Genomic DNA, 72089 nt, shown 5'->3' on the forward strand with positions numbered 1-72089 from the left:
AACATTAATTTTGTTTTAATCAAATGTTTTTGGAGTTTCGAAATTTTTTGAGTTTCAGACATTTTGAATCTGAGATTTTATCTTTTTAAATATTTACATTTTGAAGACCAAGATCTGGCAATCCTATCAGAAGATAACACCACTTATTTAGCAGTGCGCGGCCGAATGGTTACGCTGTCCGCTTTGTAAGCGGATGATTCTGGGTTCGATAAGTCATTCCAGGTGTAGGAGTCGTCTCCATGCCATAAGTACAAACAACACACCAAACCAAGCCTACTCCGGTGGAATCGCTGGCGGCGGTTGGAATCGCAATCTGAAGGTCGTCAGTTCAAACACTGGGGTGGAAGGTTCCTTGTAGTAGAAAGAGGTTTGGGTACTCTCCCCATTCAAGCCTTCGGACTCCTAGGTTCGAGCAGAAACTTGCAATAGAGACCACAAAAGAACCGGGGGTCGTTAATGTGGATGATTTGATTGATTTGTCGAGCAACAATCTGACCTTAGGGAACTTCGGAAATTACGAAACCCTTAAAATACTTGAGAAACAGTTTAAAACTATTTGAAGGAGTTTCGGATACTTACAAATGAGAATCCAGTCATTTGACAGGCACTGAAACTGTATTACGAAAAAAAAACCTACTTCCTCTAATCATTTCCCTTGGCCGCCTTGCTCTGGTGTTTCGCCTCCATCTTGCTGATGGCCTTGAACACCTTCTTCTTGAGCTCCTTCTGGCGCTGCAACTTGCGGAAGTTCTCGTTCGTCTTTTGCTTCTTGTATTTCTCTGACTTTTGCTTGGCCTGCGCCTTGCGCCGCTCCTCCCCGGCCTCGTAGTTGGTCCGGATCATCTTCATCATCTTGGCGACCTTTTGCTCGTGCGGCGAGTGGACCACGGCGATCCGTTCATCTTGCAGGGATTTGGTCTTGGACTTTTGGGGGGCGTGTTTGGGTTTGTCCTTGTAGGGAAGCGCTTTCTGGAGGTTTTTGGGGATGACGAGCGGGCGGAACTGGAGGTCTTCGCGTACGATCGGTTTGTACGAGCTGTCGGGGACGGCCTCGAAGTGGATGTCCTTGTCCTTTTTGAGCTGGCCGAGCGTTTTCATGCCGACCCATTTGGCCTTCTTTTGTGGGGGGAGGAGCAGGTTCGTGACGGGGGCGTAAAAGTTGGGCACGGTGACTTTGAACCAGGTCCGGCAGAAGACGATGTCGGAGAGGACGATGCGGTCTTCGAAGGTGGCACGGAAGGAACCGTCTGGGGGGACGGCTTTTTTTATTTGTCCCCGGATCCCGGACACGGTTTTGATTTTGGCTCCTTCGAATTTGGCCACTTCGAGGGTGGAGTTGAACATTCCCTGGATGAAGGCGGTTTTGTTGTAGATTTTGTACGGCGTTCCGATCAGTTTGAGCTTCTTCATGATCTGGGCGGATTTGTCACTTTCGCTGACGGCGCCGGTGGCGGCCACTCGGAAGCCCAGGCGTTTCGTTTCTTGCGGGTCGTACGCGATCGATTGGATGGCGAGCACGCCGGTGTTTTGGGGCGTGATTGGTCCCCAGAAGGTCATGCTGCAAGTCACGTGGTTGGGAGTGTACTTGAGGTAGCGGTGCTTTAAGTCGTCCTCGACCTTGGCAAAGATCGGGATGGTTTGGAAGCGGCGCCAGCCGAGGGAGATGATGAGCGGATCTCCAGCTTTTAGGATCTTCTTGTACCATCGATGCTTCTTGACCTTGCAGCTGACGAATCCGACGTTCTCCTCGGCCATGTTGAGGCCACCGATTAGAACCGGGAAGGCGGGATCAAAGTGCTCAACGAATTCGTACGGAACGTTGGTGAAGTTCATCCGAACGTACAGTCCCGCACGGTAACCTTCGATGTTCAGCCGAATGTCCTCGTCCAGGTTGGAAAACTCTTTCTTGTTCAACTCCGACTGTCGAAGCGCGTCAGCCTTCAACTTTTCGTAGTATTTGTGGTCTCCCTCGATGTGTTGATCGTCCTTTTCCGGATTGTCGTATTCGGAATCAAACTTGGCCTTCAACTTCATTTTCTTGGCCATCAACTCCGTCCGAGACATGTTCTTCTCCTCAATCCGTGACAACTTTCGCTTCTTAGAATTATCATCTTCTTTCGATTCACCCTCTTCCTTCTCCTCCGCCTTTCCCTCGTGCTTCTCACCGGTCTCCAAATCTTCAAAATCTCCAAACACCTCGCTATCGCCATCGCTCATGTCGTCCAGCTTCAGCAGCTCTTCCGCGTCCTCCGACGCCTTCCACTTGCCCGTAACGAAGCAGTTCCGAATCAACCGTTTGTTCTCCTCCTCCGTCCAATCCCGCACTCCATCGCCGTACTCCTCGAAGAAGCACCCTTCGTCAACGTCCTGAATGGTCTTCTTCTTCTGCAGGTCCGCCTGCTTCTGCGCCAAGCTCTTGAACAGACCTCCGAGCAACTCGTCCTCTTCTTCGTTCTCCTCCTCGGCTGCTTCCTTCTTCTTGGCAAACTTGCTGAATGCGCCGTAGACCAGCTTCATTAGGTTCTTGTTCGAGGACTGCCGTTCCAGATAATCGCTGCGGGCCTTGGACGCGAGACCTTCCTTCCACGCGAGGGAACTCTTTTGCACTGCTGTGTTGTTGCCATCCTCATTGGAGTCGTCGTCCTCGTCATCCGAAGAGAGAAACCCGCTGGAGGACTTTTTGATGCTCAGCTCGTCGGCGTCACTTCCGTCGCCGTCGTCGGATTGTTCCTCCTGTGTTGAAAAAACAAGCTTGAGTAAGGGATTCGCTCAAAGTTTAGTTAGTCTTTTTACCTGATCTTCATCATCCGGGTTCCAACCGCGGCGAGCAGTCGTTCGCACCATGCTGCTCTCGTCCTCTGAATCTTCCATGCCGGAATCCGGTTCCCCGTCTTCATCATCATCATCATCTTCGCTGTCCTCCTGTCCGTCCTCAACCTGGAACTCGCCCGACTTGATCACATCGCCATCGCTAAACAGCCGGAACTCCTGGTTCTCAATCTGCACATCCAGCGTTTCCTTCTTGTCGATCACGGACTTGACCAGCTCCTGCTGCTCGCTCTGCGCGTTACTCTTGTGGCTGTGCGAACCCTGCAACTCAATGTAAACCGCGTCCTTATCGTACACAATCCCACCAACTCCGGACATCGGCGCGTACAACAATCGCTCCTTCTCCAGCAAATTCCGCTTCTTCTCCCCCGACGGCAGCGGACACGGATCCGGCAGTCCGTTCAACTCCTCAATCCGCATATCGCCCAACCCAGCAATATGCACCATGTTCTCCTTCTTCAACGGAACCCCGCGCACGTACCCGTACAGAACCACGTCCCGGTCACACTTCGGATTCAGCCGAACCTGTTCCGAGTTCGTAATGTCCTCCATGCGATCCGCCAGCACGTAACTGTGGGCACCACGCCAGTTCAGCGGACGGAACTTCATCACCGAAATGAACCGACCCAGGTTCGTAATCTCGTTCCGCAGATATTCCCCGTGGATCAACCCCGACAGGTAAAACAGCTTCGCCCCGTCATAAACCTCCGTCCAAAACCGATGTTTCAACACCTTCTTCTGCATCTTAACCGCCTTGGCGCTCTTGATCGTGTCCAAATGGGTCAGCACGCCCATAATCTTCGGCATTCCGTGCACCTGGCAAATGTTCAAAAACTCGAAAATCTCCATCTCAAACCCAAAGCTGGCGTCCACCATCAGCAGCACCAAATCGGCACACTTGGCCACGTCAATCATACTGTTGATATCGTTGTTACACTCGATCAACGTAATCCGCCGCTTCTTCGACGTAATTATCGTAATCGGCCCATTCACGCTCGTAACGTTCGTCCGCGTGAAGTTCTTAATCAAGTTGTTAATCAACGTGGACTTGCCCACCTTCGGCGGCCCCACCACCGCAATCAACACCGGCGGAGGTTCCTCCGGCGTTTTGTCCACCAGCGGAATGTGCTGCTTCTTGGTCAGAATGTCCTCCTTCCGGCGGAACCGCTTCTCCGCGCTGCGCGCCTTCGTTATCGCGAACGCCTTCACATTCTTGCCCTTGTCCGTGGGCTTGTTTTTGGCCTTTTTCTTGTCCGCTTTAACTCCTGCGGAAAAACAGGTCGGAACATCATGTTGGGTTAGGTGGGACAATCAACCAAGTAGGCGAGGCACTTACCGGCATGCCGCTTCTTGTGCGTTTTCTGCTTTTCCGCAAAGTTTCCGTCGTCGGCCATTCTGGGTGTGGATATTTTGCACTGTAATCAAGCTACGACATTAACAGAATCTTAACAAAATCCTTGAAAAACCGGAGAAAATTTAAATTCGACGATCGCACATGTGCAAGACTCAACAAAACAACGTCGTCGGTTGTCCACGATGTTTACAAATTCTGCTGAAAATGTCAAAGCTTCAATCAAGTACCCGGCACTGAAAATGTAAACGTCTGATTCAAGATGATCCCGGACAGGTGGAAACTTATTGGGAAATTAAAAAGAGAGATGTGAGCCGGTTAAATTGAGTGAAATCACCCTGACTGCATTGACGAACGGATATGAGCTAGGATATGAGGCACTATCGAACCATACCATTTTTTTCATGGTTTTTTATGCTGGACATATAAGTGGCCATTTCCATGGTGGTGGCCACAACCTGGAGTGGCCGGTGCCCTCTGGAAGGATCCCCCGAGGGACATTTACCGAACCATAGATTTTTGGCAATAGGGAAATCAAAACGTATGTTTTTGTATTATGGAAATGACGCCTACGAAAATCACGCTGTACAGGACCTTGATACTCCCTGTAGCTCTTTACGGTCACGAGTCGTGGACGCTAAAGGAGGCTGACCAGAGAGCACTTGGGGTCTTTGAGCGGAGAATCCTGCGTTCTATCTTCGGCGGCAAGCAAGTAGGAGACCGGTGGCGCAGGCGCATGAATTTCGAGTTGTACCAAGACTACAAACATGCTGATATCGTAAAAGTCATCAAGCACGACAGGCTGAAGTGGGCTGGACATGTAGCCAGAATGTCGGACGAGCGGGCGGCTAAAACGATATTCAGCAGCGAACCTGGACGGGGTCGTCGGCTTCGTGGAAGGCCTCGTACGCGTTGGCTGTGTGCAGTCGACGAAGATGCAAGAGCGGCCAACATTGTAGGCGACAGGAGACGAGCGGCCCAAGATCGAGCATCCTGAAAATCTTCGATTAGTTCAGCGTTGGGTCGATAGACCTGTTGCTGATAAAGTAAGTAAAGTAAGTAAGTAAGCCTGGCTTAAGCCATGGTTCATGGTTCACTGAACCAGGATTAAACTAGAGATCCTAAATAGGGAAACTGGACGAAGTGAATTTGACGTACCCAAACAGACGCGAGTTTGACGTATCCAAATGAGCATTTGCCTTTACGCCCAGCAAAACTTATCAGTGTTGCCAAGCTCAAAACATACGTTGCCAGATCGATTTAGGAAGCTTAGACCAGTCTCCCTATTTAGGGTCTCTAGATTGAACCACAAAGGGAGGCTTAAGCCGAACCAAGTTTATAGGTGAACCTAGCCTAACCGGTTCATTTGGGAACTCTGGAATATTTTAATGTTTGATAGTTTTGGTCACCGAAAATTGTGTCTGAAGATGTCCGAAACCAAGAAGTAGGCCGTGTTTCATTTCTCACCGAAAAACATCAACTAAAGCCAAAAACGTTACTTAAAAAAAACGTTACTTAATCCACCGTAAGGTGGTTGACGCCTTCCTCACATTAATAAAGTTTTTTTGGGAAATAAAAATGTCTAACCTAAAAATGTTCTCTACATAAAACTTCATATACTCATAACTCGATTGGGTTGTCAGATCGTATTTTTTTTGGAGTCGAGGGATAGGTCTTTTTATTACGCATCCAACGATAGGTCGCATGATTGATCCAGACATCGTTTCCATCGGAATATGTGAGATCCGTCTCCAAAAAAGTGTATAAACAACACTTAAGTGCTCATAACTTTTGATAGCGTTATCACATCTTCGATGTTTTGGGCTTATTTGAAAGGTATTTCAATTATCTAACTAACGACGTGCCACATGGTGGACCCGGACATCATTTTCATCGAAATATCTGAGATGTGATCTATAACACATAAGTGCTAATAACTTTTGATAGGATTATCAGATCTTTGATGTTTTAGTACCATTAAAATGGTCTTTTAAATACGGGAGCGGCCGTGGCTGACTGGTCACGGTGTTCGCTTTGTAAGCGAATGTTCCTGGGTTCGATTCCCATCTGCGCCCAACAAGAAAGTATAGGAATTATAAATCTAAAACTCTGAACATGAACGAAAAATCAAACTCGCTCGAGTCAGGGTTCGATCCCCCGTCCTTTGGATTGGTAAGCAAAAATGCTAACCACTAGGCCATCACGGCTTGGTGCGCTATGAATGGAATTAGGAATACTGTTACTATCAACTATATACGCGCTGGGTCCTTGTCCATTTGACAAGGGTTCGGAAGTTCTAAATAACGTTTGAACCCGATTGGTGCAAACGTTCTTCGGGGCGGGGCTTGTCGATAAAGCTGAAGTACCTCGCGCTTGGCTAGCCAGCGTAGAAATGGGTCACCTGAGCTCGGCAGAGCTAACACCTTCCAAATGCCTATGCGAGTTATTTGCATGTATAGAATGTAGATCTAAAAATACATGGAAACAACTCAATTTGTAAGAAGTGGTCCCGTTTGGTTGGTTGCACATACACACACACACACACACACACACACACACACACACACACACACACACACACACACACACACACACACACACACACACACACACACACACACACACACACACACACACACACACACACACACACACACACACACACACACACACACACACACACACACACACACACACACACACACACACACACACACACACACATTAAAATGGTATTTTAAATACCTTTCTAAAAATGTATAACATGACGGGTTACCTTACAAAAACCACCCTTTTTACGATCTTGCGGACTTTTGTTAAAATCGTTTTTTTAGCATCACTTTTGAAGTACTTTACAAAACTTCATAATATTAACTAGGGTCTTGTGGGACCCCATGACGGATCGAATGAGACCAGAACAGTCCAATTCGGTTCAGCCAGTCCGGAGATAATTGAGTGCATATTTTTCGATGCACGGACTTACAGACATACACACGCACAGACATTTGCTAAGAATTTTATTCTGAGTCGATTAGTATGCGTGAAGGTGGGTCTACGAGGTCGAATTAAGAAGTTCTATAGAGTTTTTTTAAAAAGGACCTATAAACTATTGTCTTTCATATGTTTATAGGACCTATTCAAAAAAAAAACTAGAGTTCATTTTTCAAGTGATTTTATAGCCTTTCCTCAGTAAGGTGAGGAACGAGGTGAGGAAAGTAAAAAAACTCCAGATACGCATCTAGATTACTCTATTGTCGCGCCCCTCGCTAAACTCAACTTCAACATACTGGCAATACTGCCCCATCAGACGATTGGACGCCTTCAGTTCAGCTTTTCAGTGCCGGGTAAGAAGAAAGAAACGTCAAACAAGTGAATTCGCGAGAACGCTGCCGAAATAACAACAGCTTGGTGTCGCGCACGGAATATTTTCCAAATTTCCGGCAAAAACCCCTAGAAATCCTCACTAAATTGTGTTGATTTCTTGACCGTAACGAACCAGTAACCTCCCCACAATGGATGATGGTGATTTCGATAACGACGAGTGAGTATTTCGCATCGTTAAGCTTTCCTCCCAAAACTAACCTGTTTACCGCGTTTTTGCGTCCGGGAACCGTGCTCTTTTACAGTGTCGGCGGGGACGAGTTCGATGACGTCGAGGAGGACGACAACATCGACGAGATCAACCAGGAGGAGGACGGGGACAACATCGAGCTGATTACGCCGGGCCAGGCCGGTGGCGGCGTTCCCAAGTCCAAGCGGATCACCACCAAGTACATGACCAAATACGAGCGGGCCCGGGTGCTGGGAACGCGCGCGCTGCAGATTGCGATGTGCGCCCCGATTATGGTGGAGCTGGAGGGCGAAACGGACCCGCTGCAGATCGCGATGAAGGAGCTGAAGCAGCGCAAAATTCCAATCATCATCCGGAGGTACCTGCCGGACGCTTCGTACGAGGACTGGTCCATTGACGAGTTGATCATTATCGATCATTAGAGAGGCGCTTAGGATTGTATTTCTCATTGCTGTAAGGTTCCATATTTTAATATTTTTAAGGGTAATAAAAACGAAAAAACTAAAGGAAATGGTTTCTAAATCACTTTATTCCTAACTCCACGTGTACCCGCCCGCCTCTTTACTGTAAACCATTCGCTCCATATCATGCACGGAATCTTTGCTCGCCCTACACATCGTCTCCAGAATCAGCTCCGACAGTCCACTGTCGGAAAGGTTCTCCTTCCACAGCACCTGATCCCCGGAAGCCGTCGCCTCATTCTCCTTGTCCGCGTCGTCGATCAGCTTCTGGGAAACTTTACAAAAGGCCGCCGTGTTCTGTACGCTGACCATCGTGGCGCTAAAGTTGTCCTTCATTTCCGTCAGCAACCCGCACAGATAGGGCATCACGTGCGGCAGAATGACTCCCTGCAGTTCCGTGCTGTGATAGTCCTGTCCCTCCATCCGGATCTTGCTCGAGCGGGTCGTCAGCGTTCGCAGTGTGGCTCCCACGAAGGACACCGGTGCCAACAGGGTCGGCGGAACTCCCGCCAGCCGGCCCACCTTGGTCGTTGTGCTCTTCGCGTTCAGCAAAAAGTTGAAGAACGCCTGACACTCGACGCCCTCGATCAGCACCGTCGATTGGTCACTGTAGTCGTCGTCGCACTCCCGGTGCTGCACCTTTTTGGCCTGGTTGTAGTTGATCTTTTTGATCTCTTCCGCCTCCACGCCGAGACTTTCGAGCCACTTTTCCTCCTCCATGTCGTCGTCGTCCTCACTGCCGGCATCCTCGTCGCACAGTTGGGTGTTCTGCAAGCAGAGGAAATAAAGTTACAAATATATCGACTATTTAAATTTGAGCCTTGAACTTCATTCGCTTTTGTTGGTTGTAGTGTTGGAACTTCCATGCATCCATCAATTGTTGCGTTGCAGACCACTTCCCTAACACGGACGGGAACTTCAAGTATCTAAATGGGACCGCGCCTCTGATTTCGTTTTTAAAGTTCTTTGTCAAAATTGATAAGACAGTACACTTTTATACACACAGAAGCAACACGATGCCCACCGTTGGATTTGAATCCAACGGCTTTTGCCACCTTGCCTCGGATTGATGGAGCGGCAGCTACCATCAATGGAAACCCAGCAGATTGCTGCCAACCACGATAAATTGTTCCACACTCATGTTTTTTTGTAATTTATGCTTTGAATGACGAAAGTATTGCTTTCGTCGCCAGATTCTGGAATAGTCCTATTGACATTGTAGGTGTCATCCGATCCTTAATGTTAGGATTGATCATCTGCATATTCTTCCAAAGAGCGAACTAATAGACGATCTTCGTTGTTCATTCCAAGTAAGTAAAGCACTCGTAACGTGCCGGTGGAATATTTACAGCTGAAATATTCCGTGATGTAAATCATGGAATCCATGAACTGTATCACGTTTTGGGAAGACTGATCCCAAAAATCGACCCATCGCAGTAGACTGTGACTTTGAAACCCGGCCAGCAGAACTCGAACGCCACATTTAATGTCACTTGAACTGTGCAGTTTCTGGTGGAGACATGCTGTCGTTCAATCTGTACTCTACTGTTTGCGTTTGCTTGTTTCTTTGGCAGTCTATGCATATCTTTTTAATCAATACCACGCTCTAAGCCTACTAAGACTTTCGGATTCCGTAAAGGACGAGTTGGTTTGTTGGTTGAAGTCGAGTGAAAGAGAGCGAACTGACGATCGCTTGCTTTATTTATACTTTTTTGTCCTTACTTGTATTGGTGATCACGCTCGCAAGGCTGCCAACGTGACATTCGTGACAGCGGCTTACGCGTCGAAAAACCCAGTTTTTATTGTCAAAAAATCGTATCTCGGAATATTGAAAACATAACTTCCCAATTTTTTGATATATTATGTAAAATTTTCCGAGGAATTGGATAAAAATATTTTCAGAGACATTCAAAAGAGCCTTTAAAGTTTTCATTATGATTTTTTGAAAAAATGTGGTACAGTAGACTCTCTCGTTGTCGATATTGAAGGGACCGTCGAGAGCGGGAGTTATCAAATTATAGAACGGAAAATCAAAGCAATCTATTTGAAGGGACTGAAAAATTTATTGACAGCTGGAGCAAAATTGATATCGAGAAGATCGACAGCCAGAGAGTCCACTGTATTTGCAAATCAATGACAATTGCCTTTTTAGGACCACCCTAACACGGCGTAGGCCAAACAAAAAAATAAGGTATAAGGTATAATTATTTCGGCCAAGGAACCCCCAGGAAATTTTTGAGCCCGATCGGAGAACTTTTTTTTCGAATCATGCTGTTTTCGTGGGGAATTGCTGTTGCCAAAATTGTATGGAAAGTTTGAGCAAAAAAATACAAAAAATAATAATGCACAAATTGGATTTCGTAAAGAATTGCTCTAATGACATCCATGGTTTATGATTTGTGATCTGATAACGATAATGTATTTTAAAATACATGAACGATATTACTAATCAAAACTAACATTTACACATTTTCTACTGAGAATTTGATGCTTAAAAAACTAACAATGAAGATAAATACCGTCTGGAAGACGTCTCAACCTTCACAATCTCCCAATGATGGACCTCTTCTTAAATAATGGACTGATTTTTACGTAATTGGAGATCCAGATAAGAAACTCATGGAGAGTGCTGGGATTTGCAGCGAACATTTTTACAAAACAGTAGGCCATTGGAATCATCGTTTGAACCGCACTTCCAAGCTAGCCACAAGTGAATACAGTTGTAAGAAACCGTAACCTCAGCGAAAATATTTCGGAAAATGAATAAAAAACAAAAAAAAAAACGCTGGTGGTTGTTAAGAGCGTCACTAGCACAGCCATATCTGAAGCCTCATTGCAGAAATGCCAGTGGATTATATAGGTAAACAGAAGAGTTCAGGGCGTCATCGAGTTACCTCAATGTGCGATAACTTGCGCAAGGTGCCGTGTTTTCACCTATAAACATTTGACACCTGACTCTGGAGAAGAAAAACGTGAAGGAAAACAGTTACAAAACTGCACGGAATAAAATCAACGAAATTCCGGCTGCCTTCCGACGGTAACTACCGAGAAATTGAGAGGCGCCTTTAAAATATTAAGACTATATCACACCATGGTACTGATAAATGCAGTTCCAGGTATTGACCTATGAAGTCCCAAGTTGGGAAACGCTGTTCCGTAAGACGGGCAGTCTATTTTTTCCTGGTTTTAAAGGGCTGATATGGCAACATTAGAGGCACGATGGAGTTAGATGCCGTTCTCGCAGTTCAAATCACACGTTTCTCATTTAATTTAAAAAAAATAACTCAACATTGACCCACTTACCGTCGATTGCTCCTCGGACGAGTTCGAAAAGCTGCCATTGTTGACGCTGATTCCGGACTCGCCGGACCGGTTCAAGTCCTGCTTACCACCGCCAGCGTCCTGCACCTGTGCCGTCTTTTTCATCGGCATCGTAAACTCAATGTCCTCCTGCTTGAGCGCGGCCCGCATTCCCCGGGAGGTGGGCGTCAGCAGGGCGTGCGTCTCGACGCGGCCACCGATTCCGGCCGCCCGGAACAGCACGGTGAAGCTGTTGGCGCACACGTAAAAGTAGGGACACTGGCGCGCGCGGACCAGCTGGAACAGGTTCCGGAAGCTGACGGCCCACTCTTTTGCGAGGATGGCCCGTTCCGGTTCGCCGAGGACGACGGCGGCGTGGTTGTTTTTGGAGTTCCGGGGGAAGAGGGTGAGCCAGGGGAGGTGCGGATGCTGCCAGTACAGTGTGCTCTGGTAAAATCTCGCTCCAGGCGAAATGTCCAGACCGGCGGAGGAATCTTTCAGGTTGATGCAACGAACAAACGAGGTCAATCCGCTGGCTTCCTGGTTTGTTCGGAGGTTATTGCCGGGGATTGCCGTTTTGCACACGAGTCGCAATCTACTTTTGATGCTCCAGTGGATGGGCAGATGTTTGCATGGAATCTGGACCGGTTCCTGAACAACCGGCGCGGCCGTCGGATCCACAAACAGTTGCTGCTGCTGGTCGATCCGAAACCTAGTCTCGAGGGGTTTCGCCAGCGGGGCCTCGATGTTCGGCACCTCCTTGGCCGTCGTTTTACTAAGCAACTCAAAAATGCTCTCATCTCCACCCAAATCCGGTTCGTTGACCTGCTTTAGCTTCTTTGCACCGTTGTCTTCATTTCTAAAAAAAGAAATAAACCCCAATTAATTACCAAACTCAACCAAAAACACACACCCTCAACCCAACTCACTTTGAAAACGGATTCTTCCGCTTCTGGTTCCCAGCGAACGGATCCCCACCGGGCACACTCCCCGCACTGGCCACGGTCGTCCCCCCGCTTCCAAGAGAAGGTCGCTGGATGCGTGCCTGAAGTGCCTTTTGCTTCTGCTTGAGCCGTTGCAGGCGCAAAATTTCGTCCGGCCGCTTCCACTGGCCCGGATTGGACAGCATGCCGCTGGTGTTGGGGTCCATAGTCTGGTCGTATGTGCGAATTTCCGGAACCGAACGTGACGACACGAATTTTTGGTGCGACGAAGTTCTCGCGCGCGCGGTTTTTCTGTTTGTTTACGATGCGGTGCGTGTGACAGCTGGTGTGCACGATTAACTGAAAAGGGCCAGAATGTGGGTTAAATATTACTCATTTCATTTGGGTGCGCTGAAATGCCACCACGTGGTGCTAGTGTAAGCTTAAGGTTTGTGTCGCGGATTTTCGTTAAGTTTTGTCTGAGATTTTAGCACACAGATGGCGGCCACATCGATGCAGTTTCATAATGATTTGCAACAGATGTCGCTAGTGTTTTTGTTGGTTCGATTAAGTGGCAACAGATGGCGGTAATATGCAAATGGGGCCGCATGGTTGTTTTCTTTTTTATTGAAAGGATCTAACGGTTTTATTTTTCTGAACGATGGGACCGTCCATAAACCACGTGGACACTTTTTAGGAAACCTCAACCCCACCCCCTTCGTGGACAATTGCCCATACAAAAAAAATCTTTTTTGTATGGACCGTGAACAATCGCCATACCCCCTAAAGTGTCCACGTGGTTTATGGATGGTCCCGATGGGCTGTTCCGATTTGGTTTCAATGTTTGCTGCAGAATTTGGGCATTTTTAGACATCTTTAGACTAACTTGTGCTGAAGTGGAACTAGGACACAAAGCCTGAATGCCCTCATAACTTAAAACTTTGAAAATTATTAGCAATAGCCTTTGTATGAGACTTCGGATAATCGAATCGTGAACTTGATCATGAACAAAAAATAGTGTTTTTTTACCTCAAACTGCAAAGCGTGGCGCGGTGGTTAGCGGCTTCGGCTGCCGATCACTTAGTTGCTATGGGGCGCAGGTTCGATTCCCGCCTTATCCTCCTAGCCTTTGATCGGATGGGGAAGTAAAACGTCGGTCCATTTGTGTAAAAGAAGTTTTGGGTGACTCACCACACATAACTTTCGGATGCCTAGAAATGAACCTAAAATTGCAACAGAGACTACAAAAAGACCCGTTGTTATTATGAGAGTGTATTAAAAAAAGCAAACTGTAAATTTTATTTGCTTGTTTTTTTTGAATTTTTTAAATATTTTTTTTAACATTTTTAGAATTAAAAAAAAATGATTTTTCGACAGCATTGGCCGCATCGTGAATAGGCAGAACGAATTAAATTTATATTTCTTGTGTCATCTTTTATCCTCAATTTACTTAAACTCAAAAAAGCTTTAGTTATTTTTAAAGTAATATTGTTTAAATAATCAGAAACAACGTTAAAATGTAGTCTTTGCGCAATCTATTGATTTTAACATATGTCAGACTAAAGAAAACAGTTAAATTGAATTTTAAAATTCCCAATGATTTTTTTAGGATTTAAATTTGATTGCTCAAATTTGATTATGAGAAAAAAGTTATCATAAAGCAAACATTTCAAATTTTAGATGATTGTGAAAGACACCACAGTTTACATTAGTTAATGTTTTAAAGCAGGCTCATTCAATAAAGGTTAATCGGATTGATTTTTTAATAAATAAAATGAAAATGGGTAATTCTCCGCCAACTCACACAGCAGTTGCCCCGACCCCTCTTCGATTTGCGTGAAACTTTGTCCTAAGGGGTAACTTTTGTCCCTGATCACGAATCCGAAGTCCATTTTTTGATATCTCGTGACGGAGGGGCGGTACGACCCCTTCCATTTTTGAACATGCGAAAAAAGAGGTGTTTTTCAATAATTTGCAGCCTGAAACGGTGATGAGTTAGAAATTTGGTGTCAAAGGGACTTTTATGTAAAACGCCCGATTTGATGGCGTACTCAGAATTCCGAAAAAAACGTATTTTTCATCGAAAAAAAACAATAATTTTTTTTTAAAAATTCTCCCATTTCCCGTTACTTGACTGTAAAAATATTTGGAACATGTCATTTTATAGGAAATTTAATGTACTTTTCGAATCTACATTGACCCAGAAGGGTCATTTTTTCATTTAGAACAAAATTTTTCATTTTAAAATTTCGTGTTTTTTCTAACTTTGCAGGGTTATTTTTTAGAGTGTAACAATGTTCTACAAAGTTGTAGAGCAGACAATTACAAAAATTTTGATATATAGACATAAGGGGTTTGCTTATAAAAATCACGAGTTATTGCGATTTTACGAAAAAAAGTTTTGAAAAAGTTGGTCCTCATCGATCATGGCCGTTCATGGTCACCCGCGACAGACATGGACGACGAAACAAAGAGAAACGCAAAATAGTAGTTTATGCAACAAGTTGCAAAAAGAGGATTTTTTCAGCACGAGTCGTACATTTATCCAACGAGGTTCACCGAGTTGGATAAATACGAAGAGTGCTGAAAAAATCAAGTTTTGCAACGAGTTCCAAACAACATTTTTTGCAATTCCAAAAAACACACACTTAGTGAAATTTTATGTAAAATTTTCATGTATTTTGTCAATAAATCGTTTAAATCAAAAAAATGTTAAAAAGTGTTACTTTTCGAAACAAGTGCTGAAAAGTTCAAATTTTCAGCACCCATTTGAGTACTGAAAAGTAGAACTTTTCAGCATTTATTTTGAAAAGTTTTGCTATTCGATTCTGTTATTTTTGGTACAGAAAAGTAGGCTATTTCGTCGTTCAAGAATTACAGGAAAAGTAAGTAGTTTCATGACGGAATTGCAAAATAGTAGTTTATGCAACAAGTTGCAAAAAGAGGATTTTTTCAGCACGAGTCGTACATTTATCCAACGAGGTTCACCGAGTTGGATAAATACGAAGAGTGCTGAAAAAATCAAGTTTTGCAACGAGTTCCATACAACATTTTTTGCAATTCCAAAAAACACACACTGAGTGAAATTTTATGTCAAATTTTCATGTATTTTGTCAATAAATCGTTTAAATCAAAAAAATGTTGAAAAGCGTTACTTTTTGAAACAAGTGCTGAAAAGTTCAACTTTTCAGCACCCATATGAGTGCTGAAAAGTAGAACTTTTCAGCATTTATTTTGAAAAGTGTTGCTATTCGATTCTGTTATTTTTGGTACAGTAAAGTAGGCTATTTCGTCGTTCGAGAATGACAGGAAAAGTAAGTAGTTTCACGACGGAATTGCAAAAAGTAACTTTTTAAAACTTTTTTCCGTAAAATCCCGATAACTCGTGATGTTTATAAGCAAACCCCTTATGTTTATATATCAAAATTTTTGTAATTGTCTGCTCTACAACTTTGTAGAACATTGTTACACTCTAAAAAATAACCCTGCAAAGTTAGAAAAAAAATATGAAATTTTAAAACGAAGAATTTTGTTCTAAATGAAAAAATGACCCTTCTGGGTCAATGTAGATTCGAAAAGTACATTAAATTTCCCATAAAATGACATGTTCCAAAATTTTTTACAGTCGAGTAACGGAAAATGGGAGAATTTTTAAAACTTTTTTAGTGTTTTTTTCGAAGAAAAATACGTTTTTTTTTCTGAATTCTGAGTACGCCATCAAATCGGGCGTCTAATTTTACATAAAAGTCCCTTTGACACCAAATTTCTATCTCATCATCGTTTTAGGCTGCAAATTATTGAAAAACACCGTAAACTGGGGTCAATCGGGACACATGGGGCGAATTGGGACAGAAGTTTTAACCATGCTGGAGCACAATATTTAGATTTTTCTGGTTGGTTTCGGTTAGAACAGACTCAGACCAACAAAATTTGTACATCCATTTCCAAATTTAAAAGCTATAAGTGCTCTAAAAACTGCTGTCCCTATTGAGACTGAAGTCCCGATTCGCCCCAGATTACGGCACCTCTTTTTTCGCATGTTCAAAAATGGAAGGGGTCGTACCGCCCCTCCGTCACGAGATATCAAAAAATGGACCTCGGATTCGTGATCAGGGATAAAAGTTACCCCTAAGGACAAAGTTTCACACAAATCGAAGAGGGGTCAGGGCAACTTTTCCCGATTTTGTGTGAGTTGGTAGAGAATTACCCATAATGATAAGAGTAAAAAAGTAACAAAGTGACAAAGTCGCACTGTATAAGACGAAACAAATCCACAACAATATATTTACTTCATAAAGCAATCAAAAACACACATTTCTCCCTCTTCTTAGCAAAGCTTAAGATCAGAAATGGTTTTTCTCAAGTGGTGCACTTTGCTGCAGCTGACAGAAAGATATCTTCCCGGAAAAAAACTGCCAAATAGTAGCGATTCTTGGCCAGAAAGGAAAGGCAAACCTCGGGAAAACCGCACACACGCAGCATCCAATGTTGCTTTTTTCCCCATGTCCGTTTCCTTGAGATGTTCCTGCTCATGAGAGTAGTGTATGCAATGGACGAGGAAAATTTATGACCCTCTACTCTTCTGCTGCTGCTCTCGAGAAAAAAGCTGCGCCGTCGTTCGGATCGGGAAAATGTTTCGCTTTTTCTCGCAACTCACTACTCCACCCACCACCCCACTCGAAATGAGAGGGTGTGGTCCGGCGTCTCTCGACTCACGTTCGTGGCCCCAAACTATTGTGGGAAGAAAATCCATCCAGGGGGGATAGAGCGGGAAAACTCGCTACTTTTCCCGATTGGGTCGAAGAGTAGTGGTGCAATAAACCAACCAGCAGCAACGTCGGGCGTTCAGCGAAGATTTTCGTTTCAGGGTATGGTTTCGCAGTGGACAAAAAAGCTGTATGGAAAGGTCACTGCTAAAATTAAGATAATGTTAGTTTTTACTTGGTTTGATGGGCTTTTTTTTAAATTTTAATCGACCATAGATTTTATGTTAAATATTCGTCTGAGCTAATCTAAACTTTATTTATGTTTAAATGTATTGTGGGAGGCACAATAACATCCCACAATTGTGGAACAGGCAATTTAGACAAACTTATAGGAAATTGGACTAGCTTTCCGGTAAAAATATTTACGAGACTGAAAAACCCAAGTCTGTCATATAGAAATTGCCAAGAACCACCAAAAAAACCTATTTTTTCAACATTTTTATTTTTAAAACCGCTGTATCTTCCCAAGGATTGGACTTAGGGCAATGGTAAATATGGAGACTTTTATGTAAAATTATCTGGGGAATCGATTCCCACTATCAATTCTGAAAATTTTTGACGTTTAGACCACCTTAAAAAAAAAAAAACATTTGTAGTAAATGATTTTGTATTTTTTTAGGAGAGACATACCATCCTGCATTTTTCCTCAGTCTTTTGGTAACATCTTAGGATATTTCCTCAATAATTTTGAGCATGAGACATGAGAGCATGAGCATGAGAGACCACCCATGGTTGCCCCTCCGTTGCTGAACAGAACCGTAATATCCTTTCAGCACTACTGATCATAGGCTTCGACTATCACGTGGTGTTTTCCTTATCAACAGCATGTATGAATGCGCTGAAAAGATAAAACACCATGATTGCCATTACAAGATCAGTTGCGAATAGGTAACAGTCATTGGCCACCAACGGCGCCCGCCATGTCAGTTTGTAGATTTCGATTTTAAGCGACGGGAATATTAGTTAGCGCAGGTGCTATTTCCTCAACAATTTTGAGCGAATAAAAATCGTGACATCACCATCAAATTTAACTTTTAAACTTAAAAACTTAAAAATCTCATAGAAGTGGCGTGTATTTTTTGTTTCAGTGTATTTTTTCAAGAAGCCCGTCCAATTTCCTACAAGTTTGTTTTTGATCACTTTTTGATACGATGCAACGGCTTCGAGATACAGTAATTTTTAAATTGCAAAATGCAAAACTATTTAAATACCTTACGCCCTTCTCAAATGTTATTTTCGAGTACTATTGGCTCCACATACACAGAACTGGCTTATATAAGCCTAGGATAACATATCTGAAAAGTTTCATTGAAATCGGAGAGGGTCGAGTACAAAAGTACCAGAAAAAATCCTGATTTGAGCTGGAATTGCTCTGTATGGAAAATCCCACTTTATTACTGTTTGGACTGCACGATGCGCTAATTTTATCCAAATATTCCTTAAAGTGAGATTCTCATTGAAAATTGCTCTACAACTTTGTAGAACATACCAAACCTGTAAAACTTGATCCTGAAAAGTTATTAGCGTTTTAAAAAGTAATTTTGGAATGAAAATCATTTTTTTTCGCCAACTTTAGGCTCGGATACAAATGAGTTAATCTCAACCAATTTCGCTCAAAATTTGCACCGATGCTTAAATATCATAAACAACCGTTTTTCGCTTGTGGAGTAGGGGGTCATTTTTTTCTGGGCACCCTAGTCTACACACATCCCCACAGACATTAAATGCAAATTTTGCTCAGAAAATTATTCTGAGTCGCTAGGTATGAGAGTGTAACAAAATTGACTTTTTGGCGGGCATTCAGGGGTTCTTTCCGGTGGGCATACTGAGCCCAAAACCCAAATATGAGCTTAATTGGACGTAACAGGAGCTGGCGCTCCGCCCTTCAATTTTAATTGGGATTTAACCCTTTAAAAATACTTTTTTTTCAAAAATGTCTAGTGCCTCAATTTGGTCACCAATGCGTTCACCAAAAACATCACTGGCGTGTAGGCCAGATCTTTGCTCATCTTTTGGTAAATATAACATTAAAGTATGGAGCACCCTGAAGCTCGGTACAGACCTTTAAAGTTTGGCATTTTTTCGAAAAATCGGCCCCGGCAAAAAAGATATGCGTCGCACCTTGCGACGCCCGAGACGCCATTTGATTTTGCCGGGGTGGCCAAAGTGCCTCATAAATAGACATTTAAAAAAAATGTATTTTTACGGGTTAAATCCCATTTAAAATTGAAGGGCGGAGCGCCAGCTCCTGTTACGTCCAATCCAGCTCATATTTGGGATTTGGGCTCAGTATGCCCAACGGAACAAACCCCTGAATGCCCGCCAAAAAGTCAATTTTGTTACATTCTACTAGGTATACGTGAAGGTATATCTAGGAGGTGTATTTAAGAAGTTCAATTTTCAAGTGATTTTATAGCCTGTCCTCAGTGAGGAAGGCAAAACCATGGCAGCAACCTTAGTAGTGTTTTTTACGTAAAAAAATTAAGTATACATTAGGATGTAACAAAAATGACCTTTTATATGGCGCTCTGCATTTGAATTTCAATTGGAATCTAACCCGTAAACAGATTTTTTATTTCAAAAATGACAATTTTCGAGGCGCTTTGGTCACTGAAGCGTTTATTTTCAACAACACTGGCGTATAGATCAGATTTGCGCAAGATTTGTTAAATATAACATTGAAGTTTGAGAAGCATGCAGCTCGGTATATGCTTTTGCAGTTTGGGGCATTTATTTTCTAAAAAAATGTTTTTTGAATAAGGCTGGTACAAATAATTAAAAAAGATTTTTTTGAAAAATCAGGGGGCAAAAAAAATCAAAAACATAAAAATTTCAACGAAAATAAAAAGAGCATTCCCCTGCGTTTAGAGCCATGTTTAGCATGTTTTAGTTTGTTCAAAAATCTTATCATTTTAAAAATAATTTCGATGACAGTACCGCAAAAAGTTTTTTATCGCTAAAATTTTTGTTTTCGTCAAATCTTACATTTTTTAAAAACTAATGATTGCAAAACAACTGAACTAGTGTAGAATGCATTTTAAGGCACTTTTTCATTCAAATGTTCGTACTATGGCTTGTTATTTCCATTTTTATATTTTTTGCCCTCCTCCCTCGACCCCGGTCAGAGGCGAGGGGTCAAATCAGTATTAAAATGTGTTTTTTTTTCTCTAACGTGAAATAACGATTGAAAATCGTTCTTTTGTGAATAGAGCCTATGAAGATTTACATCTGTTAAATGTTTTTCAATTAATATGTCTGCAGTAGAATTCGAGACTATTTAGTTTTGTTAAAAGATACCAGGTTTTTAAAATGTGTCGAACTATCACTAGTTCGGGCCAGCTTCTAATTTTTATGATTATTTTTGATTGTTTACAATGCATTAAAAATATGCTTTCAACAGCTTAGACCAATTATATGCTTTAAGTTTTAATTTCGAACTAGCAGAATCGCTTTAAATGAACGGCAATCAAATATAAGTGCTTTCTTGGAATTCAAATATTGTTTAGAAAAATATTGGACAAGCCAGCAAATCGATAAATCTAAATCCATCGTTCAACAACTTTGTTTTCAAAGTAAACGCTTTCAAATCTGTCCCCACCGAGTGCGCCAGAGTGTATTGACCACGTCGGCTTGAGCAGCAACTTCGTCGAAAATTCTTCGGTCTCAATTTGAAGATTTGAGATCTGACCAAAAATCTCGCCCCGCCAACGCTTACCTTCCAAGTCGGCAGAAAAGCCGTCCCGGAAAAGCCGGCCGGAGAAAATTCCTCAAGTATGTTTCTAAATCGTATTGGATCTGCATAAAATTTGAATACACTTAGCGCGCAACAAAAAAAAAAAATGCAACTTTTTCCGGGGTCGGCCTTCGTCACCGTGTGTACCGCTTCCCATGCGGAGGAGATCCGGAAAGGGCCCCAAGATTGTGTGTTCCGGGGCGCGCAAAAAAGGTGAAATTTAAGAAAGGATGGAAATTTTGCTGGTTGGAGGCAAAGGTGGGACTTTGCAGTGATGTCTGCTCTCTGGGTGGGATTTGGTGAATGTTTGAAAAATTTAACATTTATTTATTTGTCTGCTGATTTTCTGCGTTTGTGATTTTGAGCGCGCAAGTTGTGTCGGAGAGTTGGAGGTTGGTGGCTTTAACCTTTTGAGATTCTTCCCACCACGTGGATTGGTGACTCCCCGGCGGCGGCGGTGGACAAACCCGATTTGTGTTGTACAGGTTGAGGGCCCCCTTATCTGGGAGTTTGTATTTACGATTAGAACTATTTATTATTCATTTATTAGCGGCTCTCAAACCTAGCATAAATGAATTATGCAAATTTAATTACTCAATTTCGAGTTTTCTCTCAATTTCCTGAGAGTTTTGTGTTCCCCCGTCGGGTCGAGGCGGGCCTGTGGCTGCCCAGGTGACGAATGGGGAATTATAAGCCTTGGGAACCATCAACCTGGTCGGGGAAGTGTGATTACCGGGGTATTTGCTTAGCACGGATTGGGATTTTGCTCTGGCCACTTCCTGTGCGTGTAAATCGGCTCATATTTCGACGACGTGAGGCCACGTGGTTGTTTGCCCAGACGGACCACTTGACCGCCCACTTTCTCCCTGTGTATTGGTTCTAATTAAGTTGTCCTTTCACCTTCATGAGGGGGGAAGGTAGGGTAGACGGAAAGTTTTGTTTCCTTATTATAGACTTTAATCACAGCCGTTGGCGGAACCAGGCCCTCACATCAGGTTGTTTATTTTTCGTTTTGTTTCAGAAGTGGGAGGTTCTTTACTTTTGAAACCAACAATCAACGGTGACGTTTGCGACAAACATAAAGTTTTTATTATATGAGAGCGAAAAAAACACTTTCTGAGGCCTTATTTCACTTTCTTTGGTTTTTTCCCAACTCGATATAGTTTTCAAATCAACTTCCAGCAGCAGAGGCTCAACTGAGCGTTAAGTAGCCTCGACCCAATCACCCGTAAGTGCGATAAGATCCACTGAGGTAAAGGATTTATGGGTGGGCATTGGGCGAGAATAATTGGTTTAAACACTTCCTTATGAATTATGCAGTGGCTAGATTGTTAAAGATCGTTGATTGTGGACTAATAGTTTTATTAGAGCCAATTATAGCTAAAACATATAACTTATGTTTCTACAATTTTCATTTGAAAGCATCCCTCATACACTTGATGCTGTCCTTTGTTTATTCAATCCAAATCGACCAACCGTGAAGAAATAACAAACGATTCCTTCCAGAAAGAACAACTTGGTCCGAAATCCTGATCCAAATCGGTCAAAAGAACAACACTATCCTGACACAAAATCCTCCTGCAGCCATCCGGGACTGACCCCTTCCGGGCAGCTCAACTGCAACAACCATTTTTAAGCAAAGAAAGGCACCAGAATTCGCATTCTTACAACGCGGCACCCCATTGGAAATTTATATCAGCCCTTTGGACCAAAACATTCGAAAACAAACAAAGAAAATGTATACTCCTACGGATGGGTCTTCGATTTGATTGGTCAAAACGGCTAAAGAAAACAAATGTAATTTGAGTCTTTCTTTTTGCGGAAAGTGCTGATCTTGTTCATTTATTTTCAATTCTAAGGATATTTTGACTTTTTCTTGGGTTACCGTACGAAAAAAAGATCGACATTCTTGACGAAATTAATATACAGCACGAAATCAGCACGATTTGGAAAAAAACAAGTTTTCCGATAGGCTCCACATTTTCTTGGCCGTAATAATTTGACCTTTTTTGTTTGGCCATTAGGGTGGCCTACGTTGTCTTAGGGTGGATAATAAAATAGCTATTTTCGTTGATTTTCGCCAAAACCACATTTTTTTTTAAATCATAACTCCGCCCTATATTCGATTTCAGCTGACTTGGACGCAAACGAAAGGGTATAAGTTAGGATTTTAACCCTCTAGCGACCATGCTTGCACCAGAGCAACACTTTTTTTCACTTCAAATTGAAATTTCTCGAAAACTAATGAATGATATGATCTCATTCTTCCTGCACAGTGTTATTTAAGATGTTTACTGCCTCCAATTCAAACTCCATCCAATTTGGTCAATTCTGTAGAAAATGGCAAGGAAACCCGTAAAAATTTCGATTTTGCTCTGGGCGGGAAGGGGTTAAGGAAAAATAGTTCAATGTTACAAATATATAACCTAATATTTAAAAAAGGTAGAATTAAAAGCTAAAATCTAGAGATTTTTTTTGAATTGGTCCTATAAACATATGAAAGACAATAGCTTATTGGAACGAACAAATACGGTTCTAATTATTTTGACCAAGGAACCCTAAGCAAAATTTTGCGTCCGATCGGGGAACTTTCGAAAATCATGCTGTTTTCATGGGGAATTTGTTGTACAGAGTAAGGGAACAGCATCTAATTCCAGCGTGCCTCTAATGTTGGAACTTTGACATTCAATTAAAGCTAATTAAAAGCGTTTTCAACTGAAATCGAGTGACAAATAGCTCAATAAGAAGTGAGCAGGCAAGTTTCTATCAAAAGTTTTGCAAAATTAGTTGTTTAAATAGTGAATATCAGCAAATTGGATGGATTTAGGAGCGAGAGCTTAACCTGCCGAGAATTTTCCCAATTACCTACGAAATCGGCCGATTTTGACCATTTTTATTTGACGAGAAAAAAAAATTGATTAAAAAAAGTAAAGTAAAAAAGTATAGGCCGACAGCTATAAAGTCAACTTATAGTTTAGCTTTAACTTTCTGCGGTTTCATTTTTTCAAATTGGAAATCCAATAGGTTATCGTAAGGGGGACAACAGAATTTCTGATAAAAATTTCAACCTATTCTGTACATATTTTGCTATTTAATTTGGATTTTTTAATTTAGGTGAAAATCACACAATTCTTTCATGGATGGCTTTCCTATAGATAGCCAAAATTGATCCGATTCTGTAAAAAAGTCTGGGGAAATTATAGGACGGCTTACTTTAACAAATTATTTAAACTATTTAATATCAGAAAATCGTGTATTTATCATATTCCTATGACAGATCCTGTTTATTTTTTTTTTGTAAAAATTGCCTTTTTAAGATAACAGGGGCCGAAAAAATATTAAAAAAAATGTAATGGAAATAGAAGTTTAATCTAAGTCTAATTTATCTAAGCATATTCCAAATTAGTCTTCAGTCTTATTTTGAATTAACTAGAGATTATCGTATTTTGGCACGTAGTCACCCACTGAGCTTACACTGCGTTAAGGACTATTTTTTGTAGATTTCGTTAAAACTGAGCAAATAGCAGATGGGTAATTCTCCGCCGAATCACACAGCAGTTGCCCTATGTTACACTCTAAGAACTAACCCTGCAAAGTTTGCAAAAACACGAAATTTTTAAAATGAAAAGTTTTGTTCTAAATGAAAAAATGACCCTTCTGGGTCAATGTAGATTCGAAAAGTACATTAAATTTCCCATAAAATGACATGTTCGAATTTGTTTTACAGTCAAGCAACGGAAAATGGGAGAATTTTTAAAACTTTTTAAGTGTTTTTTTCGATGAAAAATACGTTTTTTTTGGAATTCTGAGTACGCCATCAAACCGGGCGTCTAATTTTACATAAAAGTCCCCTTGACACCAAATTTCTATCTCATCACCGTTTCAGGCTGCAAATTATTGAAACCACTTCTTTTTTCGCATGTTCAAAAATGGAAGGGGTCGTACCGCCCCTCCATCACGAGATATCAAAAAACGGACCTCGGATTCGTGATCAGGGACAAAAGTTACCCCTAAGGACAAAGTTTCACGCAAATCGAAGAGGGGTCGGGGCAACTTTTCCCGATTTCGTGTGAGTTGGTAGAGAATTACCCAGATTTAATTAAATTTCACTCGTTGAAATAATCTCAAATAATGAGTTGGGTAGGTTACGACAATTTTTTCATTCTTTTCTTCAAATATATCGATGCTGGTGTGCTCTCTTGTACTAAGCTTGCTGGAATTCCGGAAGATAGTACAAGAGAGCACACGGGCATCGACATGTTAAAAAAATTGAGTTCAAATATTGAAATGGTAGCCTAAATTTATGATATGCAGTGGAATATATTTTTGGTGGGCACACTGATAGTAATCTTGTAAGCATATCTTGTATAAAATGTTAACGATTTTGGAAACTTTTCAATGTTTAAAAATTCGACAACATTAAGTTACCGGATTTGCTTAAAGGATTTCTCTCCGTGCAGTTTGAGTGGTTCGACTTTCGACACCTAGTTTCGAGTAAGAATGTTGTAATAGAGAATGTCAAGGCGATGCTAGAAGCGAGCTAACAATTTTAATTTGGTTGTGGAACGTGCAGTCTTCGACATACAGTTAAACCTCGCATATGCACCTCATATGGGGGTTTCTTATGCGAAGCACGCATATGCGAGGTACAGGGCTTATGGGATTTTGGCTATATGGGAGACATGGGCTATATTTTTGTAAAAAATCAACTAAACTATACAAAGGAGAATGGGCAAATTTGGTCCAAGGATGTACACGAACGGGACCAACTTTTTTCGAAAGATCTCACCGAGACATGAAAAAAAGTCTTCTGGACCAACTCTCTAAACCCCGGGGTTCAAAAGTTACAAGTTGTTGAAGTTTGAGCATTTTGGGTTAAAATGTACAAAAAATCGTATTTTTGCTATTTCTAAAATCATTTATAAAATCTCTGTTTCATTATGGATTTTGATTTTCTTGACTTCATTCGACGCGTATCAGCAAAAACTATGAGTTCTGATATATCTTAGCATGATTGAAACATGATTTCTCTTGTTTTTATCCGTTTGAACCGTTTGTGCAAGAGGCATCCCATTGAAACAAGTCGAAACTTCAAGGTTTTGAAACCGGATCCGACCCAGACTGCTTCAGTGGGTATGGAAGGCTTGAGTGCAATGTTGTAACAACTTATTGGGATGGTCTGAGTCATCCGAGAACTCCTTGGAGTTGAGACTGGTGAGTCTACCGCCGTAACAAGCAAGATGTCGGCGGTTTTTGACAATGGATCATACCCGCATGGCTTCAGTGAGTGTGGTAGACTACTTTGCTTATCTGTTAGGATGTCTTGGGTCATCCTAGGACTCCCTGGAGTTATGATCTGTAGGTCTACGGCTGTTAAAGGACTCCCTGGAATGGTCCAGAACACCCCAACCTAACAACAATACAGTCTGCCATACTCACTGAATCTTTGCGGTTATGATGCGCGGTTAAAAATCATCGACCTTTTTCTTGTTACAGTGACCCAAATATCTAAACTCCAGGAGTCCTAGGATGACCAAAGACATCCCAACACATCAAAAAGCAGTCTACCATACTGTCTGAAGCTATGCGTGTATGTTCCGGGGTCAAAATCGTCGACCTCTTGCTTGTTACGGCTGTAGCTCCACAGATCATAACTCCAGGGAGTCCTTGGATGACCCAAGACATCCTAACAGATAAGCAAAGTAGTCTACCACACTCACTGAAGCTATGCGGGTATGTTCCGTTGTCAAAACCGGTCGACATTTGGATTGTTACGGTAGTAGACCCACAGATCTTAACTTCAGGGAGTCCTAGGAGAACCCAGAACACTCCAACACATCAGCATAGTAGTCTACCATACTCACTAAAGCCATGCGGGTATGATCCGTTGTCAAAAACCGCCGACATCTTGCTTGTTACGGCGGTAGACTCACCGGTCTCAACTCCAAGGAGTTCTCGGATGACTCAGACCATCCCAATAAGTTGTTACAACATTGCACTGAAGCCTTCCATACTCACTGAAGCAGTCTGGATCGGATCCGGTTTCAAAACCTTGAAGTTTCGACTTGTTTCAATGGGATGCCTCTTGCACAAACGGTTCAAACGGATAAAAACAAGAGAAATCATGTTTCAATCATGCTAAGACATATCAGAACTTATAGTTTTTGCTGATACGCGTCGAATGAAGTCAAGAAAATCAAAATCCATAATGAAACAGAGATTTTATAAATGATTTTAGAAATAGCAAAAATACGATTTTTTGTACATTTTAACCCAAAATGCTCAAACTTCAACAACTTGTAACTTTTGAACCCCGGGGTTTAGAGAGTTGGTCCAGAAGACTTTTTTTCATGTCTCGGTGAGATCTTTCGAAAAAAGTTGGTCCCGTTCGTGTACATCCTTGGACCAGCTCCCATACAAATTTGCCCATTCTCCTTTATACTGTTTTGGAATCGTTATGAAGTCAGCTATACAGCTACACCAAATTTACATGGTTTACGATGTTCTAGGTCATCCGAAACTTCGTCAAGTTAAGGCCTATGTGTTCAACGCCGTACAAGTATGAGTTAGGCGATTTGACTGTGGTTTTTGACCACAGATCATATCCGGATAGCCTCAGGGAGGTTCAAGGACTAGTCTACCGATATGTGGTGATGTTCTGGGTCTTCTGTAGAGTCCCGGGAGGTACGACCGATGGGTCTACCGCCGTAACACGGCAGAGGTCGGTGTTTTTTGACCTCAGATCATATCCAGATAGCCTCAGGGAGGTTCAAGGACTAGTCTACCGATATGTGGTGATGTTCTGGGTCTTCTGTAGAGTCCCGGGAGGTACGTCCGATGGGTCTACCGCCGTAACACGGCAGAGGTCGGTAGTTTTAGACCTCAGATCATATCCGGATAGCCTCAAGGAGGTTCAGGGACTAGTCTACCGATATGTGGAAATGTTCTGGGTCTTCTGTGGAGTCCCGAGAGCTACGCCTGAAGGGTCTACCGCCGTAACAAGGCATAGGTCGATGGTTTTTGGCCTTAGATTATATCCAGATAGACTCAGGGAGGTTCAGGGACTAGTCTACCGATATGTGATGATGTTCTGGGTCTTCTGTAGAGTCCCGGGAGGTACGTCCGATGGGTCTACCGCCGTAACACGGCAGAGGTCGGTAGTTTTAGACCTCAGATCATATCCGGATAGCCTCAGGGAGGTCAGGGACTAGTCTACCGGTATGTGGTCATGTTCTGAGTCTTCTGTAGAGTCCTAGGAGTTACGGCCGATGGGTCTACCGCCGTAACAAGGCAGAGGTCGATGGTTTTTGACCTTAGATCATATCCAGATAGACTCAGGGAGGTTCAGGGACTAGTCTACCGATATGTGAAGATGTTCTGGGTCTTCTATAGAGCCCCGGGAGTTACGACCGACGGGTCTACCGCCGTAACAAAGCAGAGGTCGATGGTTTTTGACCTTAGATCATATCCAGATAACCTCAGGGTGGGGCAGCGAATGACCGCGAAGGTTAAAGCTGCCGAAAATAAACAAATAAACAACAACAACCTCAGGGTGGTTCAGGGACTAGTCTACCGACTTCTGGTAATGTGCTGGGTCTTCTGTAAAGTCCCGGGAGCTACGGTCAAGGGGTCTACCGCCGTAACAAGGCCGAGGTCGGTGGATTTTGACCTCAGATCATATCCGGATAGCCTCAGGAAGGTTCAGGGACTAGTCTACCGATGTGTGATGATGTTTTGGGTCTTCTGTAGAGTCCCGGGAATTACGGTCAATGGGTCGACCGCCGTAGCATGGCAGAGGTCGGTGGATTTTGACCTAAGATCATATTCAGATAGCCTCAGGGAGATTAAGGGACTAGTCTATCGATGTGTGGTGATGTTCTGGGTCTTCTGTAGAGTTCCAGGAGTTACGGTCAATGGGTCTACCACCTTATTAGTCATTCATGTGTTGTCCCGATTCCTAATCTAAAGTATTTTGCCATTCAACATTAAAACTCCAGCAATCAGCCAATAATTGTTAATGCCCACATGAGATTCAGAAAAAACTTGATGTTCAGCAAAAAACACAGTGCCAATTGAGTTGTCGTTCGTCACCATCACACCCCACACAGTTGTCGTTAACAGACTTAACTCTTTCGTGAAAAATCTGCATAAGAGCGCAGGATTCCAAAGTGACTCCCGCCACCAAACCACCAACCAACAATGTCTTTTCGAACCCGAACCCCGTGCTTCAACCCGCCTTCAGACAACCCCGGGACTAAGGGAGAGGGTCCTCGACGACGACGACGTGAAAATGAACTGATTGTAATAATATTCAAAATAGGTTGTCAGCTTATGTCGTCAGACAGTTGTTGTCAGGACACGACACGACAGTCGGCAACACATCACGATGGATAGAATTGCGCTGAGCCGTATCCGGCCGGCCGGGGGGGACACACGACTTTCGAATGCGGTAAAACTAAGGGAAGCGTGAAAAATCTCGGAAAATCCACCGCAGGACAATGGCGACGGAAGCAGTACAAGCCATTGTGACGGTTTCGCAGGTGGTAGTGGGTGGGTGGTCAGGTCAGAATCGGTCGTAAATTGCCGGAAAATCGATGGTGTTTCAAAACGAGAATGGAATTACATGGATGCATGATAAGAAATGTAGAACATTTCTGCTCAGCAAGATTTTACGAGAGGGAAATGAGTTAAGTCACTGAATTTGAAGCCCATCATTCGATATCTCGACTGATCAATCAAACTGCACCAATGCAAATTTGTGATGCTTTGCACAAAAAAAAGGAAAATTTAGCTAGAAATAAAATTAAATGTAGAGCTAGTGAAAGCAGATTTTACGAGTTACAATTCCCAGTTTTGATTTGAAAATCATGGAAATATTACAAATTACAATCTAAATCGACGAAAGCGACTGCAGCAAACTTGAGCAAGCTTGACAAAATGTCCTTCAAGATAATGTGATCCTTCAGCAAATTGCTTGATCAATTTTAAGCCAACTCAATCCAACCAATCACATCACGACCGCAGGGTGTGGCTTCATACATATCCACCATAATTGGAATCCATGGCATCACTCATCTCATCTCTTACGGTGAAATCCAATTTGTATCAATTCATTCCGATGCTCTCCTGCGTTGGAATGGGAAAACCATCCATCGGAGGGGCAAATCTTCAATCCATCCTCGTCGAGAGACTCCACCGTTCGTTTCGGAGGAGATTGATTGGTTTGAATACAGCATCTTTTTTATCTATTTTTTTTGATCCGGCAGCACCATGTTGGATCAATTTTCTTTTCATTAAAATCGGCAAGACTCAGCGAGCACGTGTAAGATGGAATCGAAGGAAAATTTTCTCCTTCCAAAGGTAGATTGATGTTCTAGAGTGGAGTGAGGACGGCTTCGATGGGAAAAATACCAAGCTGAGCCGTATGGAAAACCGTTTGATCTCAAATTGGTAACTAGTTCCACCGAAACTACACACACACATCATATTATTCTATGACCCAAATTGAAAATCAACTCATGCCAGGTTGAGCGAAAACATTTTGGTTGCAAAAATAAGTGCCCTCAACCGGAACGTAAGCTTGCGCAAAAACACACGTGTAATTTCCCATGTAACATGTCGAAAAATTGACTCGCGATCTGTTGTGATTTTGGCGCTTTTTCGCGCGATGAATTGATAATATTATGCAAACATACGATTTTGTGTACTCCTCCGGTGGCACGGTCTGATAAATGACTGATGATGTGAAAAATATACACCCCCTACGCAAACCGCGGGAGTGTTTTGAATGGCTTCGCAGACGGAGAGCCGCGAATTCGTGCGTAAATGATTCATCATCATCATCCGTGCTCACATTTCACGCAGAGTCATGTCGAAAAACGATCGGATCAGATCATTTGGGCAGGAAAATATTGTGTGGGATTTATTCCATGGCAAATTCCACTAAATTTTGAATTAATTATAAAATGTCATATCATAATAGATCATAATGTACTTTTCTAAACTTTTATAAACGAGCTAACAAGTTGTCGTATCGCAAAACTAACAAATAACAAATCCAAAATTATAATTGATCAGATTCTTATGGTTGTGTTATGTTGCCACGCGTTGGGAAGGTCTTTTGATTACCTATCTAACGATTGGTCGCATGAGAGATCCGGACAACGTTTTCATCAAAATATCTGAGGTCCGGCCTCCAAAAAGTACATAAATATCACTTATAACTTTTGCTAGTTGTGGTTTGGTTGAGCCTTTTAGCAGAATGCATTACTGTGAATACAAAGAGACGAGTTGTTCTTTTTAATTCCGCTACACCCAAAATTCAGAGTCGAGATAATCGTTCTCTCAAAATTTATTGAGGGCTCAGTGCCAAAATCGATAGAATAATGGTACCAACTCACACCATCATAACAAATGTGTTCATTCGTTAGTTGAATCAATAAATCTCCAACAAGTGTCATACATCGACTTCTGACTTTTCCTTGGTCACCAAGCTGTGGTGGCCGAGGCAGCTAAGTCATTGGATTGGTTTGTCAAAGGTCTCTGGTTCGAATCCCGTTGTCGACACTTTTGGTTTTTTGTTTGACGGATGAACTTTTTTTGCAAATGAACCTCGAGAGAATAGTTCTATCGCCCATCTCGAGCTGTGTTCTCTGCGTCCGTGAATGGTACCACTATTCTCTCGACTCGAGACCATCATTCTCTCGGACTAGCGCTGCCAGTTTTGGGTGTATATATTTTTAATATCTTGACAGATACAGTATGTAAAAAAAGTATTTACACACCTTGGGCACTATGCACATTTTGTGATGAAACATGTAAAAAAATTAAAGTTTGACAGGAACCTAGTACTACGTTTTGTTCAGAAACTCATGCCAAACATTTTGCTACAAAAAGCTCATAAAAAGATGATTTCTATAAAAAGTTATATAACAAATACTATTACGAAAATAAAAAAGGTGCAAAAAAAGTTTGTACACCTTTCGAAAAATTTACATATATAATGTTATTTGTTGACAAATCACCATAAATCCAGTCTCCTAACTCCAAATAGGCATCCTTGACTGATTAAAAAAATAATTTGGATTGAATGTAAAGTTACTAATTACTTAGTATAAAAGTTTATATAACTCTGGAAATTCTATATAAAACTTATCAAAATTTAATTTTGCAAACTTTTAATTCAAATAAATGTCAATATATTACCATAGAATTGCTAAATAAACATTTTGGAGTGGGTATAACACCGTTTTGGGGGTATTTGTATCGATAGAATAGATTTTTCGTTGGAATTTCGTAACAACCCGGAATTACGTCGTCGGAAAATCCGCCGGCATCTGAACCGGTCCACAATTCACAAGTCAACCTATGTGGCATCAGAAAGGGCATAAAATTTCCGAACTTTTGATACCCATACATCCAGGTTTTCTATAAAACCCACGTTTTTTATGTACTAGGTCCTGTCAAACTTTAAATTTTTTACATGTTTCATCACAAAATGTGCATAGTGCCCAAGGGGTGTAAAAACTTTTTTTTACATACTGTATTTCGTCTACTACTTGCAGACTTCATCAGTGTTCTGTTCTCGAGTCGAGTCGTATCTGTCAAGATATTAAAAATATATAGCGGAATTAAAAGGAACAACTCGTCTCTCTGTATTCACAACTTTTGATAGGGTTGTCAGATTGGACGCGAGGTCTCTCAAATACCTTTCAGAAAATGTACAACATGACAGGTTTTCTTACAAAAACCACCCTTTTACAATCTTCTGAACTTTAGTCAAAATCGTTTTTTTAGCATAACTTTTGAAGTACTTAACTAAACTGCATAATTTTTTATAGCGGCTTATGGGATCCCAAGACGGAGCGAATTAGGCCAAAACGGACAAAATCGGTTCAGCCAGTCTCAATATAATCGAGTGAAAAATTTTTGATCAACATCCCACCACACACACAGACATTTGACCGATTCTTCGGCTCCTTTTCAAAAAAATTCAATTTTTTTTTCAGCGTTTTGGCTGTAGGGGCAAAATAAAAGAAGAAACCCCCCAATGTTATTACATATTTTGAAAGATAATTGATTTTCCTACAAAGAAATATCATGCAGAATCAACCATATAGTACCTGTGCTACCCCTGAAATAAAAATGTAGCGTGACGGGACAACATCGTAAAACTGGACTTTTCAAAGGCACACTATAAAAATCGCTACAGTTTGGCCAGTTTGATTTTTAAAAACTTTTGCTCTTCTACACATTATCACAAATTAAAAAACGAATCTTTTGCTCCTTGAACTGAAAGAATTGGATGAAATTTGAGTTTTTGCCAGCCATTTCTTTTCGTGACGGGACAACGAAAGGAGCAGATTTATGAAAAAACTCCTCTCCCGTACAATGGCTTGCAGACCACTTTTAGTCAATGTTCTTGGCTTTTAAGGTAAGAAAACGCATTTAAAGCACATTGCAATTATTGCATCATAATAAAAATTATTTTTTTTCATATTAAAAATCATATTGAAAATTGAAAAATGTGACATTTTGGTGTAGCTTCGCTAAGAATCGGTCATTTGCTCAGAATTGATTCTGAGTCGATAGGTATTCATGAAGGTGGGTCCAGGAGGTCTAATTGAGAAGTTCATTGCTCGAGTAATTTTATAGTCTTTCCTCAATGAGGTGAGGAAGGCAAAACAATAAGAGCAATCATTGAAAAATTATGAAAAAAGTATAATTATAAATATTTTTCTAAAAGTTGAACACAGTTTTTGCCTTCCTCACCTTACTGAGGAAAGGCTATAAAATCACTCGAAAAATGAACTTATTAATTTGACCTCGTAGACATATCAACTCAGAATCATATTCTGAGCAAATGTCTGTATGGATGTGTGTAGGTGGGTGGACAACAAAATTGTCACTCGAATATCTCCGGACTGGATGAACGGATTTTGACCGTATTAGTCTCATTTGATCCGTCTTGGGGTTTAATAGGTCTCTATTTAAAATCAGCAAGTTTAGTTAAGTACTTCAAATGTTATGATAAAAAACTTTTTTGGCGTAGGTCCGGAAGATTGTAAAAACGGTGGTTTTGCAAGAAAAATCATGTTATACATTTTCAGAAAGGTATTAAAAAGACCTTTCCAATGAGCCCGAAACATTGAAGATCTGACAACCCTATCAAAAGTTATTAGCACTTAAGTGTTATTTATACACTTTTTGGAGGCCGGATTTCAGATATTTCAATGAAAATGATGTCCGGGTTCATCATGCGACCTGTCGCTAGTTAGATAATCAAAAGACATTTCAAATGAGCTTAAAAAATCGAGGATCTGACAACCCTATCAAAAGTTATTAGCACTTAAGTGTTATTTATACACTTTTTGGAGGCCGGATCTTAGATATTTCAATGAAAATGATGTCCGGGTCCATCATGCGACCTGTCGTTAGTTAGATAATCAAAAGACCTTTCAAATGAGTTTAAAACATCGAAGATCTGAATACCCTATCAAAAGTTTTCAGCACTTAAGTGCAAGGGTCCTGATTGCTCCAAAACGACTCATTCACTCGCTACCACCAATTGAAAGCGACAAAAGCCTGCTCTGACCGTTTCCTACCGTTTGTCGCTTCCAAACCAATCGCTACAGAATTCTCTCTTTTTGCTCTCCCTCTCACTTAATCGAGTAGTTCAGCGAATGGTTCAGAGAGACCGATTGCGTTATGTCGCTCAGTCGCTGAGTCGAAATCTTTGGCGATCGGCTTTGTTTTACTCATTTATAAAACTGGTTAAAATCTATGTTATCAAAAGTGTTTTGTAATTTTGTTGATAACACGACATCAAAGACACATTTACAAGCAATTTCCATCATGCCAAATACAAATTTACGGCAAACTGTGGTAGTGCAGGCCAAAAGAGCGCCTCGCTGGTATGTTGTTAGATTCTCTCCACTCTGAACGTATTCGTGTGTGACTCGGGTTAACGGACAGAGTGGGCAAAGAAATTCACGAAGTATTTGTGTCGCTGGGAGAAGCGATTGAGCAAATCGCAGGCAGCCTTAGCGTAGTGTTTACTTGCGAGTGGCTGCGAGCTCCAGTCGGCAAAGATTCGCTCGGCGATGAGTGAGTGATTTCTGATCTTTGAAACGAAAATCAGGACCCTTGCTTAAGTGTTATTTATACATTTTTTGGATGCCAGATGAGCCAGAAATATTGAAGGTCTGCGAACCCTACCAAAAAAAAAAAGAGTAATAAAGTTGATTTGCTAAACATGTTAAGGGGGGATGTTGTTATTTTTACTGAATGTATTGACTATATGAATGTGAGGAAGGCACCAACCACCTAAAGGTGGGTTAAGTAACGTAAAGTAGAATAATCAATCACAAGATTTTTAGAAAGCTTGAGAGTTTCTTTTTTGGATGCTTTTTGAAGAATCGAAATTGATTTAAAAAATATTTATGGATAGTTTTAAGAGATTGTACCCCGTCTAGAACCCGTGCTGGGTTTTTGGTGTCAATCTGTTCTACAAAAATATATAATATTCGTTTGCTTGTTTTTGCTCATGAGCAGTAAATTTCATTTAGTTTTGAACTTTTCAAACATTTTACAATTAAAATAATATTATGTCTTATTGTTTTTTATTTGAAAATAAAAACAAAATTTGTTCAATGATATTTTACGCAAAAAAAAACAGTAAAATGTCTATTTGGCAAAACGATTTTCGACGACAGTTTTTTTTTTGTTTGAAAATTATTTTAGAGCTGCGTAGATGTTAAATCAAAAATCAAATTATTCGCTCTATAGCAGCAATTCTCAACGGGGGTACCGGGCCTACTTGATTGACATGGCAGGGGGTACCAGCCTAGAAGAAGGTTGAGAATCGCTTCTCTACAGGATTGCCTTGGTGTTCTCGACTGCTAGATTCCTACTCGAAACTAGTTGTCTGATAGCTTGATTGTTGAGGCAATTGCAAACCACTTTTTACACCTTAGCTTCCATCTACTCCGGGATTTGAACTGACGACTTTTGGATTGTGAATCCAACTGCCTACCAGCGACTGCACCGAGGCAGGACCCAGGGAGACGACTCCTACACCTGGGACTGAGCTAACGACCTAACCCTCTAGGTTAGACCGGGGCCAACATTTACTTCCCCGTTTGACGGAAGGCGTGATTCGACAAATATCGTCTCGTAAAATGCCACCGGGAACCTTCTGGGATCGAAACCAGGCTGACTGGATGAGAGGCAACCACGCATACGCCTACACCACAGGTCCCGGATCATGCAGCAGAAATGTTAATAGGGGAACAGCATCTAATTCCTGCGTGCCTCTAATGTTGGCAGGTCAGAACTTTGACATTCAATTAAAGCTAATTAAAAGCGTTTTCTACTGAAATGGAGTGATAAATAGCTCAATAAGAAGTGAGCAAGCCAGTTTCTATCAAAAGTTTTGCAAAATTAGTTGTTTAAATAGTGAAAATCAGCAAATTGGATGGAGTTAGGAGCGAGTGCTTAACCTGCCAAACATACGAGAATTTCCCCTATTTCCTTTAAAATCTTTGTGAAACTATCTGAAAGACATTTTTGAATAATAATCCAGTATTATCGTAATGCTTTTTACTTTTTCTAAAAATTGAAAAGAGATAACAATACCATAAAAAAACATACATCCATTTTTTGACGAAATTTTGAAAACTCTATTACTCGATCCTTTTTCGTTTCATTCAAATTGATAACTTCTATTTTAGTTATGATAAACATTTGTCGTTGTTTATCCAACTGCGATTGATGATTTGACAAATAAAAAACTAATAAATAATATATCATATAACAAAGTAATCAAAACGTTTTGTTTCTTTTCCGATTTCATGTTAGATGACAGACAGTATTCGATTTGTTTGAATAGATTAGACGACACTAAAAAAGATTAAAAATCATTTTGCCATAACTTTTGGCTGGAACTATTCCACAGCCTTGTTGTTCACCGATTGTTGGTGCTTCCACAATGTGTGTTTTGCGCAGAAATTGGCACAAATACCCACCATCGGAGCGTATCATCGAGAAAAATAATATTTTGCCATCGCATGCCAGGGAAAATATAACCTCTTTTCGGGGGAGGGTGAAAAACACTCCCATCGCTGGCTCCAATTGTTATGTTTGCAAACAGGGTTGAGTGAATTCATGATGGCGTAACACGGTTCCGGATCCTGTACTCTTCCACACAGAGACAGTCCATAAATTACTCCGTTTTGAGGCCGATTGTCCACATGTGGATTACGTTGGGATGTCTTGGGGGCAGAAAAGGAGAAACTTTTGTAAGGATGTTTATTGAACTTCAGCTCCAAAATCCTTGCTCCGTGTGTGCACCCTTAAATCATTATAATAATAAAAAGTAATCCAAGTGGAAACCACACACAACAAGGCAAGGATTTTGTCCAAAGCCACCACCTACTGTCTTGCTGTGGACACTTATGAGAGACGACCGATTATATATGATGTCAATAAAACAAGATGACACTTTTTTCTTATTTTTCCTCCCCAAGTCAGAGTCGGTTTTTTCTTCACCCAATGCACGAGGCGCCTCGACGCTCCTCGACTCTGACTCTGGTGGCGTTTTTTATGAGATTTCCACCCCACCAAACCTCCAGGAGGACAGGACTGCGACGATGGTTTGGACCCGAACACACAGTGCTGTCTCTGATCTTTATCATTAAGATGAGCTGTCGATGTCATAAACGAAGCGCAAACGCCTCATCAAACACTGTAGCCATGCGACCAAGCTGCTGGAGGGACATTTGGGTAAAATAGTAATATTAAAAAAATGTAATCAGGCGAATTGTTTCATCAACCTTTCAACAGTTTTCACCGACCATTACCAAATTGGCATACGGGTTTCATCCAAATTTGCTTAAAAAAAATTGTCGACGTGCCTTCTAAGCTACAACGTTAAGAAGTAGGCTTCAGCTTGTTTTGCCCGACCCTTCCCCAAAAAAATAAAAAAAAACCAACACTGAAACTAAAACGAAAAAAGAAACCATCGACAAACTTTTCCGAATGATTGTATTTTTATGACGTTAATGTATCGGTCAATGTGAAATAAATCAAAACTCATTTTCACTCCCCTCGATCGACCGACGGTTTCGGAATTGAGCCGCGGCGTTATCCCGGGGATTAAGCGTGTCCACCGGCCAAAAATGATTCGAAATAAATTGTTTGTACAAAATTGATGTTTCACGTTGCTCCGTGCCGGAATCGTTACTGGAGCACAACGGCACTGAATGGAGTTGAACCCATTTCCCATCATCAGAGGAGGAAAGTTTTTTTTTTCTTCCTCCGTTTTGGCACGGGACTATCTTGGGACCTTTCATCTTGCTCATCGTTTCCGGTCACGGAGTTTTCCACGCCAAGCACCATCGCCCTGATGTTGATGGTTATCCTGGAGGACTTTTTGATGGTGACGATGATTATAATGCGGATGGAACAAAGTTGTCGATTTTTTTTTCGCTCGCCATGCGTCTGCTTGCATCAGTTACGGTTCAAGTGGCGTGAATGAACTGATGATGCTTTGCTTGGGGAAAATCGGGAATGGGATGGAAGATGTGATCGACCGGTGCCGGTGGTCATTAAACATGTTTTAATTGTTTTAAGGCTCTGAAAGGTATCATTCCCGATTGGCCACTTGGCGGCCATCTTTGTTTTAGAAAAAAAAACCATTAAAATCTTGATTCAGAATGTATCAATAAAAAAACGGGTTTCTTTTAGAGTATCAAAAAGGAAACTTTTGAGCCACATAGATGCAAGGAATGTTTTTAAATTTTATCTCGCAATCTACGCATTCTATGATAAAATTCAAAGAAAGCATCTGACCTAACTTCTAAAAATCAGTATTTTGAAGTAGCAATTCAGGGTTAAGTTTTGGATAAATGTGCTCTATAATATAAATATTTTGGTTTTTTGAAAAGTTATTTTAGACTTAAGGGTCACAAGATATATAGTATGGCCCATACAAAATGCGACATTGTTATTAGGTGAAAATCGGGCCTGTTTTTACTATATATGATCTATGTAGCATGTGTACATGTTAAATAGGCTCAAAACAAACAATCAATGCCTTTGAAATCATTCCCTTAGCATAACACAGTTAGAGTACATGGAAATTTATAATTTTCCAATTTGCTTCACGCCCAGGCTATATAAAGAAAAAAAAATCATCTTGGTCGAACAGAAGAGCCTATTTCGATTTATTATGTTTTTAATAGTAAATAGCCTTCAAGGTTATTGTTTTCAAGAGCTGTAACAATTAGTTCCACTGAATTTTACGCATTCTATCAACCAGTTATACTGAAATAATGAATTTTCAAAAATATCCCAATTCTGAAACTGCATATTTTTTTGAGAATTTTTAGAGCCTGCAATGTTTTAAGGAAAAAAACAAATGTTACTAATTGATACTGTGTACAGATGGCCTGATGTAACTTTAGTATAGTAGAGCATTTTTGAAGCAGTGGCTAACATACATTTAAATATATATATATTTTTTTCTTCTATTTTTTTCAAGATATTGATCATAAAATATCTCTATCGAAATGCTGGTTTCACATGACCCTTGATTGTAACATGCTGCAATGTGAAATTCAATAAAATAAACCACAAAACAGTTTGAATAAGTTGCATTGTACAACGTGAGTAAAAATTCAAAATGATTTGAATGTTTTAGGTAGAAATTAAGTTTTTCATTCAACTTTAAAATATAATAAACTCAACCCCCGGTGATTGGTAACTTTTTCGTTTGATACTTTTTTTTAGTTTGTACCCTGTTGGTCAAAGTCAAACTAAAATGTGACGAACTGTTACTTTTTACACAGGATATCAAAAGATAAAGATCTTCAAAACATACTAAACTAACACCATAATAAGCATAAGCAGTTGCTACTCCGTTATTGACCAGGACCTCCAGAAGTTACATCCACGAGCCGTGGAAGATGAGTGGGTGCTATCTTTCCTCGCTTCGCAACTTCTCAAAGGCCCCTATCATGCTGATCAATACCGGCGCTGGCCACGACCAGAGGTAAGACACGGGGAAGTGGATGGGAATGTTAGTCCGATACTTGAGTGATAGAGACCGCCCAATCGACTGCTTCTCCGACAAAGTATCACATGAGTTTTAAGGGGGTTAGTAGATGGGTATGAGGTCAGGATTCACGAGTGGCAGTGATGTGACCATAAGCATTTTGTTTATCGGTTGAAAATTTTAAATCTTAGGCAGCCGGCTGCGGAAAGATAAATAATTGATTATTTAAAAAAAAGTTTTTAATCGAACGCGTGCCAACCGAGCAGTAGTGCTATGGGTTGGACTTATTAATATATTTTTACTGTTTGTACAATTTAGATAACGCGAACAAATTTCGAAAAAAGTAAATAAAAGACGCTTAACGCTTCATAAAATCGATTGTTTGATGAGTTAATACTAAACTGCCAGTTGGAATAAATTGTTAGATCAACAAATATAAACAAAAAGAAAACAGGACACCACGTAACCGATTGTAATAAAATTAAAAATAACAACTTAAACGAATTACACCGGTGGCGTGCCTTCCAATAAACGATGATAAAAGAAGGACTTATGAAAAATAAATTATCACGAAAAATACGTTGCAGAGTAACCGCGAGGTCCCGCTACTCACAATCGTATCAAAAATTCTAAAAACGCGCTAATTGTCTATCTTAAATGTCAGCGTGTCTTTCGATAAACGATTCTATAGAAATGAGTTTTTACCGTGAAAATTTAACACATTATTTGAAAAAAAATTGTACAATTTACCCGACGCCGTACCTTCTGATCAACGATGATATAGGAAGGGTTTTTTAAATTACAAAAAAATAATGTAATCCTAATAAATAAAAGACGCAACTGATTTATAAAAAAAATACGAAGAATTAGTTCGGTTTGGCGAGCATATTTTCACTAGTTATGAACTTAATCTGAAAAACCTGGAAAGTAAATTGATTAATATATATCTAGCTCATTCATACCAACTCTTACACACAGCTTATCATATCAATAAACTTAAATACTTTAAAAAAAGTTTATCAAACATCAGATCATAAAAAAACATGAGATTTTTTGTATGACATATTAAATAAAAAATTATTCAATAAAATAGATGATTATGGCCATAGTTAAAATCAATTAAAATATTCATAACAGTTTGCTAATTGATCAAAATTAAATAAACGAAAAGTTGTATGATTTCTGATATGGCAGTTAAAAGCGATCCAGTGCCGTTGATTTTTAAATTCAAGCATTCCACAGAAAGAGAGAAAACGCAAAGTTGCAACAATCAACACTTAGTTAATATTAGCAACCATGGACTTTAGAGGGTTAATTAAGCCTACCTTGAAACAGCAGTCCCACCCTGATCCAAACTGTCAATTTTTAAAACGCGCACGCATACATGATTCATTCTCTGCCACAGTACAACACACACACACACACACACACACACACACACACACACACACACACACACACACACACACACACACACACACACACACACACACACACACACAAACATACACACACACACACACGCACGCAATCAGAACGGGCTCACCAAATGTCAGTTCCGAATGGGATTCCTGCATCTCTTCAGGTTCGCGCGCCACCGGACGAATGTCAAAAAACGGCCCAGCACGGCATGGTGCAATGCCGCCTCACCACGGTCAATCCTCAGGAACCTAGCGCAGCCGTCGCCTCATTTGATGATCCACCCGCCAGCGCACTCGACCAGTCATCACCCCAACACTGCTCGCATAGAACAAATAACACGACGATACAACGCACACACATTAAGGGTGAGTAGCCGCCCTTAACACAAATACTAGTGCAAACAATCGACGGAGCACAACCGGTACCGAAAATCCGGATTTTTTACGAAAACACGTCATAGAACACTCAGAACCAACAGATCACCTGGTTCCCTGGAAAAACCCGGACCGAACAAACCAAAATACGAACCGAATAATCCGAAAAAAAAACACTTTAAAAAACCAAAACCAAACTGACGCGGAGAGCAACGAACCGGACGCGGCAAACGCTCACACACCAATCATACTAAACTAACACCATAATACATAAAAAAATCAGTTTGTTAAATACATTTTAGAATGGCACCACTTTGCTGTGAAAAAAAAAATGCACATGTCGTATATTTTTAGGGGCTATACTTGTCCGGGACCGTGGTGTAGGGGTAAGCGTGGTTGCCTCTCACCCAGTCGGCTTGGGTTCGATTCCAGACGGTCCCGGTGGCATTTTTCGAGACGAGATTTGTCTGACCACGCCTTCCGTCGGATGGGGAAGTAAATGTTGGCTCCGGTCTAACCTAAAGGGTTTGGTCGTTAGCTCAATCCAGGTGTAGGGGTCGTCTCCCTGGGTCCTGCCTCGGTGGAGTCGCTGGTAGGCAGTTGGACTAACAATCCAAAGGTCGTCAGTTCGAATCCCGGGGTAGATGGAAGCTTAGGTGTAAAAAGAGGTTTGCAATTGCCTCAACAATCAAGCCTTCGAACACCTAGTTTCGAGTAGGAATCTCGCAATCGAGAACGCTAAGGCAATGCTGTAGAGCGAATAATTTGATTTTGATTTTTTGACTGTACAGAATTTTTATAATATATTGGTGCAATTAATTTTCAGAACCATAATGATTCCAACCCCATAATGAATTGACCTAAAGTTTGGAATCTTTTAGGCTAAACCTCGAATGTAATTTTTTTAAAATTTTAGAAGTACATTATGGATCGCAAGATTATTATATTTAATTAAGAAAAATTTATTGGATTGACATTATTCGAAAAAAAAATAAAGGGTACTCAGTCTTTAATGTTAGTCTATGATTAACTTAAAAAAATATGTATCGATATTGCACTTTGTCGATCTATTATGAGAAGTCAGAAAGAACACTTTCACGCGCAGCTTAAAACGCGCAAGCGTAAATGTGCTGGCGTTTATGCTTCGACTTTACGACTTGTCGATCTTTCGAACGAGAACGTGCCGAGACTTTGAATTTGATGTTCAGTATATGATTCTGTATAAAACCAAAAAATTAATGGGAAAAAATAGTGGAAAATGGGACGAAAAACACTAATATGGCTATATCTCTGGAAATACATTTTGGAAAACTTCAAATTTTTTGCCCAAGCACTTTATGGCGCATGTTTTCGAATGACTTTTTGTTTGAAACTGAATTCTTTTAATTTGATAATTATTTATTTAATTTGGGTTTTACGAGTGGTTTTCCAATGATGGAAGACACAAATTTATAAGAGCGGATACAGACATCGCACAAGTATTTCAGGAAAGGGCTCTCAAAAATCAGGCTTTAAGTTCCGGGTTTTTGGTCAAAATTCAATCGAAAGAGCGCATCATAACCTTCAAATTAGTAATAGGATTTTTTCTGGGACGATTCCCCGCCGGACACGATATTTTTAAGATTTCTGAAAAAGCGTTTTTCCAAAAGCAAACCTTAAACCTTTCTTTAGTAAGAAAGGCAAAAGATGCAATTTCTAAATAAAAAACCGTAAACCAGAGTGACAGACGACCTTTGGATTGCGAGCCTAACTACCTCCAGCGATTCCACCGGAGCAGGCCAGAAACCAACTTGAAGCCCTACTATTGGCAAACAATTCAAAACTCAGCCAGTCGGCAGGCTCAGCAACAAATGCAAAAAATGTCTTATTAGCATACTTTCGTTTTGTTTCATTTATGAACCATTTCCGGTTTGCAAGTAACTGGCCAAATTTATTGCTCCCTGCGCAGCCACAAGTGGTCACATTGGGCCTTGTTGTAAATGTTTTGTAATCGTGAGCTCATTTGGGCAAGTTTCATTCATTGCAGAAAATGTCGCTGATGAGGACGACATCGTTATCGCCCCATATTACAAAGTTTTCTCTATCATCATCTCTCGAATTTGTTTCTTTTTTTTATGAGCTGAAAGGGGGTGGAATTTTTCCTAAAAAAGATTTATATTTTTCTTGGATGTGGCCGTTCTTTTTCCCGAGCTCACTTAAATTGTGGAAAGTTTTTGTTTCCTCCTTCGCAGCACTGCACGGAAATTTATAGCTTTCCACACAGTGTTTTCCAACCGACTAATACCATTTGCAGGACCCGGCACTTAAAAGGACGCAAGTTGAGTGGGATAGTGAAAGAAAAAAAAGGTGGAGAAATGAAATGTAATGAAATTAGAAGAAAATTGTAAATAACATTGTTTGCGGACATAAATATTTTCCGCTCGGCGACGATACGGCCAAAGTGTCCTCGTGGCCACCCTTTTGGCCACGTGGAAGTGTCTTTTTTTCGTATTCTGCGATAAAGCTGCCAACTAAAGAAACAAATCCGCGCCACTTTATCACCACGTGTGTGCGAGCCTGTCGAGCAGTCCATTTTCGCGTGGGGGGCAGTCCTGTCGACGAAAGGAAATTCCGCTGAGCTGAGAATGGGTTTTCTATGCTGATTTGAATTTCCAGTCCAGTCCAGTATGTGTGGGTGGTTTGGTTGGTGTGTAGTAATACTCATAGTTCAGTTAATTTGAAAATGGTTTATCCAATTTGCTCTACTGGTCGTCCGTTCCCCCAAGCAAACTCTAAACTGTTACAAATGTTAGCATTTCAAATTAGCTTTCCTTTTCCGTAGTTTCTTCCCTTGCTCAACACACATTTGGGTAAGGAGTTGGTTTTCCTTTCGTTTCAATTTTCACCTCCGGCAGAGAAATGGGAAAAGGCCAACTCTTGTGCGTTATTTCAAAGCCCAGAAGCCCCAAGACAAGGTGGTGAGGCAATCAATCGAGCGGCTAAGTGATGGCTATCAATCGCTTTATTTGCATAAGGCTTGAGGTGGCCACCCGAAATCTGGAACAGTGGAGAAGGTTCGAAGGCCGGCACAGGAAGTCGGAAATCGGACTCTGTTGCCACAGAGTGATTGTTTATCTTGATGGGGCCGAATTTGAATGTGCTCTCTGGGAGAGTAGTTTTTTGATTTCATTTCCGATTGAGACCGGATTTTTTCTTGATGAACTGCTGCGATAGTATTGCTCAATTTATCCAGCAATATCTGCACTGGTTGAACAGATTTTCCAGAAATAATAAAAAGTTTGAGAAGTATTAGACACAGCTAAGAGGATGCACGAAATTTCTGTATGCTCTTACATAAACAATTGTTTGTTGATAAACTAAAGAATTGACTCGGTCCTAACCAGGTCCCAGTACCGAAGTGGACCAAATTAAAATAATTGTATGAAAAAACCCAAAGAACTATAAGAATTGAATTGAAATGCATATCTAATTCCAGTTGAAACACAGACATTACATTTTCTACATCCACAGTACTCATTCGTATTCGAACACTAGCTAAAATTTATAAAGTAAGTGGACTGAGAGTAATGTACATAAGATGGCCGAGAACTTTTTACTCTCGTATTTATTCGAAAAATAGCAAGGTATTATGTATTATTCTCAAGCCAAGCAATCGGATGCTGCGGATGAGACTTATCTCGTTTATCTGCTGTTAAATTTTGAATGAAATAGTTTAATCTTAGACAGCTTAGGCGGCGGTTATGCATTGTTGGCCCGGTTTCAATGTTAAATATTAAAACTTTTACTTCATAGAGCTGAGAGCCTGGCACAGAAGTTTTCAAAGTACCTCAAGAAGTAGTTTTCATTGAAGATCTTATAGTTTTAACAGTTAGTTATCTGTGACTATGAAATCACTGAATACTAAAATCAATTTAACACTCCCAAAGTGACAAGGATTTCTCAACGAAAACGGGCTTGAATAGAATCTGAATAGATCTTCTTTTGTAGCAGAATTAAAAAAAAAAATCTAATAAAAAAATAATAAAATAATTTCTAATAAACTAGAGGCAAATTTGGAACATTTTTTTAACCTAACTTCAACGCATTAAAAGAAGTTCAAAAAAATTAAAATAATATTTAATTATTATTCAAATATTATTTGAATAAATTAATTTGAATAAATAATTAAAATAAATATAAAAAAATAACGTTTGCAAATGCAACATAAAAAGTAATCTTATTTTTGAGATATTTGACGTAATCAATTAAATTTGCAAACTTTTAAGCCGGAGCAATTCTCTACCAAAACCGGAAATGGATTTTATTTGTATGTTTGATTTGGCTCTAACTTTGTGGGGGCCTTCCATATGACCAAATAAGGGACCATCCATAAACCACGTGGACACTTTTTTGGAAATCTCAACCCCCCCCCCCTTCGTGGACAATTGTCCATACAAAAAAAATCTTTTTTGTATGGACCGTGGACAATCGACATAAAATTAACACCTCCTACCTCCTTAACCTGATAAAAAGTTGTAAACTAACAGGCTCTCGTCACAAATAAACAATCAATTGCAATTGGGTCATTCCATCTCAACTGTGCACGAAAAAGTGCAAATTTGAAAATTACCCTCTCGGATCCTGCTCAAATTTGGCTGAGCTGTTGATACTATCAAAACATGCAAGAATCCCGAATTTCATCCAAATCGGACCACGCCCTCCATTTTTGTACCTCCCCAAAAAATTGACTTTTTGGCCAAACCTCCTAGTTTCAAACGGCGATAGCTCAGGAACCACAAATCTCAGAAGGTCGTTCTTGGACTCAATTTTGAAGGAAATCGGACGTAGAATCCATTTCCGTGATCAAAATGTTGATTAATTTATTTTTTCTACCTGTATTGCGCAATTGAAAACTTTAAACGGCCGTATCTCAAAACACCCCAACTTATTTTTTTATTTGACCTCACCATCGTGTTCCTGGCCAATTTTACATAAGAATCACCTATCGACAGAAATGAATATGTTTCGTTCCAGAGATATCGAATTTTAAAGTTTTGTGTTTTCGAGATTACCTGCATCAGCTTCATTCGCCGCATCTGCTAGAAGCACACAGGCGGGCTGATCAATAACTGCTACCTGGCCATTTATTGAAATAATATTTCATCATAAATAATCTTCATCAAATTGAGCAAAAATTAACTGTATAATACTGTAGGAAACTGAAGTTTAATCGCAAATGTATCTGCTCAAAAAAATTAATGACGTGGAGCAAAATAGTGCCATTAAGCATAAGCATAAGCATAAGCATAAGCATAGGTGCCCACCCGCAGTTGCTACTCCGTTATTGACCAGGACCTCCAGAAGTTACATCCACGAGCCGTGGAAGATAAGTGGGAGCTATCTTTCCTCGCTTCGCAACTTCTCAAAGGCCCCTATCATGCTGATCAATACCGGCGCCGGCCACGACCAGTGGTAGGGTCACGGGGAAGTGGATGGGAATGTTAGTCCGATACTTGAGTGATAGAGACCGCCCAATCGACTGCATCTCCGACAAAGTATCACATGAGTTTTGAGGGGTTAGTAGATGGGTATGAGGTCAGGATTCACGAGTGGCAGTGATGTGACCATGAGCATTTTGTTTATCGGTTGAAAATTTTAAATCTTAGGCAGCCGGCTGCGGAAAGATAGATAATTGATTATTTAAAAAGTTTTTTTTATCGAACGCGTGACAGCCGAGCAGTAGTGCTATGGGCTGGACTTATCAGTATATTTTTACTGTTTTTACAATTTAGATAACGCGAGCAAATTTCAAAAATAGTAAATAAATGACGCTTTACTCTTCATAAAATCGATAGTTTGATGAATTAATAATAAAACTGCCAGTTGGAATAAATTTTACGATCATTTACGAGGAAAATTATCGCGAAAAAAACAGGACTGCGCGTTCCCAGAAGCACTGCACTTATAATGACATTATTCAATTATAATAACCAATCACCCAAGCACACAAACAGCGGCACAAAAGAAATGAAAATGAGCATGCAAAAACAAGACAGCGCGTCCTCGTGGGCAGCGCACTTATCAATGAAGTGGAGCAAAATAGTGCCATTCAGCAAAAACCCCAAAACCTGCTTTATTATTATTATTATTATAGTTTATTATTGACACTTTACCATAATTCTGATTTATGGTTTAGATTGATCATATTAAATCAATTTTTATATAGTGAGCAAGCTCCATTTAATTAAAATATGATTTTGGTCAAGGTACATTTAATTAAAAAAAATCCTTATACGTGAGGACAGCAGCCGTATTGTGTTCCAAGAATCCAAGAATGATTGATGAAAAAAAACACTGTTGTTCGGACGGTGTCGAAATCATCGCAACTAAATTTGGAGAATTAGCCGCTTTGCAGCAGATCAAACTTTGTGATTTTCTTACATTTTTCAGTTTTATACATTCCAGAAATCCTTTTCCTACTCTTTGTGATCGTCCTTCACTAGAGTACAACGTATCAACAAATTTTATTCATTTTAATTCATATTTTTACTCAATAATGTATCGTGCACTTATTTTTCAGTGTTACTAACAAGATTAAGAAAACCTTTTCCTACTCTTTGTGATCGTCCTTCACTAGAGTACAACGTATCAACAAATTTTATTCATTTTAATTCATATTTTTACTCAATAATGTATCGTGCACTTATTTTTCAGTGTTACTAACAAGATTAATTCTCGGGTGAGTTTTTAAAAAGCCGTAAGAGCCATTGTGACCTCTGACACTAATTTTCGTTTTTCTAGAAAATGAAACAAAATTTCATTTATTTTAAGTTTGGGGCACTTGAAGGACGTGTAGATGAACAATCTCGAGCATTTTGATATTGGTTTTTCGTAAGTAGGTCGAATACCGATGCAAAAAGGACTTTGTTTAACAATGGCTCTTACGGCTTTTTGAAAACTAATCCGAGAATTGCATTTTCCTCTCGCTCCGTCGGAATCCAATTCTGCCCTTTACTGTGTGTCGTTATTGCTCTGTCCAGTGGGTTAACACAGAAATTCACTTCATTAATTTTTTTGAGCAGATAAACATTTGCGATTAAACTTCAGTTTCCTACAGTATTATACAGTTAATTTTTGCTCAATTTGATGAAGATTATTTATGATGAAATATTATTTCAATAAATGGCCAGGTAGCAGTTATTGATCAGCCCGCCTGTGTGCTTCTAGCAGATGCGGCGAATGAAGCTGATGCAGGTAATCTCGAAAACACAAAACTTTAAAATTCGATATCTCTGGAACGAAACATATTCATTTCTGTCGATAGGTGATTCTTATGTAAAATTGGCCAGGGAACACGATGGTGAGGTCAAATAAAAAAAATAAGTTGGGGTGTTTTGAGATACGGCCGTTTAAAGTTTTCAATTGCGCAATACAGGTATAAAAAATAAATTAATCAACATTTTGATCACGGAAATGGATTCTACGTCCAATTTCCTTCAAAATTGAGTCTAAGACCGACCTTCTGAGATGTGTGGTTCCTGAGCTATCGCCGTTTGAAACTAGGAGGTTTGGCCAAAAATCGCCAAAAAGTCAATTTTTTGGGGAGGTACAAAAATGGAGGGGGTGGTCCGATTTGGATGAAATTCGGGATTCTTGCATGTTTTGATAGTATCAACAGCTCTGCCAAATTTGAGCAGGATCGGAGAGGGTAATTTTCAAATGCTGTTTCGCTTCAGATGGAATGACCCAATTACAATTACTACAGATTATTTTGATCTCAAATCAGGTACATATTGTTCTACTAATAGTACATTATAGAAATGACATAAATTAGTTGGTATAAAAAACAATTTTCAATACTTTTCAGCAGTTTAAAAAAAAATTGAAATCGTATATATATGAAATACGCGAGGTAAGACGCCCACCCATGTGGGGTAAGACGGTCAGTGCTATACATTAACTTGATAACTTTGCTAAATCCACCCAAATACCAAATGATTGGTTGAACAGGCTTCTCTAAACATCAGAACTATTTTGGTTGAAAAAAAAAAACAAGTTTCAAATGTGAAAAAATGCTGTTGCGACCACATTTCATGAAAAACTATGAATTTTTACACGAACATATACCCAATTCAATGCAAATCGATTGGTTTGTGTATATCGATTAGAATTAGAAAATCAAAATTATGTAAACAATATTAAAATAGTGACTTATATTAAAAGTTTGAAAGGATTTCATACTATTATATGAATTTTGCTCTATCACAGTAAGGAATACTGTCGAATCAGCAGTTAACAGCATTTTGATTAAAAAATGACAGTTTTATCGAAAATATGTTAAATATGTCTTAAATATGTCTTAGCAGTCAAAAATCCTTCCAAAATGTAACCTTTATCAAATCAAATTTACAAATTACGGGTGGCTATCTTGCCCCCAAATTACTTATTTTATAAAACTTTTTTTTTGCAAATACATAGCTCATCGCATTTTTTAAACTTTTTCGAGGGGCATAATCATGGGAAAACTTCAATTTACCATAAAAATATATTTAAAGAAAGGATTACATATTGTTACCTAACAAAAGTGCTTAAGTTGCAAATCATAAAAATTAATCCAGTTTCAAGTTGAAAAAATATATGTTTATTTTGAGCTATTTTTATACAATAGGTTTGGCAAAGGTGACATCAACACTTCCCGTCTTCCAAATCCCTTTCCTTGTCCCTGGTGCGCGGTGGAGATGGGAGCGGCCGGCAATGGACGGCTGTCATAGTGGTGAGAATCTGGTTCAGGTGGAATTGGTTCTATTCCCAATTATCAATCCTAGGCAACTTGGGCTTAGACAATCATCACATCACATGGCGAAATCCAGTCTGCAATCCGCTAAAATCACCGTCTCCTAGCGAAGCGAAGCGAATAGGTTTGGCAAAGGTGACTCCATATGCATTATTTAGCATGAGGAACAGTATTGCTAAATATTTTATCCATTAGTATACTTAGTAAAACAGTGAGGTGGCCGTCTTACCCCCAGCTCCCCTATGGGTAATTCTCCGCCAACTCGCAGTTGCCCCGACCTCTCTTCGATTTGTGTGAAACTTTGTCCTAAGGGGTAACTTTTGTCCCTGATCACGAATCCGAGGTCCGTTTTTTGAAGGAAGGGCGGTACGACCCCTTCCATTTTTGAACATGCGAAAAAAGAGGTGTTTTTGAATAATTTGCAGCCTGAAACGGTGATGAGATAGAAATTTGGTGTCAAAGGGACTTTTATGTAAAATTAGACGCCCGATTTGATGGCGTACTCAGAATTCCGAAAAAAAAACGTATTTTTCATTGCAAAAAACACTAAAATAAATTTAAAAATTCTAACATTTTCCGTTACTCGACTGTAAAATTTTTGGAACATGTCATTTTGAGGGGAATTTAATGTACTTTTCGAATCTAGCCCCTCCGTCACGAGATATCAAAAAACGGACCTCGGATTCGTGATCAGGGACAAAAGTTACCCTTTAGGACAAAGTTTCACGCAAATCGAAGAGGGGTCGGGCAACTTTTCCCGATTTCGTGTGAGTTGGTAGAGAATTACCCCTATACAAATTTTAGATTTGTTTATGAGTGCTTGTATGATTTTTTTGCGTAACGCTTTCTTAGAGTGTATCATATACCTTATACCTACCCAAAAACCGTTCAACTCCAAGCGAAACTTACTTGGGGACATAGTGGAGATTTTCCCGTCTTACAAATCCATGTCCCTGGTGCACGGTGGAGATGGGAGCGGCCGGCAATGGACGGCTGTCATGGGGTTGAGAATCTAGTTCAGCTGGAGTTGGTTTTATTCCCAATTATCGATTCCTAGGCAACTTGGGCTTAGACAATCATCACATAACATGGCGAAATCCAGTCTACAATCCGTTAAAATCACCGTAGCTTCTGATTGACGAATGATGGGAATTTCAGAATCACGTTTTCTGTGCAACGCTGAAAAGATATTATAGAGAGTATGTGCCGTAAAACCCACCGGTTCCACGACAGCTGTAAATACAGAAACTATCATGTTTTACATTTAAAAAATGTTTAGCTTACGCGTTTGAAAATGTTACAATTAATCAAAGCTAAAGGTTTAATCTTTAAAGGAAACTCTTTAAAATATGAATCTTGATTCACTTTTAACATTGTGGACAGACTAAGCAAAAAAAAACCCAAATCAAACGAACAAGCTGAGAAAATCCCGCATCGACAAGTGAAAGCCACATTTGCATAATTTGTCTTTTGGACGAAATCTTTGGTTTTCAGTGGGGTGCGTTTGCTTTTAGCCAAGGATTTTCCGGCTTTGCGCGAGGGGACAGTTTCCTAGAAAACATATGGCAGCCGGGGAGTTTTTTTTTGTGTAATCTGTAGAACATGAATTTTGATATTTAATATCAATCAAGTTTTCATATTTGGCCATATTAAAGGTTAAAAATACTATAGTCCGTTATCTTGCGTTGAACGGTCTCGTCTTTGAACTCTTGGCGATCTTGTTGAGTATCGATTGAAAGTTCCTTTGTTTTCATGCCCTGAAAGTCCTTAAGTCCGCGTTCCCGCGGCGTAATTACAGTGCTCGATTTCGTTCTAAAAAGTAAATTAAATCCACGCCCACAAATATCCACTTCAAACGAAACGAACGAACGAACGAAAGCCCTGGGAACTGGAGAGGCCACTCGAGAGCCAAACAAACGGAATCTCTCCTCTGCCGAGGGTCGTCGTCGTTGGTTGGATTGTCGTCATTTCCACTTCCTCGTCATTGTCGAGAGGACGACGCGACTCCTGGCTTGGGAATGGCGCGGTTGTGATTTCGAGGAAGAAAGAAGGAAAATGGAACCACCATTCGGGAACAGGGCGGGACGCGGGCACTCCGGATAGCGTGGCCACTTCAGAACCGTTTAATGAGACACTCGAGCGGAAGTGCTCAAACACTCGACGCGATTTCGTAATATAATTGCTGCTTCTATGAGGTGGTGGATGTAGAAATCTGGGGATGATTTTCAGAGGGCTGAAATAAAGCACTTGGTTTAGGGATTAATTTGAAATAGCTATGTCAATTAATATTATTGAAACATGCTCTTCAACCGTGCAACACTCAGTTCATATCCAACTTACACGAACGCCTAAGCCTTTAAATTTAGTTGGATCATCTAGACTTCCTTACATATCACTGGATAAAGAATCTTTGGAAGGGTTGAATTCTGAAGTATTAAAATTCGAAATTATATCATCATGTAAAACATATTTTTCAGATTGCCTTTTTCAGGGAATTGTTTAATCATTCAAAAGCACGTTTGGCCAAATACTCATTTTGTTACAAACATTTTCTTATCTTCTCTGTCTGAAATTTGATATAAAATAGACTGTTTGTACAGTAAAATTGTTAAAGAATTGGGTACATAAATTAAATGATTTTGGAAGACGAACACAACAGCTTTCATGGTTGATGTATGGAGATAATTTTAACGATTTATTTTAAATGATTGAACGTTACCTCTCACCAAAGCTTTTCTTCTAAATAATGTGAAATTCAAGGAAGCCCACTCATGCTCTTTTCAATATACCTGCCATGTATTGCATAATATCGGCGGTTCAAATGAATTCTGGCGCTCTTTGCACAGCTCATCGCCATCCGCCCACAACGTTGTCTTCTTCCCGAGAAAACCGATCTCCATATGAAAGATGTGTGTTCTGAGCTGCGAGCGTCACCCAGTAGCGACAACGAAGAAAATTGAGAAAAAAAACCTATGAGAAAAATTGCATTTTAAAAACCTTGTTTGCTCGTCGCATACATTGCAAATATTTTGCCAAGATTTGCATATTATTGAACTGTGCGACACACGCTGTTGAGGAGCGGCCTCCGTCTACAATTGCCTTTCAGAGCACCTCGAACCCCATTCTCCATCGGGGACATTATTATTGCGTCGTCGAGGAGACTCTTCTAGAATGAGAGTCCTTGCAGGTTGATAACGTCGGGTTAAAGATTTATGAGTGGATTTTTTTGTACCACTCGGAAAGAAGCATGTTTCCCACACTCTACTAGGGAGCACATGAAAGCTCATCTGCGCTGGCTGGTTTATCATTTCCTAATGATGCACCCGCGCACTCTTGAGCACCATTTCATTAACATAAGTCCATTTAGATGCGAGTTTGCTCTTTGGGTTTACTAGCAGGAAAATGTACTAGTGAGTGGAAAAAAGAGTTTTTTTCCTTGTGTGTTCCGTCTCATTCTGTACTGTCCGCAAATAATAACTTCAACGACACCCCCGAGAGTTCACCTTCTGGAAAAGTTGTCGGTGCAGATGAAAGGAGGAAACATTAATTTATTCAGATGTATGTGTTGTGACCCAAGCATTGCAGAGGTCGGTGTTGCAATTAAATACTTTTGAAATTTCCATGTTTTCTTTCTTTCTTTTGTTTGAAAATGCTTCAACATAGTTCAGAACCTTTAAGTGAGAATGCTACAATTAAATATTTGAAATAGTTTTTTTAACCAGTTTTGCCAACTAACCAACTAACCAACTAATCAACAACTAACAACTAACAACTAACAACTAACAACTAACAACTAACAACTAACAACTAACAACTAACAACTAACAACTAACAACTAACAACTAACAACTAACAACTAACAACTAACAACTAACAACTAACAACTAACAACTAACAACTAACAACTAACAACTAACAACTAACAACTAACAACTAACAACTAACAACTAACAACTAACAACTAACAACTAACAACTAACAACTAACAACTAACAACTAACAACTAACAACTAACAACTAACAACTAACAACTAACAACTAACAACTAACAACTAACAACTAACAACTAACAACTAACAACTAACAACTAACAACTAACAACTAACAACTAACAACTAACAACTTACAACTAACAACCAAAAATCTCGTCGATCTTTTGGACTCGTATGAAAGGTATGTGATGATTACTAGGGCTAGTGATTTTTCACGGTAAAAATCGAAATGACGCGGCATGCCAATTACAAAACATTGAAACTTCACGGCAATTTCACGGTACTCTGTTTAAAATAAACGTATCCTTTTAGCAAAATACGTATTCTTCTAGCAAAATTATTAACAAAAAAGTATCTGAAAAGGTAACAGTAGTTCTAGTTACAAAATAAACCCCCCTGATACAAATTATTAAATTTAAAAAAGACGTACTGGATTAATCTTGGGAAATTTCCGTCAGTTTAATTCTAGATTTTTTTATTGGGTCTTACAAACAAATGTTTTTTTTTTTTTTTTTTTTTTTAAATTATATTTATTCAAATTACTTTTCCATGTACATTCATTCAGTTAAAATATTATTGAGTGTCCAATCACAAACGATGACTTTTCACCTCAATTTTAAATACTAGCAACTTTCATTTATTCATGAAATATTGTAGCTTTCGCTATTCAGTGATTTCAAATGTAGGAGGTCCTACATGTACAAAAGGAAAAGGGATACCTTAAAACTAACTTATAAACTATATAAAGAGCGGATCAATGCAACTGAAGACTGCAATGATTTTTGTCGAAATGCATCAATTATCTTATTGGACATAACATCCAAAGTGTCAACTTCGGCTAATTGATGAAGTTCACTGGTGCTGAACCAGGAGGAAGTTTCAGAATCATTTTCAGAATTTTGTTCTGAATCCTCTGAAGTTTTTCTTCCTGGTTAAGCAACAGCTTGTCCAGATCGGCACAGCATAAAGCATGGCAGGTCTGAAAATTTGTTTATAAATTAACAGTTTATTCTTGAGACAAAGTCTAGAATTCCTGTTTATAAGTGGATACAAACATTTAATATATTTGTTACATTTAACCTGGATACTTTCAATGTGAGCAATTCTCTACCAAAACCGGAAATGGATTTTATTTGTATTTTTTGATTTGGCTCTTTGTGGGGGCCTTCCCTATACCCAAATATGCTATTTTGTGTCATTGGTTCACCCATACAAGTCTCCATACAATTTTGGCAGCTGTCCATACAAAAATGGTATGTAAATATTCAAACAGCTGTAACTTTTGAGTGAATTTTTTGATCAATTTGGTGTCTTCGGCAAAGTTGTAGGTATTGTTGAGGACTTTTGAAAAAAATAGGTACACGGAAAAAAAAAATTTGTAGATTTTTTTTATCAACTTTTTTTGTACTAAAACTCAATTTCCCAAAATACGTATTTTTGATTTTCGAGATTTTTTGATATGTTTTAGGGGACAAAAATCCGCAACTTTTGAGCCATAGAGAAACATGGTCAAAAAATCTGCCGCCGAGTTATGAATTTTTGAAAAAATAGTGATTTTTGGAAAAAATCGAAGTTTCATGCAAAAACAAGTTTGACATTATTTTTTAATGCAAAATTGAATTTACAATCGAAAAGTACTTTACATATTTTTTGATAAAGGGCTCCGTTTTCTAGATATAGCCACCGAAAGTTTGATTTTAGCGAAATATTTGCAGTTTTTCAATTTTTAAAAATAGTGACCGTGAGTGTTCAGAAAATTTGCTATAAAATTGTCTAAGAGACATTGAAGATTGGACCTCTGGTTGCTGAGATACAGCTGCTTAAAGAAAAAAAAAAAACACGAAAATTGAAGTTTTCTAAGTCTCACCCAAACAGCCCACCATTTTCTAATGACGATATCTCAGCAAATAATGGTCTGATTTTCAATGTTAATACATGAAACAATCGTGAAATTTTCCGATCTCTTCGAAAAAAATATTTTGAAAATTTTAAAATCAAGACTAACATTTTAAAAGGGCCAAACATTGAATATTACGCCCATTTAAAATGCTAGTCTTGATTTAAAAATTTCATAACATTTTTCGAAAAGATCAGAAAATTTCACGAATGTTTCATATATTAACATTGAAAATCGGACCATTGGTTGTTGAGATATCGTCATTAGAAAATGGTGGGCTGTTTGGGTGAGAAAACTTCAATTTTCGTGTTTCTTTCTTTAAGCCGCTGTATCTCAGCAACCAAAGGTCCAATCTTCAATGTCTCTTAGACAATTTTATAGCAAATTTTCTGAACTTTTCAAAAAATATTTTTAGAAATGGTCACTCATGGTCACTATTTTTAAAAATTGAAAAACTGCAAATATTTCGCTAAAATCAAACTTTCGGTGGCTATATCTAGAAAACGGAGCCCTTTATCAAAAAATATGTAAAGTACTTTTCGATTGTAAATTCAATTTTGCATTAAAAAATAATGTCAAACTTGTTTTTGCATGAAACTTCGATTTTTTCCAAAAATCACTATTTTTTCAAAAATTCATAACTCGGCGGCAGATTTTTTGACCATGTTTCTCTATGGCTCAAAAGTTGCGGATTTTTGTCCCCTAAAACATATCAAAAAATCTCGAAAATCAAAAAATACGTATTTTGGTAAATTGAGTTTTAGTGACAAAAAAGTTGATAAAAAAATCCTCAATTTTTTTTTCCGTGTACCTATTTTATTCTCAATAGTCCTTAACAATACCTACAACTTTGCCGAAGACACCAAATTGATCACAAAAATCACTCAAAAATTACAGCTGTTTGAATATTTACATACCATTTTTGTATGGACAGCTGCCAAAATTGTATGGAGATTTGTAGGGGTGAACCAATGACACAAAATAGCATATTTGGTCATAGGCAGTGTTGGTATTTATCGCGCTCTCGCGAGAAAAATTTCTCTCTCTCGAGTTCTCGCCGCGAGTCTCGAGCTGCCGAGAGAAACTCACCGATTTCCCGTGCTCTCCTCCGTTCGCGAACGGGCTTTCTCGCGAGCCAGAATTGCCCGTTCGCGAGAAGTTGAACGTGTCAGAAACGAAAAAAAAAACAACACAACGATTGAAGTTACACCTCTATACCATCGCCTGGTTCGTATTCAGAAACCAAATAAACAAATTGCTAGCTTTGGACGAACGGCTAGCACGAGGCGCTCGCGAGCGCTCGCGGCGAGAGCGAGAACGCGAACGAAAATGCGAGCGCGAGCGAGAAGAGAAAAGTAATACAAGTTCTCTTCCTCGCTCGCGAGTGAGAAATGCTTTCCTTCTTCTCGCTCGAATTCCAACACTGGTCATAGGGAAGGCCCCCACAAAGTTTGAGTCAAATCAAAAAATACAAAAAATAAAAATGGTCGAAATCGGCCGATTTCGTAGAGAGTTGCTCATGTGATCCTTGTAAGTAAGGTTTTTGTCAAAAGCAAGTCCAAGATATTTCACTTGATCCTCCCACTTTAAATTTACTTCATTCATCTTTATAATGTGATGACTTTTTGGTTTAAGAAAATCAGCCCTTGGTTTGTGAGGGAAAATAATAAGTTGAGTTTTTGCAGCATTTGGAGTAATTTTCCATTCTTTCAAATAAGAATTGAAAATATCCAAGCTTTTTGTAATCTTCTTGTGATGACACGAAGGCTTCTGCCTTTGGCGGAGATGCTTGTGTCATCAGCAAAAGTGATTTCTGACATCCTGGGGCAAATCAGGCAAGTCAGAAGTAAAAATATTGTATAAAATTGGACCCAAAATACTTCCTTGAGGGACGCCAGCACGTACAGGTAGTTGATCAGATTTGCTATTCTGATAACATACCTGCAGAGTACGATCCGTCAAATAATTTTGAATAATTTTCACGATATAAATCGGAAAATTAAACCTTTTCAATTTCGCAATCAAACCTTTATGCCAAACACTGTCAAATGCTTTTTCTATGTCTAGAAGAGCAGCGCCAGTAGAATAGCCCTCAGATTTGTTCTTCCATCCTCTTCGGAGGGTGTAGCTATACCGTTAGGCCTCGAGAGAAAGGCCCCCGTTACGGTGTCGAGAGAAAACCGGAGCTGGGTCTCGGTAGCTTCAAGGTGGCAGCCCCACCCCGAGACTAGGTATCGCAGCCCCAATCCGGCTGCATACCGAAAATTCAAGTATTACGAACAATCAAGAAGGAATAAGGATCCGGAACAAACGGCATAGACCTAGGCACGAAAAGGACACCGATTGGAAACTCGGAACATGGAACTGCAGATCGCTACGTTTCGATGGGTATGAGTACGCTCTGTTGAACGAGCTCAAACCCCGCAACTTCGATGTTGTAGCGCTGCAAGAGATGTGCTGGAAGGGAGCGAAGATGTGGGAGGATGATGCTTTGGAGCTCACCATGTACCAGAGCGGCGGAGCCGAAAACAAGCTGGGAACCGGCTTCATAGTGTTGGGCAAGATGCGGAGTCGTGTGATAGATTGGGAGCCGATCGACGACCGGATGTGTAGATTGAGGATTAAAGGCCGTTTCTTCAACTATCACATCTTCAACGTACATTGCCCACACGAGGAATCATCCGATGCCGAGAAGGAAGCGTTCTACGCGAAGCTGGAGCAGAAGTTCGACAGCTGCCCGCAGAGGGACGTCAAGATCGTCATCGGAGATATGAACGCCCGCATAGGAAGGGAGGAGATGTACAAGCCGGTGATCGGGCCGAACAGCCTGCACACCGTCACGAACGACAACGGCCAGCGGTGCATCAACTTCGCAGCCTCCCGCGGTATGGTGGTACGGAGCACATTCTTCCCCCGGAAAGACATCCACAAAGTCACCTGGACATCGCCTAACCAACGAACTAAAACACAAATCGACCACGTCCTCATCGACGGCCGATTCTTCTCGGACATACGGAACATCCGCACGTACCGCGGTGCGGACATCCACTCGGACCACTACCTGGTGGGTGCAAGCATGCACTCAAAACTGTCGACGACGTACCACCGACGACGGAGCCGGCTCCCACCGCCGTTCAACACCGAGCGGCTGCAGGACACGGCTGCGGCTCAGCACTACGTGCAGCAGCTGGAAGCGAGCCTGCCAACGGAGGAGGAACTCGGCGCTGCCTCGCTCAATGATGGATGGAGCAGAATTTGCTCGGCCATCGGCAGTGCCGCTGAAGCCGCGCTAGGTAGTACGGTCCGAGTTGGAAAGCAGCGCTGGTTCGACGAGGAGTGCCAGCGGCTACTTGACGAGAAGAAAGCAGCTTACGCGGTGAAGCTGAGAGCCGCAACTGATGAGAACGTGGCCAGATACAAACAAGCGCTGAAACAGCAGAGAACGGTCTTCAAGCTCAAGAAGCGCCAGCTGGAAGATCGCGATCGCGCCGAAATGGAGCAGCTGTTCCGGCAGAACGAGACGCGAAAGTTCTACGAGAAGGTTAACCGGTCCCGCAAAGGCTATGCGCCGCAAGCCAACACTTGTCGGGACGCCGAGGGAAACCTTCTTATGGACAAAGGCGAGGTGTTGAACAGGTGGCAGCAGTTCTTCAACGAGCACCTCAACGGCGATGTAGCGCATGGAGACGGCTTTGAAACCCAACTTGGACCGCCCGCTGCTGACCAACAGTTCCCGGCACCTGATCTGGAGACGGTGAAGAAGGAGATCAGGCAGCTGAAGAACAACAGGGCCGCCGGTAAAGATCGGTTACCCGGTGAGCTCTTCAAATATGGAGGAGAGCAGTTGGCGAGGGCGATCCACTTGGTGATTTCTAAGATCTGGAGGGAGGAGAAACTACCAACAGAATGGATGGATGGTGTCGTGTGCCCCATCTACAAAAAGGGCGATAAGCTGGACTGCGGCAACTACCGCGGCATCACACTTATCAACGCGGCCTATAAAATCCTCTCCCAGATCCTCTGCCGTCTGCTGACACCGTACGCACGGAGGTTCGTGGGCCCCTATCAAGCGGGGTTTACTGGCGCTCGGGCCACCACGGACCAAATTTTCTCGCTCCGGCAGATCCTCGAGAAATGCCGTGAGTACAACGTGCCCACACATCACATCTTCATCGATTTTAAGGCAGCGTACGATACAGTCGACCGCGAACAGCTATGGCAGATCATGCACGAGAACGGATTTCCGGACAAACTGACTCGGCTGATCAAGGCTACCTTGGATCGTGTGATGTGTCACGTGCGAGTGGCAGGGGAGCTAGCGGACCCCTTCCAATCGCATCAAGGGTTACGACAAGGTGACGGCTTATCCAATGCGCTGTTCAACATCGGGCTTGAGGGAGTTGTGCGAAGAGCGGGTATAGACACGAGAGGCACGATTTGCAACAGGACAGTCCAACTTCTTGCTTATGCGGACGACATTGATATTATAGCGAGAGACCTAGAGACGGTGAAAAGGGTTTACACCGCCTTAAAGACGCAAGCAGGACGAATTGGATTGACCATGAATACGAAGAAAACAAAGTACATGAAAGGGAGGGGCTCAAAGGACGTTGACCCCCCAAGACTCACCCCTCTAGCTGTGGATGGCGATGTGCTGGAGGAGGTGAGCGAATTCGTGTACTTGGGATCGCTGGTAACGGCCGACAACGACACCAGCTTAGAGATCCGGACTCGTATCCACTTCGCGAATCGCGCCTACTTTGGATTACGGAAAACCTTGACATCTGATCGAGTGCAACGCGCCACGAAGCTGACCCTGTACAAGACACTGATTAGACCGGTTGCCCTCTATGGCCACGAGACCTGGACGCTGCGGCAAGAGGACGAACGAGCCCTTGGAGTTTTCGAACGGAAGGTGCTGCGAACGATCTACGGTGGAGTACGTACAGCTCAGAACGAGTGGCGAAGGCGCATGAACCACGAACTGCACGCGCTGCTGGGAGAACCGACCATCGTCACCCTGGCGAGAATCGGGAGGCTCAGGTGGGCCGGCCATGTCGCGAGGATGGACGAAGACCATCCTGTCAGGATGCTCTTTGACCGCGCGCGACCGGATGGCGGCACTGGCCGAAGGGCAGGAGCGCAGCGTGCACGATGGGGTAATCAGATCGAGGCGGACCTAAGAAAGATCTGCAACCTAGGAGACTGGCGAGCTGCAGCCCAGAACCGAGCAACATGGAACAACCTTCTTGATACAGCACGGGCACCGCGTATGGTGTTCTAAGCTGTTTGGTATGGTATGTATTTGTTGCTTCGAATCAAATTTGAAACTCTCAACAACTGATGAGTAGTTGAATGCCCAAGGCGAAATCCAAACTGCTCATCAGCGAAAATAGAATTTTCATTAATGTGCGTCATCATTCTATTAAGAATTATTCTTTCGAATAATTTACTAATAGATGAAAGCAAACTAATGGGCCGATAGCTTGAGGCTTCAGCAGGATTTTTATCCGGTTTCAAAATCGGAATTACTTTGGCATTTTTCCAACTACTGGGAAAATATGCCAAATCAAAACATTTGTTGAAAATTTTGACCAAGCAACTTAAAGTTACTTCTGGTAATTTTTTAATTAAAATGTAAAAAATGCCATCCTCACCAGGGGCTTTCATATTTTTAAATTTTTTGATAATAGATTTTATTTCATTCAGATCCGTATTAAAAACTTCATCTGATGAAAATTCTTGTTCAACAATATTCTGAAATTCTATTGAAATTTGATTTTCAATAGGACTCAAAACATTCAAGTTGAAATTATGAGCACTCTCAAACTGCTGAGCAAGTTTTTGAGCTTTTTCCCCATTAGTTAATAGAATATTATCACCATCTTTTAAAGAAGGGATGGGTTTTTGAGGTTTCTTAAGAACCTTTGAAAGTTTCCAAAAAGGTTTGGAATAAGGTTTAATTTGTTCGACATCTCTCTGTGGGTCTCGTGGCGTAGGGGTAGCGGCTTCGGCTGCCGATCCCGATGATGCTATGAGACGCGGGTTCGATTCCCGCCTTATCCACTGAGCTTCTATCGGATGGTGAAGTAAAACGTCGGTCCCGGTTTCTCCTGTCTCGTCAGAGGCGCTGGAGCAGAAATCCCACGTTAGAGGAAGGCCATGCCCCGGGGGGCGTAGTGCCAATAGTTTCGTTTTCATCTCTTGCGAACTTTTCATTTCGCAGGAGTGTGAAATTGTGGTCAATAACCTTTTGCAAATCTTTTTGAATTCGCTTCAGTGCAGGATCACGAGAACGTTGATACTGTCTTCGGCGAACATTTTTCAGACGAATCAGAAGCTGAAGATCGTCATCAATAATGGGAGAATCAAATTTGACTTGGACTTTAGGAATAGCAATATTCCTAGCATCCAAAATTGCATTAGTTAAAGATTCCAAGGCTGAATCAATATCAGCTTTGGTTTCTAAAACAAAATCATGATTTAAATTATTCTCAATATGATGCTGATACCTGTCCCAATTAGCTTTGTGGTAATTAAACACAGAACTATTGGGTCTGGTAACTGCTTCATGAGAAAGTGAAAAAGTTACTGGAAGATGATCAGAATCAAAATCAGCATGAGTCACTAAAGGACCACAATACTGACTTTGATTTGTCAACACCAAATCAATTGTTGATGGATTTCTAACAGAAGAAAAGCAAGTTGGCCCATTCGGGTATAAAACCGAATAAAGACCAGAAGTGCAATCTCTGAACAGAATTTTACCATTGGAATTTACTTTTGAATTATTCCAAGATTGGTGTTTGGCATTAAAATCACCGATGATCAAAAATCGAGATCTATGCCGAGTAAGTTTATTCAAATCCCCTTTGAAATAATTTTTATTTTCCCCAGTGCATTGGAATGGCAAATATGCAGCTGCAATCATAATTTTCCCAAAAGAAGTTTCAAGTTCAATGCCCAAACTTTCAATAACTTTTAACTTAAAGTCACGTAACGTGCTATAAGTCATACTACGGTGGATAACTATTGCAACTCCACCGCCATTTCGATTCATTCGGTTATTAGTTATAACTTTATAATCTGGATCACTTTTCAAATAAGTGCCAGTTTTTAAAAATGTTTCGGTTATAACAGCAACATGCACGTTATGAACTCGTAAAAGTTGAAAAATTCATTTTCTTTCGCTTTTAAAGAGCGAGCATTAAAATTCATAATATTGATGGAATTACTTAGATCCATGATTAAACTTCAGGGTAAGAACAACATCATTCGCAAATTTTAATCCAATCTGGATAGCTTCCATCATGGATGTAGCATTACTCATTGTTTGAATCAAACCAAACAGTGAGTTTTGCAAAAAAGTCATTTTTTCAAACGTAACATCGCCGAGATCAGAAGATCCCAAAGCGTTGCCAGCAGACAAATTTTCAAATGAGATTTGAGGTACCTGCCCAATTTCAGAAAGATTGGTAGAGGATTTAAAATTCGTGGATGAACCCGAAACGACGTTAGCATAAGAAATGCCATTGTTGTTACCTAACTTTTCCACGGTAGGGGTATTTCTAGAATTGTTCGAGTGAGACAGCACGAACGTTTGATTTAAAGATGCAGGTACAACCTGACTTTGAGAAAATTTCGGTTTGGATTTCGGCTGATGCTTAGCACGAGAATCCAAAACCTTTTTCTGATGGGGCAATCCCAAAAATTTGATTTGTGATTTCCACCACAATTTGCACATTTAAATTGGGTGACTTCTTTCACGGGACAATTGTCCTTGTCGTGAGAAGAATCCCCGCAAACCATGCATTTTGGAACCATGGCGCAATGATCAGTACCGTGACCGAATGCCTGGCAACGCCGGCACTGGGTCAGATTCTGGCCATTACCGCCATGTTTCTTAAATGCTCCCACTTTACCCGTACATGGAACAAAAACTGAACTTTGTCCAAAAGTTTCAAATTGTTGATTTCATTTCTGTTGAAATGAATCAGATAAAATTGTGAAGTCAAACCAAAGCGAGAAATATTCCCGTTTGATTTTTTCTTCATTGGTATTACTTGGGATGGGGCAAAGCCAAGCAACACCTTAAGTTCGTTTTTGATCTCATCCACCGACAAGTCGTTGGAGAGACCTTTCAAGACCGCCTTGAATGGACGAGCATTCTTGGTCTCATACGTGTAGAAATTGTGTTTGTGGTTTTCAAATAACCAACAAAAGTTTGGTGATCTTGTAAAGATTCCGTCAACAAGCGACATTCTCCTCTTCGACCAAGCTGGAACGAAACCTTCAAATTGCAAGTTTCCTTGCAATTCTTCAGTTGCGTTCGAAAGCTGGCCAAATCGGAGACGGAAGTCACTACAATTGGCGGAGCCTTTACTCGTTTCTCGACGGCAGAAGGCTCAGTACGAGGAGAAGGTTCCTTGTCATCAGTTTCGGATAAAACACCGAAACTGTTTGTCAATGGAATTGGAGGATTGACCTCACATTCAGAATCAGAATCAGACCTCAGAAGAGGCTGTTTTCTTTTTCTGTTTCCGTTAGCCAGTTTAGCGTTCAAACGCTTCACCGACGTAACGACCAAATCTTCAGAAGATTTGCGTTTACCTTTGTTTTGACGCATTTTGCAAGCAAAGTTCTCTTAAAAAGATGGCTTCGTTTGTAAAATACAACAAAATTTCAGGTGGGGTTAGTCTTGAAAAGACTGTTTAGAATTTTGGAAAATAACTCAGGTAGTCTTTAAAAAGACTGTGAATTTTGTTTTGAAATAACTCTGAGCTTAGGTAGTAAAAATACCGCAGCTCTAGTGTCCGTTCACCACGAAGGTTCGCAAGACACTCTACAAACAAATGTAAACATAGAGTTTATCCCGATTACTCCAATGAATATTGAAATTAGGTGTGAAAGGGATACACTCAATGTTAACATTTGTTTATAGGACCTAATAAAAAAATCAAGAATTAAAGATTCATCTGTTGTAATTTTATTGAGATTTTATAATATTTATTTGCTTGTTAACCCCTAAAACGAAGCACGTTCTGAACCTCTAATTCATCAAAACTAGAAGCATTAAAATAAGTGCAATAGATATTTGTATTGTTTTCCTTAATTTCAGCAATAGGAGTTTTTTAGCAAAGTTCAGGCAAAACTTCATTGAAAGCAGTTTTTACATTTATTGATAATTCAAGAAAATATAAAATACATTTCAAAATGGTTAATAATTATGCTTTTAATATGTTTACTTTACTAATCAATTGAATTAAAACACATGATTTATATTCAAATTATTTAGATGGAATTTGTTCTTCGTTGTTTAATATCGTTGATTAATTACAATAAATTTTACAATAAAAAAATGAAAAAAAGCTTTTTTTGCGTTTGCTTTCAAAGAAGTGTTGATTAATGTTCTTTTAAAATCTTTTTGGAATTATGTGGTGTAAAAAAATATCTGCATTTTGTTGAATATTCTAATGAGCAATATCTGTAAAAAATAGTTGTAGATCTGATATGAAATACTTTATTATTTGGAAACTGCTTTTAAAGTGCTTGTTAATATTTTTTTAAAATGTTTGATTTAAAAAATAAAACTTAAATGCACTGAGTAGCGATTTATCAATTGAATATTTCAAATTTCACGTCTTTTCACGGTTTTTCCCAAATTTATAGGCCAGGGGCGAATTTTACGGATTACGTAGCTTCCGTGAAATTGCGAAAAATCATCTACCCAACGATGTATAACATGATGATATTTGGTACAATTTATGGTAATTTATCTTACGTCTAACGGATATTTGCGAAAACACTACTTTTGAACTACTTATGTAATCTTAAATTTTGTTGGAACTCGATATTTGGGTCCCTAAACAGAGTCAAATGCGTCCTAAACCCGTTCAGCCAGTGCACAGTGGGCGAAATGGAACCCAAAATCGGACTTAATTGAACGCGGCTGGTTCCCTGGTATGAAAAATAGTGTTTCTTATGTAAAAAAATCCGGGTAATCGATTGGTGATGGTTTCATCCACCGCACGAAACGGCAAAGGGTCCATTTTGCCCAAATTCCCTATTTTTTTACATTTTTTCTTGAAAATCGGTCTATATTTAGAGCGGAGGCTTTATGCGGCCATCAAAATGCACTTAACTTATGTGAAAATGTCCCAGAAATCCAGTAAAAATATCCACTTGCACCGCAAAAATCATCTAGGGTCCAATTAACCCCAATTCCGCTATGAAAGCATTTTTGGCAATTTTCATATGTTAGGTCAGATTTAAAAATCTGAAAATATTTTTATCGTAAAGATCAGACAATTTTACATAAGAAAGACGATTTGCACTTGATAGTTTGACACATTTATGTTGATATAGAAATTAAACTAAATAAAAAGATTGAAGAGTCAATTTTGGGCCAATTTTGTCAAACGCAGAATAAACTGCCTTTTACATAATTTTTATTTTTATCAACATAAATGTGTCAAACTATCAAGTGCAAATCGTCATTCTTATGTAAAATTGTGTGATCTTTACGATAAAAATATTTTCAGATTTTTAAAATCTGACCTAACATATGAAAATGGCCAAAAATGCTTTTATAGCGGAATTGGGTTAATGACCCTAGATGATTTTGCGGTGCAAGTGGATATTTTTACTGGATTTCTGGGACATTTTCACATAAGTTAAGTGCATTTTGAGATAAAGCCTCCGCTCTAAATACAGACCGATTTTCAAGAAAAAATGTAAAAATGGGAATTTGGGCAAAATGGACCCTTTGCCGTTTCGTGCGGTGGATGAAACCATCACCAATCGATTACCCGGATTTTTTTACATAAGAAACACTATTTTTCATACCAGGGAATCAGCCGCGTTCAATTAAGTCCGATTTTGGGTTCCATTTCGCCCACTGTGCAGTGCTGAGAAAACTGAGTGACAATTTTGACAGACAGACATTTGTTCAGTGTTCGATTCGATTCGATTTCGATAGGTATATGTGAAGGTGGGTCTATGAGCTTTACGTTAAAAATTCATTTCTAGAACAGGATTTTAGCCTAACCTCAGTGAGGAAGGCAAATCTTATATTCTCAAGCCTTGATCAAATATACAAATCATTTAAATATACAAAATTTACTGTAAATTAATATAAAATCAGAACTAACATACCTTAATTTAATAAATGATTCATTTCACTGTACCGTAACACAATGAGTATTACACAAAAGATAAATACATGTCAGAGCCCATTTAAGACTCACCAGATTTTGTTCATTTTTTTCTGCTTCATAATTCCACCAAACCCCCTCATCCGCAATCACAGAAGCAGAAGCATTTCATTCCCACAGGCACACTCCCGGGCCATCAGGGTAAACAAACCGGAAGCAAAACGATTTATTATATCCGAATGACTTTCGTTTTGTCACGGTGACATCAACAAAAATATTTTTTCCGCGCCATATTAACGCGGGCCACGCCGCGGTATCAAGTGTTGAAGATCTCAATTCGGAGGTCGTGTGTCCTCGGGATGACGACGACGTGTCCTCTGGCGTCTAGTTGAGGCCGTTGAAATATTTTGTGCCATTAATCCGGCAACACACATACACCCTCGAGGGCCAACAAAAAAAAAAAAAAAAAGAAAAAGATAAATGGAACGGCATAAACGAAGCGCGAAAAAATAACACATTCCCTTCGACGGAATCGCGATGTTCCCCCGCGGAAAACGACGAGGACGCGCGCGTGTAAATCGTGTGAAAAATTGTAATCTTTCCTATTGGATAAACATCGCGCTGTTTTGATAGACGGATCGTTTCCGGATCCGCTCCGGTGGAGAGAATTCGCCAGAAGGAACTCGCGAGGATGGGGGTGGGGCAAAACAAGAGATTAAATTTGGCAGTAACATTTGTCCTGAATTAACTCGCTGGAAATTTTTTAGACTGACCACTAGACAATATTTTAGCTGATCAATAACGTAATCAATAAATGTGAATTGTAGTTCCCAAAGGATGGCCGGAAAATTGTAGGGTCAGCAGTTTACCTCGTTCTTAACAAACTGAGGAAAACCCTTTTTCCTTTAAACCTTCCTTTATTGATCTAAGCTTGATGGATGGAGCGAATTTTAAAGTATACAAGTGCAAGCAATTGCACATAATCAATCGAATGGGATATTTGATGGGCAGGAGGAAAGTTGTGAAACCCCTTTTTCAGTTTAAAGTGAATCGAGTTGGAAGGGTGGTATACAATGAACCTTACATTTAAAGGCATTTAAATTGAAAAAAATGTTTCAATTTATTTATTTTTTTTCGAAAAGGTCCAGTTGAAACTTAACCATTGGGGGGAAGTTCCGGGATCTTGGCAGTAATAAGCAACAAGTGGATAACTTAACACAAAAGTCAATCAAAAATCAAATTATTCGCTCTACAGCATTGCCTTGGCATTCTCGATTGCGAGATTCCTACTCGAAACTAGGTGTACGAAGGCTTGATTGTTGAGGCAATTGCAAACCTCTTTTTACACCTAGGCTTCCATCCACCCTGGGATTCGAACTGATGACCTTTGGATTGTGAGTCCAACTGCCTATCCTGCCTCCAGTGACTCCTACACCTGGGACTGAGCTAACGACCTAACATCTATTTTAGACCGGGAGCAACATTTACTTCCCCGTCCGACGGAAGGTATGATCAGGCAAATCTCGTCTCGAAAAATGCCTCCGGAATGTTCACAGAATTAAGTTGAAAGATGCCCTCAGGGCCCGAGGAAGACCGCCAGAAATCCCGATGCGAGACGCGTCATCACCAGGTCGCAGTACCGAAAAGGCCTTCCCGAGCAGATGGAAATAACTTGGGAAGGTCAGTTTTTGATATTGTGAGAAGATCGAAATATGTTATTGGGATGATCGGATTAGTTGTTAAAATAACAAAAATCAATAACAAAGATTTGTTCGAAGAATAACTTAAACTGTTATTATGTTGTTATTGCAATAACAAACCAATAACACATAAGGAATCATGAAGGAATAACAAGATTTGTTATTTTGTGCGGAGAGGTGGAGCAGCATAATAACAAAAATTGTTATTGAACTGGTGTGTCTCCATAACAAAAAAAGTTATTGTTTTGGTTTATTTGTAATTTGCAAATAAACCTGCAGTTGCCATAACTCCTCTGTACTAGTCAGGGCTGCAGAGTCGGCGACTTTGAATCCATAATTTGATGGCAACTCCGACTCTGGATGCAGGATATGACGTCAACGACGACTTCAGCTCTCCAAAAATACCCGACTTCACAGATTCCGACTCCAAGTAAAAGTTGCTGAAAATTTGCTGAATCCGATGCAGTCTCCGAGGTCTCACTCCAGCTCGAACTTCAACGTCAGCTCCGACTTCCTGGCTCTGTGAAAATAATAACAGTTTTTGTTATTCACACATCAAAAATTCTCAATAAATAAATCAATTCCGTTAGGGAATATAACAAAATAAAAAAAAATGAACTCTCAAAAGTTAATTTTATCGGATTAATTTTCGCTTGAAACCCCATTTCATGGTGAAATAAATGACCCCGATAAAATTGGTCAAAATTATTTCATAGTTCTAACCATTTTAAACAAAGTCCTTTAGGGGGTATATCAAATAATTAAAAATATCAACTTTCAAAATTTCAACTTTTTAGAATAATTTTAGCTTAAGGACCCCATTTCATGACCAAATTAATGACCCCTACGAAATTGGTCAAAATTATCCCATAGTTCTAACCATTTTAAACAAAGTCCCTTAGGGGATATATCAAATAATTAAAAAAATCAACTTTCAAAATTTCAACTTTTCAGAATAATTTTAGCTTAAGGACCCCATTTCATGGCCAATAATGACCCTGACGAAATTGGTCAAAATTATCCCATAGTTCTAGCCAATTTTAGCAAAGTCCCTTAGGGGGTATATCAAATAATTAAAAATATCAACTTTCAAAATTCCAACTTTTTAGAATAATTTTAGCTTAAGGACCCCATTTCATGACCAAAATAATGACCCCTACGAAATTGGTCAAAATTATCCCATAATTCTAACCATTTTCAACAAAGTCCCTTAGGGGATATATCAAATAATTAAAAAAATCAACTTTCAAAATTTCAACATTTCAGAATAATTTTAGCTTAAGGACCCCATTTCATGGCCAAAATAATGACCCTGACGAAATTGGTCAAAATTATCCCATAGTTCTAACCATTTTAAACAATGTCGTTTTGGGGGTATATCAAATAATTAAAAAAATAAACTTTCAAAATTTCAACTTTTTAGAATAATTTTAGCTTAAGTACCCCATTTCATGGCCAAAATAATGACCCCGACGAAATTAGACAAAATTATCCCAAAGATCTAAACATATTTAACAAAAGAAAAAATAATAACAGATTGTGTTATGGACACTTAGAAACTTTTCCATTTGTGCGATTTATGGTAATCGCAAAATGTTTAACATGAAATGTATAACATTTCCTCTTATTAGCGTGTTATTAAACATTTTCAATGTAATTTCACTTCAATACCAAATTTTGTAATTTTATCAGAAACTGTTATAATTTTTTCTTCTTGAAGTTTAACTTCAGGATAAAATAATAACACTTTTTGTTATTTTAACAGGAGTTGTTATTGAAATATTATTAATTTTGTTATTACCGTCTGCCCTGGTTAATAAAAATAATTTTATGAAAAAATACACTAAGATATTGAACAGAGATGCCAGGATACAACAGGTCCTATAGGCTATTGTGTTTCATATGTTTATAGGACCTTTAAAAAAAACTTTATAAATGTACAATTAAATTCTTAACTGAAATTTGTAATTATTTTTACTGTGTTACTTAAAAGTGAAGTATAGATATGTGTTTAACCTTTCTGATCTGTGGGCCAAATTAAGTTGAGAAAATGCCATTTTGTGCAGCTCGCAATGGTTGACCTTTTGACCTCCACTGATCCCCAAAATTTGATTTCAATTCTGAGATATTTAATAAAACTTGAGTGTCCAATTTCCAAAATTGTTCCGATCCTGGTACAGATTAATATTTTGCAACCAATTTGTACAGAAAAGCAAACTTTTTTTTTGGTAAATATAAGTTTGAGTATCAATTATTGGCTTAACTGCTTTAAAAACCTATAAAACTTCAATAAAGTAGTGTTTTTTTTCTAATTTTCTAAACTGTCTTTCAAATCGTACTACAGCAAAAAGGAATCAAGCAAAACAATGTAAATGGGCCAAAGCCGAAGTGTAAACAAAGAGTCTGTCCTGCTCGTTCCTAGTGTAAACATTCACTGGCGTAAGCAGGACTGACTGTTTGTTTACACTTCGGCTTTGGCCCATTTACATTGTTTTGCTTGAAATTATGTTTTTTACGACACATAACTTTTCTAACCAAACTTCGGGACACTAGTTTTTGTTTACGCAAGGTCATACATTAAAACCTGGGTGATGAATAGAGAGAATGCGTAACGTGATTTTCGAATGGTCCCACTTTGTTTCCACAAAGTAGGAGGCTGTTCAAGCACAAGCATGACTTTTTTCTAACTGGAAAATGAACTGTTTTATAATCAGTAGCTTGTGTTTAATTTTGTCTAGTATTTTACATATTTTGCTGGAAAATTGTATGTGTTTTCAAATATCGATCGGT

At 40.0% G+C, this 72089-nt stretch overlaps 3 protein-coding genes across 3 annotated transcripts; 1 reads left to right on the forward strand and 2 right to left on the reverse strand.

Annotated features, from left to right (window-relative positions):
• Positions 1–596: 596 nt before the first annotated feature.
• Positions 597–4368, reverse strand: LOC6050599 (ribosome biogenesis protein BMS1 homolog). The gene is made up of 3 exons (XM_038262986.1): positions 4166–4368; positions 2794–4094; positions 597–2733 (listed from the first exon to the last, which is right to left on the reverse strand). Exons 1-3 carry the CDS (start codon positions 4221–4223, stop codon positions 643–645), a joined length of 3450 nt encoding a protein of 1149 aa, XP_038118914.1. The 5' UTR covers positions 4224–4368; the 3' UTR covers positions 597–642.
• Positions 4369–7532: 3164 nt separating this feature from the next.
• On the forward strand, positions 7533–8257 carry LOC6052583 (DNA-directed RNA polymerases I, II, and III subunit RPABC2). The gene is made up of 2 exons (XM_001868788.2): positions 7533–7721; positions 7807–8257. The coding sequence occupies exons 1-2, from the start codon at positions 7693–7695 to the stop codon at positions 8171–8173; spliced, it is 396 nt and encodes a 131-aa protein (XP_001868823.2). The 5' UTR covers positions 7533–7692; the 3' UTR covers positions 8174–8257.
• A 5-nt stretch (positions 8258–8262) lies between these two features.
• LOC6052584 (protein downstream neighbor of son homolog) lies at positions 8263–12781 on the reverse strand. Its single transcript, XM_038263739.1, has 3 exons — positions 12442–12781; positions 11516–12371; positions 8263–8980 (listed from the first exon to the last, which is right to left on the reverse strand). Exons 1-3 carry the CDS (start codon positions 12660–12662, stop codon positions 8285–8287), a joined length of 1773 nt encoding a protein of 590 aa, XP_038119667.1. The 5' UTR covers positions 12663–12781; the 3' UTR covers positions 8263–8284.
• Between the last annotated feature and the right edge of the window lie 59308 nt (positions 12782–72089).

The sequence above is a fragment of the Culex quinquefasciatus genome, chromosome 3 (assembly GCF_015732765.1).
Source record: "Culex quinquefasciatus strain JHB chromosome 3, VPISU_Cqui_1.0_pri_paternal, whole genome shotgun sequence".
Classification (NCBI taxonomy): Eukaryota; Metazoa; Arthropoda; class Insecta; order Diptera; family Culicidae; genus Culex; species Culex quinquefasciatus.

Coding starts and splice junctions, on each gene's coding strand:
- LOC6050599 (XM_038262986.1), bottom strand. CDS start 4,223: ATGGCCGACGACGGAAACTTTGCGGAAAAGCAGAAAACGCACAAGAAG. Junction 4,095..4,165: donor GCACAAGAAGCGGCATGCCG/GTAAGTGCCTCG, acceptor GTTTTTCCGCAG/GAGTTAAAGCGGACAAGAAA. Junction 2,734..2,793: donor ACCCGGATGATGAAGATCAG/GTAAAAAGACTA, acceptor TTTTCAACACAG/GAGGAACAATCCGACGACGG.
- LOC6052583 (XM_001868788.2), top strand. CDS start 7,693: ATGGATGATGGTGATTTCGATAACGACGA. Junction 7,722..7,806: donor GGTGATTTCGATAACGACGA/GTGAGTATTTCG, acceptor GCTCTTTTACAG/TGTCGGCGGGGACGAGTTCG.
- LOC6052584 (XM_038263739.1), bottom strand. CDS start 12,662: ATGGACCCCAACACCAGCGGCATGCTGTCCAATCCGGGCCAGTGGAAG. Junction 12,372..12,441: donor CGGAAGAATCCGTTTTCAAA/GTGAGTTGGGTT, acceptor TTCTTTTTTTAG/AAATGAAGACAACGGTGCAA. Junction 8,981..11,515: donor CGTCCGAGGAGCAATCGACG/GTAAGTGGGTCA, acceptor CTCTGCTTGCAG/AACACCCAACTGTGCGACGA.